The sequence below is a fragment of the Mercenaria mercenaria genome, chromosome 4 (assembly GCF_021730395.1).
Source record: "Mercenaria mercenaria strain notata chromosome 4, MADL_Memer_1, whole genome shotgun sequence".
NCBI classification, from domain to species: Eukaryota; Metazoa; Mollusca; class Bivalvia; order Venerida; family Veneridae; genus Mercenaria; species Mercenaria mercenaria.
Window position 1 is genome coordinate 65,580,165 of NC_069364.1, and position 72,089 is coordinate 65,652,253.

The following is a 72,089-nucleotide window of genomic DNA, read 5'->3' on the forward strand; positions in this document are numbered from 1 at the left end:
GTTTCTCCAGATCCGAAACAATAAGAATTAAGACATTTTCGGATTTCAACACAAAAATGTCAAAGAATTAGTACATGTATGAATTAATGATGAATTTGAAACACTATAATAATAATAATAATACGCATGACCATTATATTCTGTCAAGAATGTTTGCCATTTCTATAAATGAATAATAATAATAATAATAATAATAATAATAATAATAATAATAATAATAATAATAATTTAAAGAAGGTAACACATAAAGACATATAGATTCTATAACAGTTCTAGAACATGTTACAAACCTTAAGTTTCAATGTGGCATTCAGTGAAATAAGAATACAACAGTTCAATAAAAAAAAAGAGATTATTGTCGGATTACTTTGAGAAAATACATTGTAGAATAATGAAATAAACTTACGTTTGCTCTGTCTGACTTGTAATAGTTTTGCCAAGATTCTCAACTACCGCTGGAACAACAAAATCTATTGATAACTCGCCGTATTGAATAACATATGCAGCAATGTTGTTTACTCCTTACGTGGTCATATTCAGTAATGGCGTAGTTATGCTTTGTAGCGTCATCTCTATAGAATCGACGTCACTGACGTCATTTACAATTATTACGTAATATATAAATTCTACACGTCATATTAGGTCGAAAATATTCTTTTCTTTTTCTTCGAAGTTCTGCAGCTTTTTGTATGTGCGCTTGTATAAGTGATGAATAGTCAGACACGTTTATCCAACTTAAAAACATTAATTAAATAACTTTTGTGTGTGTGCCTTCTGTGTACCTATAAAAGGTTCTGTTTTTATTTGTATTTTAGCGATTATGCATAAGGATCGATGACTTCTTTAGGTCCAACGCAAACTGTAGAGCCAGCCAAAAAGAAAGTCCTGGATGATAATTGCAAGAAAAGGTTGGGAGATTCAGTAGTTTTTGTGTGTCAAGCCAATCTGGCATACACCCGCGAGACAATAATACGAAATACTTTATAGACATGTCCGTCTAAATTTTCAAATAAATTGCTCGGTCAGTTATACACACATAATAACACAGTGAGCATGTACATGTGTTAAAGAAGACTATATACACGAGTTTAAAGCAGTATGAAAACAGTTTTTAACATTCTATGGATACACCAGTTGTTAACGTTGCCACTGTACTGTCAGTGGAATAATCAAAATCCACTGGACAAAACCATGGTGAGTGTGCAGGTTCAAAGGAGACTGTACATTATGACAAACATTCATAGCAGACGCATCGGTCCGATGATAACACTGTCTGACTACGAAACCAGGGCACGTGAGTTCGAGCCCCGCTCCACTAACAAAAAAAAATAACGTTGTGATAAGAGTCCCATGTATGTGTGCTATGGCACGCTAAAGAACCAGGGAATTTTCTGGAATTTGAGCGTCTGCTGTATCTTGCACTGTCCTCCCAATAACAATATTAACAGTCTTCTGGAGAAGTCGCCAATATGGTTTACCGGTGGCGACTGTAGTTAGACTTACAAACAAACAATCGACAAATATTCATTATGCAGCGTGTGTTCGTGCGAAAATGTATAAACATAAGTGTGTGCGTGTGTGCAGATGCTGCAGCAATAAACAGGTCAATTACTTCTATTAAACTGAATCAAAACCCTTCCAAATGACTGTAAAACATTAGAAAAATACATGGGAACTGTACCGAGATATGGAATTCAGCCTCTCAAACTGCCATGTTATGTTACAAGAATGAAACAGGCTATCCATTAACAATTCTCTAATACAATATATGTTACACCAGCAAAATACCTTGGCACGGCTCTTGTGGGAAGGTCGCATAAATAGGTCAACTAAAAAAATGCTAATCAACTCTAATCTTTATGCTTCCAGATTAAACAGATCAACTGAACATTCCTTAGGTCACTGGCTTACCAGACCCTAGTAAACCAAAATAAACTTAAATTTAATAGAAATAATTCAAATATGGGTAGTTAGATAAAGGTTTTTTTCTTGTACATTGTAGCACGTTGGGCTTTGACTTAAACTTTGCCGCATCTCTATATGATCTAAAGATCTCTAGCGTATAGACGTTGAGACTTTCCAGAACTGTTTGAAGTGTCGCTGTTTTTTTCTATTAGTTCTTTGGGAAAACACTTAGCAAAATTATTATATAATCATAGTTCGGGCAATTATGACACTAAGTGTGCCATTATGGCAAGAAGGTACAACCAAGCGGAATATTAACCTTATTACTGAGCATTGGACTGTATTTTGTTCTGACACTTGGACGTTAGAAAGATATAATTCTACGACTGAATCATGACAAATACCGCCCATGTCTCCAGGTGCAAACTGTATAGTTTCTTCAAGTGTTGTAGACACCTGTAGATGCCACTTAATTACGCCTACATTTCTTCAATTAAATTGTTTTGTCGAAAAACTCTTTGTTAAAATTGGTACCAACATTTTATTCACTCGTGTAGCAAGTATGTTCCGTGAAAGTAATCTGTGACCAGCGAGAATGGCCTTTATTTCAAGGTTCTATTTAAAAGCGTGAAGTTTGATACATACTGCGGAATATTTGTGTTTCCTGATAGATTATTTTATTTGAAGGCGGTTATATTGTTGTTGGGTTAAACGTCACGCTGAAAGAATCATAGACTACAATGCCACTTTCCAGCTTTTGATTGTGGAAGAAGATTCCATGCAGGTGCCCCTTATAGTGATTTTTTTCAGACATGGATGTTCCTCAAGAATCAGATTTGTAATAGAAGGATAAATAGTTCCCACATGTAACATCTCCTGTTGTAACTATTACATGAGAAATATATTATATGTTACTGAAAGTTCACAAAATAATTTCTTTTAGTAGCAACTTATGCACTGTAGAAATAACAAAATAGAATATTTTAGCCAAACAGAATTTTTTTACAAAGTTTCAACCGCTTAAATCCTACGAAAATATAGACCTATTACAAAATGTATAAATTTCGTTTTTTATTGTACTACAGCAAATCCAAAAGTTACACATCTGACGAGAAAAACAGAGATGTATGACACTTTTCGCTAAATTGTGTGACTTTGCGTTTGAAAAATCACTTTGGAACTAATAAATATTATTCCCCTTAGCAGAGTCGCTCTCTACAAAGGAGAATTTCATACAAGTCCTTCCCAGTTTCTTTTTTCTGGCGAATGTTGCGAAATTCTTGATGACAGTTAAGTGCTAAATAGGTAATTATAGTGTTATACTTCTGAGCTTATTAGGTGAAAGTAATAACATGATTATTCAAACACTGACAACAAAATTAAGTTCCTTGGCTGCCTTTGAAATTGAAATGAAAGATCATGAGATGTCTTGTTTCTTCTCTTATCAGGTCTACGAAGCACTGGTAGTTGGACGTCTTTGACAGTGATCATGAGCAATACATTATATTTCATCGTGAAAGCTGGTTGTTTTTCACTAACAGTTTACCAAAAGATTATAATCTTCTAAGTTCTTCTCGCGAACATGCCGCGATCATTGGTCTTCCTGTGAATATCCCGCGAACTAGTATCAAACCAATCGCGGCATGAATCGCGGCAGTGAATATCCCGCGAATACTTCCTGCAATAGGTATGTTTGCAGCATGTTCGCAGCTTTTTGACCATTTCGTAAGGGTATGACCACGCTTTTTTTGATGGTAAGAAACGTGTACTTTGTGTCTTAAGACTATTTCACATTAAACTTATGTTGTTTTAGAAGCTAACATGTATTTTAAATGTAGTTTTAAAGGTACAAATTGTAGCTCTATGCTCGCCGATGTTTGTTTTTGCTAAGATAACGCCGATTCACGCTCTGACACAAGATCACGCGAGATTACAACCAGTTGCCATTCTGTGTATTTTATACTTCTTTGATTATTGGTATCGAATCAGTTGGACCACATTCTATCAGCGTACACTAAAAAACTAAATGTTTGTGCAAGAAATACCATAAATTCTGTCAGTGTTTCAAACCACTGCAATTCAACTGTTGTTTTTCTCCTCGATTCGCCATTTTCGGAATCGACGATAACCATTCAGTATTCCGTAAACCGTGGTCGTGACTGATTTTTGGTTCCCCAAGTTTTTCCATGTTGAAGAAAGAAATCAACTGTTTTTTTTTTTTGGTTTCCCAAAATTTCCCTTATCAAATTAAATCTTAATTCAGAAGTAAATGAACTTTTTCCACGGACACATTTTAAACTGCATACTGTATTTGCTAATGATAATAAGTCTATTTTTAACTTATCCTATTCTGTTTTAATCAAGGATTTTGTGAATTTGGCATATGCGCGCACCTGTGAGATTCTCGTTCGTGTCAGTAAATTAATCAGAATTCGATGCAGAGTAATGGAATTCTCGGCATAAAATTGTTATATATAGGTTTTATATGGAAATTTTGTGACAAAACATTTGAATAATATAACAGCCCTTTTTCTGTAAATTTGGGGAAGGGTACCAGGTCCCTTTTGGAGGGGAAATTTACGTCGCGAAATCATTGTTTGGAGGAATATATTTGCTGAAAAGTTGTTAAAATCAGGACTTAAAATCAAAACTAATTTCATTTTTTTTTGCATGGGGAATTTTTGGCCAAGGTGGGGAAAAAAGTATACTTTTTAGATTGGGGAATGGGGCCGAATTTCGGCCCTAAAATCAGCATAAAAAAAGGCCTGTATAACAATCCTGATTGTTTGCAAGACTGGGAACAAGAGTTGTCATGTTATGTAATACTGACAACTCCACCATGACGTTCATGTGCAGGAACATCTGCTCAAGTCCACCAAGTGCTAAAGCAACAGCCTACAGGACATACGTCCGTCCCATGGTGTCATCATGGTGGGGTATGCTTCCAGTGCATGGTCCTCCTACGCTGACAGCCACATCAGCCAGCTGGAGATGATTATGACTACCAACAAACAAATCAGTCTCAAATATGCGCCATGAACTCTAGTGGGACACACTTCAGCACAGACGAGTATGTCCAGAGTAACCATGCTGTACAATATTAGGCACAATCGTGTTGACATTATTCCTCATCCTCCTCTATGGCAATCAAGATCTGCCAGATCCCACAACCAACAGTACAACCAAATCTCCTGTAGCAAATCTGCTTACCAACACAGCTTCTTCCCAGCGACTGTTTGGAACCACCTGCCTCTACATGCCGTAAATCAGTCTGTGCCGGAGGGCTTTAAGGCTGTTCTAGGAAGGAAACGTCAATGAATTCTTAATGCCAGTCTTTTGTTTTTAAATTTTCAGTTTTTTAAACATTGTACAAAATAGACTTTTAGTCTTTTAGATGTAAATTCTTGTCTGTTATGGCTGCGCATATATTTTAATCAAATCACCACATACTCTTCTAGAGTGAGGCGATTACTTAAGATGATGATGATGATTGATGGTTTGAAATGGTCCTACTTTATGTGTTAAGTGTACACAAGACTTAGTGTAATTGATTAGAAGTTTTGAACAAATCGATTACAAAATTTGATTTACCATCTTTAAGTAGGAAGTATGTTGCTGTATGGTAATAGGATACCAAGTTTTTAGCTGTTGGTAACCAGACGTCTCTGCTGTCTTGTAGGGGTTTTCTAGGCATCTGGTAATGAATTTGTTGTAAACAAATACTAGGCTCTGAATTCAATCCCCTATTTAGACAGAAACTTTAGTTTATGTATGTCAATGGGTACAAAGGAAATGTTACAATTATAATGTCAAAATAAATTAAAATGTAGAAGTAAGTTACAAAACATGTTCTGGAAAGTAAATTTGTTAACATATTGACACTACATTTATACAAGTGTAATAGATATTCATAGACACAGTTCTCTATTTTTGAAAAATATCATTGAGCTGCAATAATATCTTGCTGCTAATGGTTACTGACATTTTTAAAAAAAAATACATATATATTCTTATTTAACGCACCACTTTGAAGAAGAGGAGGTTTATTGTTTGCTTATTTTCTGTCAGTAGACCATTTGGTTTACAATCAAGTATAACTAAGAGAAAGCTTTGTCTCACAATGGTCGAACTGTTTTGTTTGGAGGTAACTGGTAAGTGCTCATTTTGCTGTCTTCGACACAAAATTTTATGAAAATCTGTCAAGCAGTAAGGAAAATATAGGAAAAATGTTTTTTTAATCAGATGTTTTGTCCGTATGTCATGTATGTATGGTTGCCAGAAGTCACATAGGTTGGCAAGTGGTGGCAGACTGGCCACCCTGTATGTAGATGAATGTGAAAACTGTAGTTTATATTTTGAATGGGCCAAAATTGTTGGAATTACAGCCCTTTCTCATTTTAAGCTGCGTTTTAAAATTCACAATATTGTGTGCTAAATCTCCACATTCTGTTGATTATTTTTGGATGAAGGTGTTTCAACACAGAATTGGATCCTCTCAGATATTTTGCTTGGTGTAACAATATGACTATATGGTAATGGCAGATGATAGAGGTATCCTACGAGATGTCTGGGAAGGCAAGATACCTGTATGCTTTACTCTTGCTCAAGATGAGGTGATTGCTGAACAACCAGAACCAGTTTATGTAAGTAATAGTTATTTTTACTGAATAGAGTATTTGAAACTTCAGCTGAAATGAGCCTCAAAATTAAAAATGGAACATTCTGAAATAGGCCAAAAATAATTACAGAAATTTATTATAGATCTTCAGCTGTTAGAAAGTAGCAGAAATCTTCTTTGTGAAATTAGGTGACATATTAAACAAAAACATTTTTTTAGGCCCTTCCTGTAAATTTCTTCAACTCTCAAATGTCAGAAGCTTAATGTTTTGAAAGGATGGTTGGAAAAAAATTGGTGTTATTTTTTTTTTTACTTTTTTTCTATTTTTAGCTAGCTTTGACTAAACACAGGTATTTGGCTCCTTTGTTGGATCAATGATATCACATATATATGATAAAATAAACACTCGTAGATATTCCAGAAAAAAAAGATAAATCCAGTATTAAAGTATTATTATATTGAAACTCTATATGATTGGTCTCATGTAGCTATTTGAAGTAATTGGAACATTCGAGATCACAGTTTTCTTATTTACAGTGTTCTTATAAGCTTTTTGCAGTGTTGAGTACTATTTAATTAGAATTGATTGCTATATTTTAAACTCTGATTTGCATTTCAGCAAATGTTACCAAGACATAGCTATTTTCCAATCGTAACAGAGAAAATATCTAAACATTTATCACAGTATGTGGATAAGGAAAAAGTGGGAGAGATGTGGATAGACTTTGAGGGACAACCTCTGAAATGGTAAAATGAGCAAGAAATTACATTTTTAACTTTTAGATAAAGTAGATATGGCCTGTTCAGGAATTCTGAACACTTTTACTGTAATTAAAACTATAGTAGTACTAGAACTCAATGTTTTCATAGTTTAATAAGTTTTCAAGGCAATATTGATAACACATTTCTTGCTGAACCTTATTGGGAAACTTCTTTTTGTGGATTTTGTATTTTTTTCAATTCACAAAGTTTAATTCCAGCAGACAAGCCTGTTCATATCACTTTACCTACTCATGTTGGTGTAAAATAGTCAATTTGGCTGAAACGATGAAATTTTTTATCTATGAACTTAAAATTATTTTCAGTATTGGAGAATAGGGAGATACAGAGGGCTGGTGCACTGAATTCTTGCTTGTTAGTGCATAAAACCATTTCTTTGTGTCTCTGTTGTAAATAACAAGAAATAGCACATTATTGAATTGGTAAAATTGTAACATTCATGTATGATCCTGGAAGGTTATATCTTGCTGCCATCGCAGTCTGAATTATGTATAAAATAATGACCAAGAGGAGCATAATTATTATTGAGTTGTCCTCCAGCATCAAAAGCTGGAATGTGCCCATTCAGAAGATTTCTGAAGGAATTTTATTTTGCTATATTGGCAAACTAGTGCTTTTATTGATCAGTAGTCCTACAAACAAATATCACATTTTAGCAGCTATGAACATTGAAGCCTCACAAAAATATCTGACTTTTATAATCTGACCTAAAATAATGGTGTGGCACATCTCAACAATCACAAAGAAAAAAACCATAAAAGAACCATTTGTTTTGTGTTTTATGAGACTTGTGTTTTAGTAAAATTACATGTATGTTAAGTTTATTTCGGTACTCATTAGTTATTTCAATTTAAAAATACTTAAGTAAAATGAACCACTAACTAGCGACTACAAAAAGACCAGTGACCTAAATTTTGTAGTCATTATGAATAAGTATTGTGTAATACACAAAGATTTTAATGTCTACTCCTTTTCTCTAATTCCAGGCACAATCCAGTTGGAGTTTTATATGACCTGTATGGCAGTTATAGCTCATTACCGTGGAAACTAACAGTGCATTTTCAGGTTAGTATTTTCATAGATTATCTGAAATGTGAAGGTCACTTGAAGTTGTAAATGTCATCTTATAAATATTAGACCATGAAAAGCTTAGGTTTAATTGCAAGATGTTTAATACTGATTCCTACATGTATTGTTATTTTGTTGTATTTTACTTATTAGTCCTCTACTTCAAGAGTTTCTGCAGTGATGATAATTCATGATTCATAGTACATGTAGGATATACTTCTGGATATAATGCAGTTAATTATTCATGATTGTTTTAAAGTTTGCTCTGTTTGCAAATGTAAGCGAAAATAAAACAGTTGTGAATATTACTAGATCTACAATATGCAAGCTTGATCTCTACATGTTTTCATCTTTTATGTCAGTATTAACTATTGTGATCATATACATTTCAAGTATTGCACACTGTTTGCAAGAAGTTTATTTTTGCAGTAGAAAATTATTCAGAACAGTTATTCTTAAAACATTATTAGTGTTGTTTATTCTTATACACATTTTGCCGTGTGCCTGACTGGTTATTATTTATTTCATTTTACTGCAATTTGCTCCAAATTTCAGGTTCTGCTAATAAAATAATGGCTGAATTGAAAAGTGAAATTGTTGTAATCCACTGCAGGATTTTCCTGAAGATGAGATAATTCATTGTGTGGGTAGAGAAGCTGTAGAGGCACATTTTATGTCCATGTTGAAAGAAGCTGATGCTTTGAAACATCGTAGTAACATAATTAATGGCATGCAGAAAAAAGATCATAAACAAATGTGGATGGGACTTGTCCATGGTAAGGTTTTAAAGCTTTACAATCCATCTGTTCAGCTTATTTACTAGATTCATTTTTTAAGTCTTTAACACGAGGTTAACCAAATGAACCTTCTAGCATCAATACCTTACTAGAAACTAACATGGACGACCTTCTCATCTTAGACATCACCTGACTCTTACTGACCTGCTCATTGACTTAGTCTTTAATGCGTCTTGTAACCAAATGGACGTCGTTAGCACAATACGCTTAGAATGAATTGAACTAAAAAGTAACGTGCCTCATCTTCACAATACCTCATTACTACTCTTTTGGATTGGGTTATTGGCTCTTTTACAAGACCGTTCGTGCTCATACTCTACAAAATGACTAAAACGATGACTGTGACCATTTCACTCAAATCACGCCAGTTTGATTGTTCTCATTTTCTGTTCTTATGGCCACTGTTAACAATGACGTTTGTTGCATATAAAGATTTACATAAAGTACTGGCCTCTTTTAAAAACTCTTTTTTGCGTTTTGGAAACTTAAAAATTGCTTGATAAATCTGAAAGGTACAAATGGGTTGATGTCATCAACGTTTATTAACGAGCTCTTGTTTATTTCTTTCCTACTGAGTCAAGGCAGGTTCAATACTTGGCCTAAATTATTTGTTTTTTGTGTTGTTTGATATAATAATGTTTTTGCAAAGAAAGTACTAGTGCTTTTTTTTAAAACTCATTTTTGCAAGAAAGTAAATGAAAGTTCTAATGAATGTTTTTTATAAATTCATTAGCAAAAAGTACTTTCATGATATTTCAAAAAATAATTTTTACTAGATAATAGTACATACATGTACTTTGTCCAACAACCACAACAATATATTAAGACAATATTTTGTGTAATTGTAAACATGTATGTCAGGATTGTTATTACTGGATGTATATTTAACAAGATTTCACAAAATAATAAAGTATAATATATTATTTTCTGCTAGGCAATACCATACTAAAAATTCAAGCAGTTCTCTGTACTATGAATATTCATTGTTGGTTAGAATACTCAAAAGTGTGACCATTTCAGACAAATTTGACCAGTTTTGGCCTATAAACAAAAGACTGATGGAGAATACAGGAGATGATATGTTCAGATACATTCCATTTAGAATTTACCAAGTAAGTTCCTTATACCATGTATACCTTTAATATACCCTGATTTTAAGGTGATAACAGAAACTTGCAGACTTAGTTTTTATTTGTCCTTAAGAGTTGTGGTTATTGTAAGTTAATTGGTTTGTATCTGGAAATATGCACAACTTCTGGAGTGGAAATATTGTGGTCTTCTGAAAGTACAGGGTTACATACAGTGAAGCATTTGTTGCTTGAGCATGAATGACTTGGGTACTAGGGCTGATGAGCTAGATCACTTGAGTATATTGCTCATCCCAATTTGACTACTTGGAGTGACTGATGTGTTTTACTGTACAATGTATATAATATATAATGTACAATGTATGTCATGTGATAATGAGTGCATACTTCTTCCTAAACTAATAATCTATTTATTACATACATATTCACACTAAAGTAAAATACTATACACATAGTAAATGAAATTTTACGTGTCAGTATAGAAAAATGTTGACATCTATGATCTATGGATGCCTTGTAAGTAAATAGAGATTGAAGATGTGTGCAAAAAATGTATGTATTCATGCTCATAAATGTCCTGAGTTAGAAGGCATTGAAATCCATGTGATTTCTTTAAAAAAAAAAGTTAAGGCATTTACTTGAGGTAAAATGTTTTACTTTGAAGAATTTATTTTATAAAATTTTCCTGTATTTTGTATAATATGTAAATGACTCGTTCAAAATTGAGATAGATATAAATATATATTGTAGATTGATAGACCATTTATACAGCTGTTGTTTAAACCCCACTCAGAGGAAGGCAATGAGCATACCTTAGAAGATCTCCTTAAATTTGCACTACCAGATTTAGGTAAATATTTGTACTTGCTTTGTAATCTATGGGATAGGAGCTTATTTTTATAAAAAGCATGTCTTTGCTTTTAGGCAGTGCTAGGAAAAAAGGGGCCTCCAAGGCCTAGTAGTTAAGGTCCCCAAATCATTTTCCCCACATGTTGTTGGTTTGAAATCTTACTTGAGGTGTACAATTCTTCATGTGAGAAAGCTGTCCAGCTGGCTTACAGAAGCCCAGGGTTTTACCCAGGTGCCCGCCTATGCCTGAAACAATGCCTAGAGGGGGCACCTCGGGTCTTCCTTCCCCATCAAAAGCTGGAAAAGTTTTGATATAACCTGCATTGTGTTAGTGTGACTCTTATCTCAACACAGAAAAGATTTCTGTAATGGATAGAGGATTAATTACACCTGTCAATCACAAGTAGACTTCCAGTTTTATATTACTACCTGTGTCAACATTTCACCCTTAATGTAGTTTAGTAAATCCAGCTTCTCACACATTGAAATCTTTTTCTTTTGACCTATCTATTAAATTAAGGTTACATGTAACCATAAAATAACATAATTATAATGAAATTGTCTTAGATGATAGCATATTACTACTACTTACCATGATTACCCCATGTCTACCCTGCTTTACGTGTAGAATTTTATAAAGTTACGGTTTGGAACAACTTTGAAAGCTTAGTGAATGTGCAATGCTTTATGATTTACAAAATCTTTCAGTGTGTAAACTAAAAACTGTTACAGTAGTGCATGATACATGTAACTATACAAACATTTGCTTAATTTGATTTTGTTAACTGTCTAATTGTACATTTTACCATTTCAGATGAAAGCAAAAACCAAAAAGTTTTAATCCAAGGTATTGAGGTACCTACAGATTCTCCGGTGCTGTGGTTGTCAGAACATTTTAGCTATCCAGATAACTTTCTACATATATGTGTGACAACTGTAAAAACACAAGAAACATCGAGAGAATGGTGATTAACAGTGTATATACATGTGCAATAGTGTGATTATAGTAATGAATAAATGGGCCATTGTGATGTGAAATTTATTGGGGAATGAGAAATAATGAACTAGCATTAAACATGAGAACAGATTGGTCTAGCCTCATAAAGTGTGAAAATAAAAAAAATATAAACGTAAAACATGAAAATGAACTGGCCTGTCCTCGTAAAATATGAAAATGACTGGTCTGTCTTCGTAAAACATGAAAATGACTGACCTGTCTTCGTTAATGATGAAAATGGACTGGCATGTCTTTGTAATATATGAAAATAGACTGGTCATGTCAACATTTAACCATAAGAATGGACTGGTCTATCTTCATCCAAATTGTACATCATTCTGTCATTTGTGAATTGAGAAAAGTAGCAAGGTTGAACTTACATATGTTTTAATTGGGATGTTTATAAATTTGCATATCAGAATTAAAAAACTACCTTTGAAACCAACTTTTAAGTATTTGGCTGAATAGAATAAAATAAACATATAATACTATTGTATTAGACAACTCTTTTAACTGGATGGTTAAACTAACTTCTAAAAAATGTGATAACATCTTAAATAATTTCAGCCAGTATGGAACACAAAATTTTGCAGATTTGCTGTTTGAACACCATTTGTGTTTATATCTGTACAAATCTTTGAGAATAACTTTTTTTGATTTAAAGAAAAAGAAAAATTCAAAAGCATTTCATGGACCAATGTTTTACACATTAATTAATAATTTTCCTATATTTTTTACAGGATTTCATTAAATTCTTAACAACCAAGGAGACTTTTTGAAGGAATATAACATGATTTCTTTGTGAGACTTCCTTTGCAAAATTAAGTATTAATTTAAATAAAAAAGAAAATACCGATTACAAAATTGATGAATGGAACAGTAGTTATATCATGTGCTACTGTCATCCATAGACTACCTGACCACATTACATTATAAGCCAATACTTTTGTAGGCTCTTTACTCTGCTGTTTCCCTTGAACTAAATAACTACATTTTACTCAACAATTTTCCAAAAACTTATATCAACTACATGTATTTTCTTTAACTGAATTATGAGGAAGCCATCCAGCTGGCTTATGGAAGGTTTGTAGTTCTACCCAAGTGCCCGCTCGTAATGAAATAATGCACGGAGGGGCACCTGGGATCTTTCTCCACCTTCAGAGTGGTAAAGTCACCATATGACCTAAATTGTGTTGGTGCGACGTTAAACCCAACAAAAACAAAAATTAACTGAATTATTATCAGGGTATGTATTATAAGTCAAATTTAAAGTCCACAAATAAAATGGAAATGAATTTGTTTCATATATGTATTGAGTAGTATATGGTAACCTGCAACAAGAATGTGTTAGAAATCAAATAATAATGTGTTGGAAATAAATTACATATAAATTGTATTATATGCTTTTTACTTAGAAAATGTATCACTCAAATACTGTAATTGCACTGTAAGTTTAATAATAATTTAAACCGACTCACAATAACTTTAGCAATACCATTGTGAAGATATGGTTAATATTTATATGGTATTGACTTTTATAATGTAGACAATCAGCAAATCCATGTTGTTAAATGTACTGTGCTGTAAGGATAACTTGACAGTGATGTCCATATTGTTAGATGTACTTTTCAGTAAGAATAACTTGACAGTGATGTCCATATTGTTAGATGTACTGTTCTGTAAGGATAACTTGACAGTGATGTTAGCAGTAATAGTGCAACCTGTCTGGAGTTAACATCACCAGGAGTACGGAAATACATTTGTTGTACAGCGGTTGTTCCTTGTAAGATACTAAATGAACTTAAAAAATTCATCTGTATGGAAAGAAAAAGTCTGCCATTTTTAAAGAAGTGTTTTCCCACAGTATTTCTTAATTAGACTCTATTAACTCTTCAATTTAATACAATAGGTAATAAATAAATAAAGTGTAGTTTGTAATTGATTGTTTTGTAATATTTCACACTTTATCTTGATGTATACAGATTAAACTGACCAACCTTTGGAAAAAGTGTACATGTATAACCTGATTATGCACAGTTCTCATCAAAGCAAGGTATTTTATTTTTAGTTTAAGGAGGTAGGTTACCTTTATATTTGTATGTGCGCATGTCCAACCGGAAGCTAGCGTGACGATTTACGACGACGTTTACGACAAACTAAATGTGTTTGTATATTCATTCTTCTGAAAACAAATCATAGACCTGTCTTCGATCTGACGCTTTATGGTTTAATAATGCAGAAATAATGAATAAATTGCCGCAGAAACGCTTCAAAACAATGTTGCCTTAAAATGACGTCATTGACGTCATGACGTTACGTGTCAGTTACCGCGCAAAATTAATAGCTTTTATCTTGAAAGTACGTTATTCTGTGCATTTTCTTTATTCAAACTATTTTCAAATAACCATTATTTGCTGAAATATTTTTTATGAGTCTTTTGCTCTGAATAATAATCAATATTTTGCTTCTTTTATGTAGTTATATTGAAATGTTATGCGGATAAAAAATCTAGCAGTTTGATTTGTAATACCTATTTTACAGGTTCCGTTTATAATTTGTTACTTATATACTAAAACTAAGATCTAAAATTGTTCAAATTTCAGTAGAAAATTGTGGTTTCTTGAATTGAATTGATGTTACCATGGAAACGAAGCCCGTGACCTATATATCTAAATGTAAAATTCAAAAGCATTGACACAAGTCTATTTAAGAAACACAGCTTCGGCTTTTTATTTTCATTTCAACAATATCCATGAGAATAATAGTAGCATGCTGAACGATTTTTCCATGAAAAATGCCAGACGAGGGTTACTGCTGTAAGTATTCTAAGCTTAGAAATTTGTTTGAATAAATGCAGATAACACGAAAATATAACTTACATTAGAAATAATATGTTTTAAAGCTACATCAACTAGAAAGATAATCTTATTCAATATTATTTTATAAGAAATTAAGACAAAAAGCAAGATATAAGCCATTTTAAACATCTCTGTTGCCATGGTTACTTTAAGAAAAATAGGGTACCATGTATAGTGTTTGGTATTTTGCTAATAATATTACCCAAATATTCCATGTTGGTCATTAACAGAATGGCACTGAAGCCGTTGAAAACCCCTATTTTTATACATAGTTGTTTAAAACTGAGAGAAAATGCGTTACCATGGAAACACGAGCCCCGCAACATATATATTTTAAGCTTATATTAGAAAGCTAACGTGCATACTAGTAAAATTATAGATTATGCTGACTTCTACGGATATCAATGAAAATAAAATACTCTGAAAAGTGTTAAATATCCGTATTTCCCTTCTTCTTTCAATATGAAATACCTTTGGAGGGTCATGTTTTTCAAACCTGGATAAAAATTGAACTTGAAGGGACAGAGACAGACAAAACTGAGATTTTAGCAGTTAAAACTTCATATTACAGGAAATACAAAAAGATGCTGCGGTTCAACTAATTTGAATTTACCCTTGTAACAAGGTAACCTACCTCCTTAAACTAGGTTTAGTTAAATTTGAGGATATGAACTATTGTATGTGCTTGTTATAAAAATTGGTACACAGTATGATAAGAAATGTGAAGCAGCCAGTTTTGCAATGTAAATATTTTGCAATCCACTAGTAATTCCTTGTCAGCTCATAATTCCTTATCAGCACAAGTTGTTCTTGGTTTTCATGAGTAACTCCATGTTAGCACTAGTAATTCCTTGTCAGCATGAGTAATTCCATGAAAGCACTAGTAAATGCCTAGTCGCCCGTGTTTTAAACAATCCCTTGGTAAACTGTCTGTGACAGAAAAAATATTTTGAGGAAGAAGTTCGTTTGCCTGCTTGTTAGAGTCCATGTCTGTGACCTTGATTTTTGTGATACAGACCAAACTCTTTTTCTCTATTCAAGGGACATAAAAGTCATAGTAACATAGCAGGAGGTTTATGTATGGAAAGCTCTTTGTGTTTTAAAGGCAGATTAAATTAGTAACCTGTAGTTAATGGAAATAGCCAAAGTTACATGAATTCATGAAACAACTTTAACACTTGCCATGCTGGACACTATTGATTCTGCCTTTGCGATCAGTGTACTGTTCGCCATTCAGTCAGTATCTTTTTTGTATGCACCCCTTTTAACAGTTAATGGTACTGTCCAAATTGGATAATGAACAAGTTCATTATAGAAATTCAGTAGGATAACGGTTAATTAGTTTGTTGTGAAAATATCTGCTTGAATATTTTGCACCAATTTGTTGTAAAAGTTTGTGCATCTGTCTCATGATTACTTTAGTTTATAATTTGAGCCGTGCCATGAGAAAACCAACATAGTGGCTTTGCGACCAGCATGGATCCAGAGCAGCCTGCGCATCCGCGCAGTCTGGTCAGGATCCATGCTGTTCGCGAACAGTTTCTCCAATTCCAATAGGCTTTAAAAGCGAACAGCATGGAGCCTGACCAGACTGCGCGGATGCACAGGCTGGTCTGGATCCATGCTGGTCGCAAACCCACTATGTTGATTTTCTCATGGCACGGCTCAAATGTTGTATGTTTTATCCCTTAAATATAGGATACTATAGGGTATGATAATGATAAATTTGTTTGTCTTTCTGTTTGCTTGTCAGTATATTGTGGTTTTCTTTTTATAGCTTTAACTTTCCTCTCTACATTATATGTTCCTTTTAATAACCAGAGCTGTGTTTATGACTTTGATACAACACACTAAATTATTAAATTGTAGTCCAAATGGGTTTTCTATTTATATTGGTGTTTTGCTAAGTTTTCATAGAATAACAAGCTGTTAAAGTAAGGGTGATTACATTTTAAATGTATTTGATATTTGTGAGGCAAATTCACCAGATTTTCAGGTGATTTATTCTTAGATAGATCATTATAGCACAAGATCAGTAGTACCATCATGTTGCAAAGTTACATTTCTATTTTACTTCTAAGGCCAGTTTTCAGTACTCACCATAACCAATGTTTAGTTTATCTGCACTATTTTTTATGTACAAACATTTTTAGCTTTCAATGATTTTTTAGCTCATCTGATTTTTTGAAAAAAAATGATGAGTTATTGTCATCACTTGAGCAGTTGTCGGCGTCGGCGTCTGCGTCGGCGTTGCCTGGTTAAGTTTTATGTTTAGGTCAGCTTTTCTCCTAAACTATCAAAGCTATTGCTTTGAAACTTGGTATACTTGTTCACCATCATAAGCTGACCCTGTATAGCAAGAAACATAACTCCATCTTGCTTTTTGCAAGATTTATGGCCCCTTTTGTACTTAGAAAATATCAGATTTCTTAGTTAAGTTTTATGTTTAGGTCAACTTTTCTCCTAAACTATCAAAGCTATTGCTTTGAAACTTGGAATACTTGTTCACCATCATAAGCAGACCCTGTACATCAAGAAACATAACTCCATCTTGCTTTTTGCAAGAATTATTGCCCCTTTTGGACTTAGAAAATCAGTTTTCTTGGTTAAGTTTTATGTTTAGGTCAGCTTTTACCCTAAACTATCAAAGCTATTGCTTTAAAACTTGCAACACTTGTTCACCCTCAGAAGCTGACCCTGTACAGCAAGAAACGTAACTCCATCCTGCTTTTTGCAAGATTTATGGCCCCTTTTGGACTTAGAAAATATCAGATTTCTTGGTTAAGTTTTATGTTTAGGTCAACTTTTTCTCTTAAACTATCAAAGCTATTGCTTTGAAACTTGCAACACTTGTTCACCATCATAAGCTGACCCTGTACAGCAAGCAACATAACTTCATCCTGCTTTTTGCAATAATTATTGCCCGTTTTGGACTTAGAAAATCATTTTCTTGGTTGAGTATTTTGTTTAAGTCAACTTTTCTCATAAACTATCAAAGCTATTGCTTTAAAACTTGCAACAGTTTTTCACCATCATGGGTAGGACAATATTTCTATTATACAAAAAAAATCAGATGAGCGTCAGCACCCGCAAGGCGGTGCTCTTGTTTCAATTACCAGTAACCTATGCATGTTTACTTTAGAATTCAAAGCATTCCCTTAAGGTGAATGGCCATGTTAAAGTGTTGCAGCTTTATGTAGTTTTAAGTGTATTTTGTTTGGCTATAAGGCCTAAAAAAAAATTCTTTGTTTCCGGTAACATGCTCAAAAAAATTAGGGTAGGTAGGTCGGAAATTTTTTTTTTTTTGGAGAATTTTTTTTATTAAGGGAGACTTTCCGGAAATTATTTTTGTGTCAAAAAATGATTCCAGATAAGGGGGTTATGTCTTTAGAGCATCAGTAAGTTGATTTCTAACATCACTGGTCATGTTTAAAGCATAAAAAGTGCAGTTTTGCAACTTTTTGTTAAAAAGTTGAAAAATATATTCTCCAAGGCCATAAAATCATTAAGGGTCGGGCCAAATATTTAGGGTAGGTCGGGATACCGGAAACAAACAATTTTTTTTTTTACGCCTAATGTAAATTGGCTATATCATTTGAGCATGACTTATCCTAAATTTATATTGCTTGACTTTAAATTGCATTGAATCAATTTCTGCTAGAGGTTGTATTTTTTTCTGCTAGAACTGAATTGAAAGACTTCATTTAAGATGTTGTTTTAGGAAAGGTAGTTTCATAATCCCACCAGGTATTTTCCTTTTTGGCCTTTGATTGTAAATTCAGGCACTGTTTCAAAGCATAATAACACCTTCATATCCTTTTCATATTTGTTGTAGTCGGACGGTGTAATATATTTTATATATTTCATTTTACTGTCATATTGTGAAAGACTAATCCAATTTTTTGTGGGATATGCACTATAACCAGTATTTTCTCTTCTATCTTTTTCACCGTCATTGTCCTTGAATTACATAAACTGACATTTTATTTTATAATACACTAACTGTAAAAAAAAATAATGACTAATTTAAAATATTCTGGAGGACAACTTCCTCAAGCCTTAGTAGCACTGTTCACCATTCAGTCAGTATCTTTTTGGTAAGCACCCCTTTTAACAGTTAATAGTACTGTCCAAATTGAAAGATAGACAAGTTCATTATAGAAATTTATCAGGGTAAGTGTTAATAATTCTTGAAGACTTGGTAATGACAAAAAGTCAAAAGGAAAAGAACAGAGACATTTTGTGAGAATAGCTATAGTTTGCTGAACATAGAAGGAAATGATTTTATGTCATAGCATTCTCATTTTTGGTAGCATTATATTATGCATGGAGAGGGCAAGATGCAGATTTTTTGTCACACAATATACATGTCAGTTGGTTGGGCATTAAATATGAGGGTCATGCATTAGCACTTCCAGTCACACTGTCACAGATGAAATTTGCAATCTCACGTGTTTCATTTGCCTCACTTTGTCACTTTTCATTTTTTTCAGATAATTTATTTTTTCCTCAGAATTATTGACTTTTCTTAGCTGGTTTTCATGGTTATGTGAATTTGTAATTAAAGAAATATACATGTATTTCCAAGTCACTTCCATCTGTAGAAGACGCATTATTTATTACATCTTAAATCAGATTTAAATATTTAAAGTCAAGAAATGCCATCAAGCCCCTGTAACTTACAGACAACAAGTACTTGAAAAATACTATTTTTAATGGTACACACTAACACCTTACATCTGCTAACTATTGAACACAATGATACAGTGACCTTAGCTTACATAGTCAATGGAGATGAAAGTCTGAAAGTTGAATGACTTTACATTATAACAATATTAGAATGCTCAATGATGCACTGTTGGGAAGAATCATAGCAATTATGTTTTTCATCATTTCATGATGTTATTTTTGATAAGTAGTCCCCTACTGGTTGAACACCAGTTTTTAGGATTGTGCTTTTCCATCCCTTATTAACCAGGAGTTATTAGATTGGGGTAGATGTCGGTCGGTCGGGCGGGCGGGCGGGCGGTGGCGGCGGCGTCAAACTGGTGTTTCCGGTCAATAACTTTTGTTTCGGTAAAGATATTTGAATAAAACTTGGGATGTATTTAGCTTATATCAAGACAAAGGCTGGGATTGATTTTGGGGTTTCTGGGGTCAAGGTCAAGGTCATTGTTACTTAAAATAGAAAAAGGGTTTCCGGTCAATAACTTTTGTTTCGATAAAGATATTTGAATAAAACTTGGTATGTATGTAGCTTATATCAAGACAAAGGCTGGGATTGATTTTGGGGTTTCTGGGGTCAAGGTCAAGGTCACTGTTACTTAAAATAGAAAAAGGGTTTCCAGTCAATAACTTAACTTAGGAATGAGCTATCATGATGAAACTTGGTGTATAGAAAACTTATATAAAGTTGTAGCTTGGGATTGATTTTGGGGTTTCTGGGCTCAAGGTCAAGGTCATTGTTACTAAAAATAGGGTTAGGTTAGGGTTAGCATATCTTCTACATGCCTGGAGGGATTTTGATGAAAGTTGGCACAATTGTTCACCCTCATGAGACGGAGTGTCATGCGCAAGAACCAGGTCCCTAGGTCTAAGGTCAAGGTCACACTTAGAGGTCAAAGGATACAAGAATGAAAACTTTGTCCGGAGCATATCTTCTTCATGCATAGAGGGATTTTGATGTAACTTGGCACAATTATACACCATCATGAGACGAAGTGTCTTGCGCAGTTCCCTTCTTTAGAATTACTTCCCTTTGTTGTTACTATAAATAGCTTATATTGTAACTTTTTCATTACTAGACATAGGGAAAAATCGAGACCACTTTTCTGTAGTACAACATGCATGTTACATCCAATTTTGAGGTGTATTTTGACCAATCTCTACCTGGTAAGGATTTCTGTGTGGACCTACATTTTTGTTTTTTTTGTATTTTTTTTTTAAGATTAACTTCCCTTAGTTGTTACTATAATTAACTTATATTGTAACTTTTTTATAATTGACCATAGGGAAAAACCAAGACCACTTTTCTGTGGTACAACATAGTTGTTACTTTCTAATTTTAGGTGTATTTATACGGTATCTAATATAAGGTATCTCTACCTGGTAAGGAGTTTTTTTGTGGACTTAGAAAAACAAAAGAATTACAATGATTACTAAACAACCACAAAATTAAAATTACATCTGCAAATACAGGTGCTAGAGTAAAGAAATGTGACGGGCGTATATTGTGACATTCTGGCACTCTTGTTTATTCTTATGAAAAGTGTTGAAAACCTGGTTTCGTGGCATTGCCGCATTTCTTGTTCAATTATTCTGTCATTCTGTCAACACTGTCCTGTCAGGCCCCTAACTCTGTCATCCATCAAGGGAATTTGATATTTCTTGATATAGAATTTAATGTTCCCAATGATGTAATGGCATATCATGTGCAAATCAAGATCCCTAGAGAAAAAGTCAAGGTCACACTTAGAAATGTAAGTTCAACAGGGATTTTTCCTGTCCAGTCTGTAACTCCAATCATCCATCAAGGGATTTTAATAATAATTGGATAATGAGATGATGCAACTTTCTGACCCATCCTTAAAGGTCAAGGTCACACAGAGATCAAAGGATAACATGGTTTTAACAGGGACTGTGTCACTTCTATAACTCTGCCATCCATCAATTATAATACAACTTGGCACATTAGTGTTCCCCATTATGAGATGATATGTTGTGTGCAAACTAAGACCCTTATCTTGAAGGTCAAGGTCACACTTTGAAGTCAAAGTTCAACAGGGTTTTATCTTTTCAGTCCATAAATTGACTATGCATCGAAGAACTTAAATATCACTTAGTAGATATTTACATTTCTCACGAGACAATGTCTCATGCGCAACTTCCAGACCACTAACTTAAAGGTCAATAAGGTTTTTAGCCTAACTCAACTGTCCATCAAAGGATTTTAATCTTTACTTGGGACATATATTCCCGCTATGATACTATGTGTCAAGCAAATTCATCACATTCAGTGATAGCTCTAGTTTACATTTAACACAGTATTGTATAAACATCATTGACAGATATTAGATCTTTAGGTAATGCTGTTGTTGAGTCTTGTTGGGGACTCTGTATTGCATGGCAGTACTTCATTTTAACAGTGGTATTTATAACTAGGAAATCAATCATAAACAGAAACATTAACTGGAACATACTAATGTTGTTAGTCATATATGTGTGTTTTACATGTATGCTTTGAAATGATGCTGCAGCATTGGCTTACCTTATTACAAGTAAGGTTTTATTTGTCCATGTTTAGGCCTAAAAAAAATTTGTTTGTCTCCGGTATCCCATTCTACCCTAAATTTTTTGGCCCGACTCTGAATGTTTTTATGGTCTTGGAGATTTTTTTTTTTTCAACTTTTTTAACAAAAGTTGCAAAAACAAACTGCACTTTTTATGCTTTAAACATGGTCATTGATGTTAGAACTCAACTTACTGATGCTGTAAAAGCATAACCCCCTTATTTGTAATCATTTTTTGACACTAGAATAATTTCAGAAAAGTCTCACTAAATTATAAAAATATATATATACCAACCTACCTACTCTAACTTTTTTTGAGCATGTTACTGGAAACAAACAATCTTTTTTTCTAGGCCTTAGTGCAACTTGTATGTTCAAGATAAAATTTCATCCAATATAAATCATTGTTACTTATACCATATATAAATTTAATTGTTTTGATACATTATAAAGATGATTATTGAATATTAAATATTAAAACACAGATATGTTGTTTGCTTTTTTGCCATTTAATATCAGGCCATTTTGACCTGCAACATTATTGGTGCATTTGTTTGGTGTTTCTGTATTTATCAATATTCCAGTCTTTTAAAGGCATACACTAGAATTCCCTGTATATGAGATGGGCGAAATTTTTCCAAATAACAGAATTTCTTCAAACTTTGGATATTGAGGGACAATCACCTAAGAAATCATAGGTCACCAGTATTGAAAAAGAGTTATCTGCCCTTGAAAATGTCATTTTCCTAAAAAATAATGTTTTCAAGGGCTGATAACTTTTTTTAATACTGGTGACCTATGCCTTTTATTGCATATTTTTAGCCCACCATCATCAGGTGGTGTGCTATTCAAATCACTCTGCATCCGTGGTCCGTCAGTCTATTAACAATTTCTCGTTATCGCATCTCCTCAGAAACTACTGGGGGGGATTTTGACCAAACTTTGTCAGAATGATGTATTGGTACCCTAGTTGTGTCCCTCTGAAAATCAGACTGGTTCAACAATTTTTGAGTGAGTTATGGCCCTTTTTTTTATAATTTACATAGATTTATATAGGGAAAAATTTTGAAAATCTTCTTGTCCAAAAGCACAGAGCCTAGGGCTTTGATATTTGGTATGAAGCATCATCTAGTGGTCCTCTAACAAGATGATTCAAATTATTTGCCTGGGGTCAAATATGGCCCTGCCCGGGTGATCACATGAGACTTATATAGGGAAAAACTTTGAAAAACCTTTTGTCCAAATCCACTGGGCCTAGGGCTTTGATATTTTGTATGTGACATCATCTAGTGGTCTTCTACAAAGATTGTTCAAATTATCCCCCTAGGGTAAAATATGGCCCACCCAGTTGGGGTCACATGGTTTACATAGACTTGTATAGGGAAAAACTTTGAAAATCTTCTTGTCCAAAATTTGTAATGTAGCATCATCTAGTGGTTCTCTACCAAGATTGTTCAAATTATCCCCCTAGGGTCAAATATGGCCCCGCCTCGGGGGTCACTTGGTTCATTTAGACTTATATAGGGAAAAGCTTTTAAAATCTTCTTGTCAATAACCTACAACATTCAAATTTGGACCACATGTATAGTTTTAAGTGGCAAGATGAACCTTGACATGAGTTGACATTGGTTTTGACCTAGTGACCTACTTTCACATTTCTGTAGCTACAGTCTTCACATTTGGACCACATGCATAGTTTTGTGTTCCGAAATGAAATTTGAGCTTGATTTTGACCTAGTGACCTACTTTCACATTTCTCAAGCTACAGCCTTCAAATTTGGACCACATGCGTAGTTTTGTGTACCAAAAAAAACTTTGACCTTGACATTGACCTAGTGACCTACTTTCACATTTTTGAAGGTACAGGCTTCACATTTGGACCACATGCATAGTTTTGTGTTCCGAAATGAAATTTGACCTTGACATTGACCTAGTGACCTACTTTCACATTTCTCAAGCTACAGCCTTCAAATTTGGACCACATGCATAGTTTTGTGTACCGAAATGAACTTTGATCTTGAGATTGACCTAGTGACCTACTTTCACATTTCTGAAGCTACAGTTCTCAAATTTGGACCACATGCATATTTTTGTGTTCTGAATTGAACTTCGACATTGATTTTTACCTAGTACCTACTTTCACATTTCTCAAGCTGCAGCCTCCAAATTTGAAGCACATGCATAGTTTTGTATACCAAAATGAACTTTGACCTTGAAATTGATCTTGTGACCTACTTTCACATTTCTCAAGCTACAGCTTTCAAATTTGGACCACATGCATGGACCACATGCACAATGTTGTGTACTGAAATGAAATTTGACCTTGAGCTAGTCTTGAAATTTGGAACAATCAAAAATGGCTCAGTGGTGGGCGCCAAGATCACTCTGTGATCTCTTGTTGTTTCTTAGATGATTATCCTTCAATATCCAAAGTTTGAAGAAATTCTACGATTGGGAAAATTTTTGCCCCGAATTATAGCGTACATCCTTAAAACTGACTTTGTTGACATTTGTCTCGACCTTGCTAATGTAGTGAATGTTTTTGCCAGTTAATGTGAACCTCATCAATGTATTAAAAAGTTAAGACAGGACAAGGAAACTACTTAAATTTGTTCACACAATGATGCTCAAAATCTTTATCATATGGTCATATTATGGGGAAGTTACTTGGATATCCATAAAGACATATAAAAGTTAGACTGAACAAGAAAAAATATCCTTATTAGTGACCTCTGAGTTAGAGGTCTGTGTCTTGCAAGTCAAACATTGTCTTGTGAATTTTACTGCCAGAATCTGTGCAACCAGACAAGAAAAGTAACATAAATTCTTTGGCATCCAAGTTTGACTGTTAAGTTAACCTTAACATAAGGGTCCAGGGTCTCGCTTGCAACACATTGTCTTATAGGGAACAATTTTTTATCAGCAAAGTTCTTGCCTGAACACAATTTTCTGAACACACAGATACAACTTATATGCATACTCACACATATACAAGCACCAGGGCTTATGCTATAAATTATATTCCCCTATACATACCCCAATACCACATTTTTAACATCCTTGAAAGCATGAAAGACATCTATTTCCTTCAAAAACAATTTTAAAATACTGCATTTTATCTCACACAAGCATTTTATTGTCAAAAATTATGTTTATGTTGTCTATATCTACTGGAGATCTCACTTCTTAACAGTAATGATTATTGACAATTTTCTTGCAATTATGACTTCTGAAATGGTATAACCAAATACTGTAGTGCTTAAGAGCACATAGTTTTCCATGTTAGCATGGAAAGTTTTACTATGTAATCGAGTGGAAATTGCAGACTGCCATAAACAGTTACAATATTTTTAATAATTTAATGACAATATCATAAACAGTTTAAGATAAATATAATATTACATCTATAAATATATTAAGCAATTATACAGTTTAAAAAAATTCTATAAAATGTTTATTTCACAACACACAGAATTATATAATTATTACAGTCAAACCTGTATTTGACAGCAAGCCAAGGGAGCTACACAGACTGGCTTCCTGACAGACTGCTTAAGTGACTGCTTAACCCTTAGCCCACTTGTGGCAAGTAATTCTGCCTTTGCGACCAGTGCAGACCAAGATCAGCCTGCACTTTCGTACAGGCTTATCATGGTCTGCATTGTTCGCTATTCAGTCAGTAAATTTTCAGTGAACACCCCTTGGAATAATAAATGGTATTTCCCAAATTGAATGATGGAACAGTCCATTTTAGAAATTTAGCAGGCTAAGTGACTGCTTAATACAGGTGGCTGCTAAGGCAAGGTCGTAGGTACACAACAACTGTGTAGGTTACACTATTCAATAACTTTCTTCAATGTAAGTCTTGATCATCCCAAATTCTAGAACATATTTTTTAAACAAATACCATAGAAATCTTTGTATTGAAAGATGATTGTGCAACAAGCCTCACATTCAATTATAGAAGACTGCAACGAAATGAAAAAGTTATTCTTACATGTCAAACACTAGCTAATTAAGTGCTTTGCCAATAAGTGTGATTCTAATAATTGGTTGTTCACAACTTTTGAAGATGGTCTTAGAAAACTGCAGTTTATCTATTTATTGTTGACAGAAATTTGAAAATAAGCATTAACAAGTGTGTCTTTTATATCGGTATATAACTGAGTCATCATGACTCAGTAACAAGTTTGGTCGTATAAAGACATGGCTTGCTTTTTGAATTTTGGCACTTTGGTGTAGTCTGCATAAGGCCAAATGGTGGATTATTATAGTGCAATTTTAGATAAGTGGACAGGTATGTGGTGAAGAAACTTAAACCTAGATGCTCTGGTTATAAATCTATTTAATTGGTGGTTCTCAATTGATGCAACTCTATGCCTGAATTAACACATAGAGAGGCACCTCCTATCTTTGCTACAACAAAATCATAGCTGTCATTGTGAAAAATTGTAAACTAAACTCCCCTTCAAAAAAGACACAAGTAAAAAGTGAAAAAAACTCAGTCTCATCAAACCACTTGGTAAATATACAAACTCAGCAAAGATATACAAATATACACAAAATAAATAAATTAGTTCTACAATTAATGGGTCAATGATTTCTCATTTCTATTGCAAGATAATGTCACAACAAAACTGATTTGAAAGACCATGATAGCATTGTTCTTCAACTTAACAGTATAAACAGTAAAATCATTTTTATACAACGAGCATAAATTTTGTTATGTTGTGGGTTTGGTTAAAGTGGCTTCCTATCAGCATGAATTTGTGGTTATCAAAATAACAGTGATATCTTTTCAGTATATTTGTCTGGGATGTAATTTGAGTCATTCTCAAATTATAATGACATAACAGTAAGTTACAATATTATAACTTTCACTTCAATAAACAATCTGTAACGTGAGAAGAAATTTAACTGACGCAAATATGAACTGAAGGTTCAGTTTGCAAAATTTACTAGTTTCCTAACATCTGATAAAACAATTATTCAATAAACCAAGATGTTGTAGGTGTAGGTGTAGCCTGACATAAGAAAGCAGAAATATAGAAGCTAGTACAAATATTGACTTCTTCTAACTTGAGGACTAAATGACATGATGCTATTTCATGATGTTAAAATGTGTTGTCTGTACAATAAGGAGAAGATTATTAAGTTCTTGTTCAATAAAATGTAGAAGCTTATGATTCTTATTAGACATATTGTAAATAATGTAAAGAGACATAAAATTAGGACTGGGACGATTACTCGGTTAATTGGATCCGATTCGATTACTAGGAGAAACCGGTTTCAATTTTGCAAAACCGCTAATCGCTTTTAAATAACAAACATCACGAATTGTACCTATTCTTTATACATTTCTTTGACTAGCACATAGACCTGCAGTATATTCCCACTAAAACACATTGAACATTCTATGTCAATAGTCTCGGATTTGCCTGTTGTGATAAGTGTAAAATAAAATACACAAAAATATGACTAATTATCACATTGTTTGCAAAGGATAAAGTTCGTAAGTTCCTAATATAAACCACTACTGGAAGTACCTTGATACCGTCGTCAGGAAAGAAAACAACATTTTCAATATGGAGGCCAATTAACTGGTTCAGTTCGATTTCATACAAAAGATTAACCAGTTTTAAAATTTTGAAATCCTCCCAGCCCTACATAAAATCCACCCAGTGCTAACATCTAAGTGCCATATGATACCCTGTATCCCAAGTCAATGTATATTCAAGATTACACACAAGGATTGAGCACTGTAAGAAAACAATCATTATACAGTTTCACTAAGTTTGTAAAACATGTTTATATCTTCACATCCATTTCATGCATAAAAACATCTTTTGGCCTAAAATTGCATTTAGGCTGCTGCAATGCTCTTTACCAACATTCTTATAATTTATATTAAGCAGACATTTTACAAGTATAATAAAAAGTGAAGAGAAATTCCATCTGTTTTACAGCTGATTTGTATAGTATGACAGGTTTTCTCTATATTTACACACTACACAAGTGTTGTAATAAATAACAATGTAACAGAGAATTCTTCATATAGATAAACATGCACCCACACAAACTCACACAGATACACATATGAACTGTATAGTAATTGTTCGCATTTTAAAAAATGAAATTTTGGCAAAATATATCTAAAGGTACAAAGATCTACAATATGAATTCAAACGGTTTATCATGTACTTGTAAAATTACTGTCCATAAACTTCTGTTTTTCCCGCCCTCTGTCCTATTTGAGTACCTTTAAACAAGAGCGCCCTGAAGGCATAGGCCCTGTTTTATGTAAATCAGGTAGACAGTTAACATAGTTTTTTAACGATTTGACCTAGTGAACTTGTTTTTAACCAAAGTGAGCCAGTTACAAAGGTATCCTACATTTTAAATTGACAAACATTCTGTGCTCCTCTCATGAAGATCAGGTAGAAACTGTGGCCTCTTGAGTATCAACACTGTTTTAATATAATTTGACCAAATCATCTAGTTTTGATCTTAGATTATCCACTTTCAAACATGGCATAAGTTTTGTAGAGACAAACATTCTGATAAAGTTTTATGGAAAGCAGGTAAAAGATACAGCCTCAAGGATTTTTTAAGATTTAACCAGTAACCTATCTTTTGGCCTCTGGTAACTCAGTTTTGAACAGGAGCAAGATTTTGTTTAGGCAAACAGTCTGCCAAAATATGTTCAGATGAAGTAGAAAATGTTGCATCTACAGTGTTAATGATGTTTTTTCTTTGATTTAACCTTTAAGTGGCTTAATATTTGATTTCAAGTAACCCACTTTTAAACTTGGTCTAGATTACTTAGAGAAACCCATTCTGACAAAAATGCCTGAAGATCAGGTCTAAGATGTGGTGTATTGAGTATTAAAAATGTTTTTCTATGATATGACCTAAAGACCTAGTTTTTGACCTCGGGTTATCCTGTTTTGAATTTAGATTTTACAGTGACAAATATTCTGACAAAGTCCTCTGAAGTATAAAATGTGGTTTCTTGAGTGTTAGCAAAGATTTCTACCATTTGACCTAGTGACCTAGTTTATGACCCCAGATGACCCAGTTACAAATTCTTTCTAGACTTTACTGAGGGAAACATTCTAACAGTGTTTTATAAAGATATTAAGAATTGGTAAAAATTGTGACCTCTGGAGTGTTTACAGTAAAACTGCTGGTGATGAATGATGCACAACCATGGACAATGGACACAGAGGTATTAATTAAAGAGCCCAACAGAGGTAAGTTAAAAAGTAAGACCAGAACAAATTTGTAATAAAAAACTACATGATATTTTTTCTAACCATACAATCCTGGATTCACTGGTGTTTCAGGTTACAGATGAATAAGAATGTAATCTACAGATTAACAATGTGACTGTATCTATAGTTTACAGGTTAATGATGTGACAGTCCAAATAGGCATGATGATGGCATAACAACACTTCTTTTCATGAGACCTGCCACTGAAATAAACAAAAATATGCCTAAAAATAAGTATAACATATAGTACACTGACATGATGGTCAACTGAAGCCATTAATTTTAGCGTATTTAGTGTAAAGTCTGTCTAATTATACTGCCCATGAGAGCACTGAGTCTACATTTTAAGGAGTACAACTGCATTTTCACAACTCTTAAAACTAGTGATTAACTTAGTGGCAATGACTATCTTACATAAAACAGATATACACAACCGGAAATTTACATCAGTTATTGTGGTCAGAAAAAATAAAACAAGAGCTATCAGTTGACAGCGTGCTCGACTATTCTCAGTGCTTGATAGTATAATATAAGATATGAGTAAAACTTTAACATTACAATAAGCATACTCTAAGTCAAAAAAGGGGCCATAATTCAGTCAAAATGCTTGATAGAGTTGCCTCCTTTTTACAGACTGGGGTCATGATGGTAAACAAGTATGCAAAATATCAAAGCAGTATCTAAATGGACGTTGAAATTATTTGGGGTGGTACGCAAACTTTAACATTTGTGTGATGCTAACGCTCATGTTAATGTCGAGGCCGGGGTGAGTAGGATAGCTCCCCTATTCTTTGAATAGTCGATCTAAAAATGCTTATCCTACAAAAGTTTTTCTTACAATCTGAAATTCATACCTTTAGATTAGATTCTCCATGTCCTTGAGTAAGTTGTGCTTTCTCCATTTCTTCTTGCCTCTTTTGTTTACGTTTCAGAGCCTCAGGATCCTTAACCCCTCGCCCCTCAAGTTCCCTTTGGCGGCGCTCTGCTGCCTCCGCTTGCTGCTGCCTTCTTATCTCCTGTAACATTCACAAGAAACATGCATTGTACAAAGACAATTAAAAGCCAAAATTAATTTTCATTTTTAAGCCATGGCACAAGATAAAATGGAACTGGCTAGGGGACCAGTATAATTTGATCTCAAAAGAACCTGTACTATGTGTATATGGGCAGTGTATAGGTACAGTAATCTGTATACTGAAAATGGTATTTCAGAACAGCTGAGAGAATATACTAAATTACTGGTAGCTATCAAAAATAAGTGTTGGTTTCAAAAAGCAAACCTCCTAAATTAGCTTTTAAGTATTTTCTTTCATAAAGACATTGTTTTTAATAAATTGCAGGTGATAGAAATCACAAGTAATCATAATCCTTCCTCATTTGGCTTATCAGGATGACTTATTTTATGATCTGACATTTTATAGTTGATGTCCCTGAAGGGACAGCCACAGTCAAAAGTAACAATTTAATCATGCTATCCTGAAACATCCCATCATTTGGAGTACTAGCTATTAAAAATTGCCACACACTTTTCTATAATGAACTTTTAATAATAATTTCTTTAGTAGTTTGTACTTGCAATGTTCTCATAAATCCTTGATTTGTTTTACTTTTTATTAAATCATGGCAAAGAGCTATAAAAATAAATGTATTTTATACTTCTTTGATCATGGTAAATAATGGTGACTGATGGGTATTGTTGTTATACTGTCATTTGAAAGTTTTACATTAAACCAGAATTATTACAAAAATGTCAGCTCCTCATTGATAAAGGGAGGTGATTTATAATATGGTATAAATAGCAGCTGATCCCCTCTATCATGGCTAAGAGGGAAGTGTAGTGCTATGGGTCATCAAGTTGGTTACCAATCTACAGCCCAGTCAGCTCAAGTGATTACAATCCCGAGCAAATCTCACTACATCTATCACACCAGTACACATTTCACCCGTACAGCTTACCCACGCTACATCTTATGGGATATATATTTCTAAGTTAATTCAGTTTGCAAGAGCATGTAGTCATGTTGTAGTCATGTTGAGGATTTCAATGAACATAAACCAATATATTACAAATAAGCTTCTTCAACAGGGCTACTATTATTATAAATTACGTAAATACTTTGTTAACTTTTACTATCATAATTCAGATTTGGTTTTAAATACAATAGCAATTCAAAGACACTTGAACTGCAAGTAGGTATATCAAAACCCATTTTTTATGGGGTTGTGGTTTACAAACCTTTTAAGATTTTGGGTCATGGCAATTTTCTATTTGTATTTAGTAAAGTCATTAAACTTTTTATTAAAAGAGGTTATGACCCAACTGTTATGAGACACACCACGTTTGGTGTTCAGCCCTTTTAGAGTTGGCCGCTTTCCTATTTAATTGTGTCTGACGGAACAGGTGGAGGACTCTGACAGGTAAATAGTTCATAAATCCCACCTGGACTGGGCTATTTTGATTTCCATCTTCTGGCCCGTTTCGTTGGATGTTTCCCTTAATTGTTGCTCTGTCTTCTGCAAAGGCAGTCATGCAGAGTAATTTTAGGTTCTTAAGGATTGCATTTATATATGAGCCATGCCATGGGAAAACCAACATAGTGGGTATGCGACCAGCATGGATCCAGACCAGCCTGCGCATCCGCGCAGTCTGTTCAGGATCCATGCTGTTTGCTAATAGTTACTCCAATTCCAATAAGCTTTAAAAGCGAACAGCATGGAGCCTGACCAGACTGCGCGAATACGCAGGCTGGTCTGGATCCATGCTGGTCGCATACCCTTACAGAAGAAAAAGGCCTGCTGCGTACTCTTGTTGTGTACATACAGTGTATATGATGCGTACATGATGTGTACTGAAATCAAGGGCTTTAAATAGTACGCAGGATATACACTGCACATACACCGATAGTACGTTTGTAGTACACTTTTGACATGCAAATGAGCTCTGCCGCGTACAACTTGCTGCGTACATGCTGTGGACTACATAGTACACAGGATGTACGCTGGAAGAATTTAGTATGCGGGAAATAGTACGCAGCATGTACACGGCACATACACTTTTCACATGCAAATGAGCCTGTGGTGTACTACCCCTGCGGCGTACATGCTGTGTACTCCTGCGGCGTACATGCTTTGTACTCCTGCGGCGTACATTCTGTGTACTCCTGGCCCGAGTCCTGCGGCGTACATGCTGTGTACTCCTGCTGCATACATGCTGTGTACTCTTGTGGCGAAACTGCTGTGATAATGTAAATTCCTTACCCCACCAACTTTCTTATGCAAATGCTGATCATTTGAACAGAAAAAAACAGAAACAAGAGGGCCAAGATGGCCCTAGGTCGCTCACCTAAGAAACACTCCATAACAGTGTAAAACATGTTTGACCTAGTGATTTCATGGAAACAAATATTCTGACCAATATTCATTAAGATTGGACCAAAAAATTGGTCTCTTGCGATAAAACAAGCATTTTCTTAGATATGACCTAGTTTTTGACCCTAGATGACCCATGTTCAAACTCGACCTAGATTTTATCAAGGCAATTATTCTGACCAAAATTCATGAAGATCAACTGAAAAATACAGCCTCTATAACATACAGAAGTTTTTTCTTTGATTTGACCAAGTGACCTAGTTTTTGACCTCAGATGACCCATATTCAAATTCGACCTAGATTTCATTAAGGCAATCAACCTGACCAAATTTCATAAATATCAACTGAAAAAAACAGTCTCTATCGCATACACAAGATTTTTCTTTAATTTGACCTAGTGACCTAGTTTTTGACCTCAGATAACCCATATTCAAAACCGACCTAGTTTTCATCAAGGCAATCACTCTGACCAAATTTCATGAAGATCAATTGAAAAATACATCCACTATTGCATACACAATGTTTTTCTTCGATTTGACCTAGTGACCTAGTTTTTGACCCCAGATGACCCATTTTCGAAATCAGCCTAGATCTAATCAAGGTAATCATTCTGGCTAAATTTCATGAAGATCAGTTGAAAAATACAGCCTCTATTGCATACACAAGGTTTTTCTTTGATTTGACCTAGTGACCTAGTTTTTGACCCCAGATGACCCATTTTCGAACTCGGCCTAGATTTCATCAAGGCAATCATTCTGACCAAAATTCATGAAGATCAATTGAAAAATACAGCCTCTATCGCATACACAAGGTTTTTACATGATATGACCTAGTGACCTAGTTTTTGACCCCAGATGACCCGTTTTCGAACTCGGCCTAGATTTCATCAAGGTAATCATTCTGACCAAAATTCATGAAGATCAATTGAAAAATACCGCCTCTATCGCATACACAAGATTTTTCTCTGATTTGACCTAGTGACCTAGTTTTTGACCCAAGATGACCCATTTTCGAATTCGGCCTAGATTTCATCAAGGCAATCATTCTGACCAAAATTCATGAAGATTAATTGAAAAATACAGCCTCTATCGCATACACAAGGTTTTTCTTTGATTTGACCTAGTGACCTAGTTTTTGACCCCAGATGACCCATTTTCGAACTCAGCCTAGATTTCATCAAGGTTATCATTCTGACCAATATTCATGAAGAAGAATTGAAAAATACAGCCTCTATCGCATACACAAGGTTTTCCTTTGATTTGACCTAGTGACCTAGTTTTTGACCCGAGATGACCCATTTTCGAACTCGGCTTAGATTTCATCAAGGTTATCATTCTGACCAATATTCATGAAGATTAATTGAAAAATACCACCTCTATTGCATACACAAGGTTTTTCTTTGATTTGACCTAGTGACCTAGTTTTTGACCCGAGATGACCCATTTTCGAACTCGGCCTAGATTTCATCAAAGTTATCATTCAGACCAATATCCATGAAGATTAAATGAAAAATACAGCCTCTATCGCATACACAAGGTTTTTCTTTGATTTGACCTAGTGACCTAGTTTTTGACCCCAGATGACCCATTTTCGAACTCGGCCTAGATTTCATCAAGGTTATCATTCTGACCAATATTCATGAAGATTAATTGAAAAATACAGCCTCTATCGCATACACAAGCTAAATGTTGACAGACGACAGACGACAGACGACGGACGACGGACGCCGGACATCGAGCGATCAGAAAAACTCACCTGAGCATTGCTCAGGTGAGCTAAAAAGATAAGTGACATGCATCAATAAGTATTTACCCTTACCAAAATAATGTAGATTGATGTTATCAAATAAATTAGTATGCTTTTCTTCATCCACTTTTCAATGAAATAAATCAATTTTTGTAGCATGTAATTTGGTAAACATCTGAAGAAAATGGCGTAACTGCATCAAGGGGAAACAACTTTAATGCAACTAAATATAAGTGTTATAAATTTCGAAGTACCTGCGGTGTACATGCAGTGTACTATTTTCTTGTACAAGTCCCTCCTGCGTACATGCAGTGTACTCCTTAAATTTTCAGAGTCTGTGCTGCGTACTTGAAGTGTACTAGTGACCTCCTGCGTACATACTGTGTACTCGTCGAAATAGTACGCAGCATGTACGCGGCATGCGGTGTATGTAAAATGTACACCTCTGGCGTACAACTGTGTTCGCGGCATATACACAGCAAATACGCAGCATGTACGCCACAGAGGCTTGCTTCTGTAAGGGTACCCACTATGTTGGTTTTCTCATGGCACGGCTCATATAATAATTATATACAAGAGCATTTTCATGTTTTACATTACATGCCTTCTGTTGCCTTTGCACATGTTAGGGTTTCACCTGGCGGGGATAAATAACTTTAATTTACACTGTCCTGTGACTTAGGAACATGGTGGGGGTAAGATCGAGGTTAGCTGCACCATAAACCGGTTTAAGCTCCCCAGCGGTGGTTTAGCAACTGACTCATCAACAGTTCCAAGGCAGTGCTCCACAGTGTTCCTTTATTTGCTTGATTTGTCCTTGTGTGTTTACTTTGTGTGTGTATGTGTGGTGCGCATGTGTGTTGGTTGTATGCACGTCCATGTGCTGGGTTTACGTTTAGTCAAAATAATTCAACGTTCAGATTGTTTTATATTTGTGCTGGGCAATATAACGTCAAAACTTCGAAGGACCAAAATAATGGAAGTTAAATCACAGTACACAGTCATGTAAAGTTATTGCTTTTATTTGGCGTGTAAACAAACGGTAAACGTTGATCATGTACAGTACATACAAAGGTTTAAATCACCAGAAAATTCTTAATTTTGGATATTATTTGATAATTTTTACATAGATTAGTGAGGAATTGAATCCCCCTTTCGATACATGTAAGTTATATTTAATTTATGGCCAATTTGTGAAATAATCAGCATTTAAACCTGTAGCAATGTAAAGCGTCGGCAGCGATGAAAATTTCATCGGAAGTTGCTTCATCTATTTTGGTCATTCGAGTGTTTGACGCGAGTGGGGATATTGCCCATATGAAAAAAATATCTCAATATTTCCTAGGATCGCGTCAAATTAGTTGGACTAGGTTTACGTTTAGAGAGGCTGTGTCTTTAGAACGTGTCTTTCCTTAACTGCTGAATATTTAACCCTACCCAATTTGGCTTATCGGGATGACTTATTTTATAATCTGATAATATTATTTAGTTGTCATCCCGGGACAGCGACAGTCAATGTTATCACGCTGTCCTGAAACGTCCTATTATTTGGATTACTGAATATCCATCATTGTTTTTTTTACTTTAACAAATTCTTGACACAGCCTGTTGATGTTAATTGTCACTATCTATCTTTACTGCCTGTAACTGCTAATTGGTGTGGTCAGTGAAGTGATTATCAATGCAGGGAATTCAGAGCTACACAATTACAGACAGTTCTTTTCATAAAATTGGGTCATAGTTATGTTAAGGTTATGTTTAATAACATCCTATACTTTTTACATTACCGTTGACGGCTGATCTATATCTCCTCCGCCTCTAAAACATATTGCTAAACAAGAACCCATTTTTTCCACAGAAGTAAACAAATCTGGTTCTCTGCACTGAGTTGGTCAAATATGAGGACGGGAACCAAAATCGTCTGTACACAGTTGCCTCCCTTTGAAGAAATCCCCCATTTGCAAACAAATAATACGGAAATGAAACAAGAGTAAATATGAAGTACAGTTTTGCGCTGAATTCTAGGTAACAAAATAAATGTGTATTTTGAAAATTATCCATTCAGTTTGATAAATGATCAATATCCTGTAATTCCAATAAAATCGAAAATAGAACACATTTTATTTGTATAAAGTAGACTAGTATTCGGACATGAAATGATACTTCAGGTAAAACCAAATGCTCGTTCTACTTTTTTTATTAGCAGAGTATCAATAAGTCTAAAGATATATTGATAAATGTAATATGAAATTAGGTACTGCCTATCCAACGAGAAAACTCTGTCCTGTCTTGTATTTTTGGCACAAATTTGTCAGGTCACAGGAAAGTTACAAATAAGCTATATTTGCTAAATCTAGCTATATATAGCTTGTTCCAGCAGTATAAACATTAATGCTGCTTTTACACTTAGCCGCGATGTCCACGATGTCCATGATTTGAGAGAAACATGGTGAGCGTGGGGGCTCGTGGGATCAAATCGTGGTGATGTTGAGGAATCTTGGTGGAATCGTGATTATCGTAAGGATCGTGACAAAACTTTTGACAGTCAAAAATTTTGCCACGATTATCCCGATTTATCTTAAATCTTGAGAGAGCGTGATAGAACGTGGAAGTCGTTGTAGAGCATAATGCAGCATAACAGACCTTAACGTAGCGCATCAGACCTTGATGCTCCATCGTATTGGGATCTTGGTGAACTTGGAAACACGATTCTAAGTTCCAGTAGATCTGGAGGCATCTTTACATAGTTGACGTTGGAGCCAACATCTTAACGCCTGATGTCTGTGTTGAAAAGTTGAGGGTATTGTCCCAGTTGGTGCCTTCGGTATCCACTTAACTATGGTCTCACCCAGCAGGTCTTAGGCTTTCTATTTCTTATTCTCCTTCCTCTCTCTTCTATCCTGCCCTGTTCCGTCCCATGTTGCTGCAGCCGACGAGTAACTTTTATAGGCATACACGAAAATTGCAAATTCAGCATCTTGTTCAGCTCTTTGATGCATAGCTCATTCCTCTTAGGAATCTCTGCAGAGAATGAGAGGATGACCTATGCCTCCTATTTTTATTCCAGTCATGCTCAAAAGGTGACAATCTTGATCAAATCGTGGCCATAAATCGTAGGAGAGCTTAACAAAACTTGATAACGTGAGGGATCTAAACAGAATGTGAAAAAATGTGATAGCATATCGTGGTTGTCGTAAGAGAACTATAGAGAATGTGATGAAATTCGTGGCAGTTCTCGGCCAGAATCATGTTGGTTTCGTGATAAAACGCTGCAGGTAGTAACAAAACGTACTGAGAGCGTAAGAAAGCTTAGGAAAGCGTAGTTATACAAAATTCGTGCAATAAATCGTGGAACTCCGAGCTTTTCTTTAAATCGTGGACATCGTGGCTAAGTGTAAATGCAGCATAACAAAAAATGCAAAATGTGTCAAAATCAAATGCAAAATTGTCATTATCACAGCGTAACAATGTTGGGCGGTTAAAACCACCCCCGGTTTTAACCAGCGGTTTTAACCGGTTAAAACCGCCCCGGTCAATACTCCCTGAAGTGGTCAATACTGGTCGATTGGTCAATACTGGTCAATTAGTCAATACTGACTGTTAAGATATTTTGAAGAGTTTATGAACAACTTAAATGATGACTGTTAAGAGCAAAGGTATTTGCATGCATTATATTTAGTTCAAGCAACCAAATTAATAATACTCCCAAATTAGTCAGAAGTGGTCAATTTGTCAGCACTGGTTGATACTGGTTATTAGACTATTAATTTAACTGAACTTCATTTCTAGAAAGTATTTCATATACTGTAGCAGTTAAGTGTTTGATTCACAAGTGATAAATCTAATTATTTTTACTGGTATTTAATTCAATGAAAAATTGCTGCCTACAACTGGACCCTTTCATTGAAGTGGTTTAATTGTGTTTTGATAGCAAGTGTCACATTGCCTAATTAACACCATGTCTTACAATATACAACAGATTATATGTTACAGGCCTGTCTATCTAGTCACTAATTAGCTGTCATGATCAATAATCCCACTGTATTAATGAAGTGCTCTACATGGTTACTTTATCTAAAAAAAATTAGTTATGCAATCAAAGTATTCAAATGACCAGTATAGGAGAGATCGTGTTTGTATACAAATCCGGTGTATTTTCTATTTTTAGAACTGATAAGACAGTGATCGGGTGGGCAGAAGCCGATCGTCCATGTTTTTTGTAAACAGTGATGTTTTTCTAACGGTCTAAACTTTCTTAAAACATAAATTACATAAATAATTTTTTGATCAATGGAAAGGTTATAAAACAAGCAATTTATTGATTACTTTTAATTGTTATTTTGAAATAAAATGGATTAATTATGAACGCTTAACTTACACTGTTTTTCTAAAGGTTGTGAAAATCACTACGCCGCTTTTAAAATTATATGTCATTTAAAACGGTTATTATTTGAAAAAAGATATTTGGATACAAAAATATGAAGATCGTTAGTATTTCAAATCTTTTTGAATTTTGAAAATCCATAAATGAGCAAAAAAGTTATTAAAAATTAAAAATTCTGATTCAATACGCAAACGGTGTTAAAAACATTTGTTTTGCCAACCACCAGATAAACAGATGTTAACGCGTGACTTCATGGCGATCTCTCCTATTGACCACTATATGTGTTTATCAGGGATACTGTGTAGGACCAAAATTTAAATTGACCAGTACTGTCCATTTCAATGAGTGTAATTTATAGTAATATTTTTTTAATTAATTCAAAATAAAGGCTATACTTTAAGGTGATAAAAGCATTTAATAAACTAGTATTGACCACTGACCAGTCTAAGTCTATTGTCCAGAACTGAGCCTGACCAGGACACATTACCAAGGACCAAAACTGAATCGACCAGTATTGACCACTAATCCACTATACTTTGTAACAAACGTAATTTTATATTATTCAGATTGCTTTATAATTTTTACATTACTGTTACAGCTTGTTCTAATCTGTGAAAGTGCATTATGTAAAAGTGTTGAATAAACCAGTATTGACCACCCAAGAGTGACCAAAGTATTGAATCGACCAGTATTGACCGGTTTTAACCAGTATTGACCACTGGCCTGGTCAGTACTCATATTGACCGGCTTTTTGCCAACATTGCAGCGTAATTGTTTATATGATGAGAAACAATCACACACAACCTAGATATTTTTAAAACAGCATTTAAGTGGTAGAAAGAGATTGTGATTCTGTAATTTTAATTCGAAAATTTGATATACTAATCTATATATGTATCAAAACATATTTACCGTGTTTACTGTATAGATAATACATGTATGATCTGTTGATTAATATATAATGTGGTTTACATGAAGATGTCTAAGTGACTTCAGCTACAGGCAAAGGCTAACTCAGTGAAAACCCTTTGAATGGGAATCCCTGAATAATGGAAACCACTCCAAACTGAACAAATTTGGCAGTCACAAAATTTGGCCTTCTTATTTCATGAGGAAAATACCTCTGTGAACTGGAAGCGCTCTGTTGCAGAAACTGAACCATTTTCCCAGACCTAACCACAAAACATCAACTCCAAATTACCCCAGAAAACAGAACAGTTTTAAAGGCAATCAGAATTTTGGCACTTCCCTTTGTTTTGTCATGATTACTGGAGTTTAGTTAATTTGTTAGCGTATGTCCGTAAAAAATTGTATGATGTTGTTTCATTCTGTAACTAGACAAGATCAGGATTTAAAATAAATCAGGTTGCTTGACAATTGTCAGTCAGGGGTGTAACTGTTTCAAGTTATTGCAGTTTATAACCCATTTGAGTTATTGCTAATTATACTTTCATAACTTGTTTCAGTTATCATAAAATATTACAAAGCCTTCCTGTGCCAATTCCTCATTTTGAATGAGACTAATGCAATTATTTCCTGAATCCTTGACCTTTTATCTTTCCAGCTATGCAGTAAAATTTTTTACTCAAGGCTGATAAAGTTTTACGCAAAAGTTTTAAAGCTATAAAACTCTTAACATCCCATTATGCATATCAGGTTATGATACGACTAAAAGACAATTTAATTAACCACAGTTTGCTACTAATTTCATTTTAAAGGTCACTTTGTGAGAACAGCAAAAAGACTTTTTTTGAGTAACTTACCTTAGTTAACTATATTTTATAACTAATACTGGTTATAAAATGCTTGAAAAAGTAACTGAAATAGGTTACATAACTTAAAACAGTTACACCCTTGACTGATTGTGTAACTATTTATGTACTGTAGCACACATTCCACCAACAAAACCCCTCAAAACCAAAAGCACATCCAAATGGACACTGTTCAAGGCTTATATAGTAGATTAGTATTTCTAAATTGTTTTACACATACTGACTTTCAGGTAATCTTGACAACATCATGGCATACATGGACTCTGTTCAAGGTTGGTTGTCAGAAATTCGACTGATGACAGAGACAGAATGTATGTCTGTACTTCAAGGGAAATCACTTTCACAAGACTTACAGCAAAGTTCTACGACTCTTATTAAATGTATGTTACTTTGTAGATTTCAGTTAGGTATATTTAGATTGTATAATACAGTTTATTCTGAAGTAAATTACTCATTCATCTCAGTTATGTCAGGTTAAAATTTTAGCCCTGAATTTTTTTCTGTCATTGAACTTTTTGAGATAACCTTGCTCAGAACTATTTTTTCTTAAAATAGAGTTTCATTGCAAACCTGTAGTTTTAATTAACTTTGTGCAGCTGCAGTCATTGATGCAGGCCTTCCGGCGTTCCTACTTTTTCCTACATTTTCCTACTTTTTTAAATGCCTTCTACTTTTTCCTACTTTTTGATGAAAACCTCCTTCTTTTCCTACTTTCTTGCTTGACATAAAAAGGAGAAAAAAATACAGCCTTTTCAGTAGTTATATTTGCAGATGATGGACTCTGGTGTGTTGCTGGCAGTTTCTGGAGCCATTTGGTGCCTTCTGCAATACATAGCACCTATAATCCTACCAGACCATATGGGCACACTGATTCAAGCACAGAAACTGCCAGTCAAGGCATCTGGGGTTATTATTCAGTTGCCGGTGTACATATACTTATCAAAGATGCACCCTATTATTTTGGCAAAGGAATATTTTGTTCTCAAAATTAAGACCCAGAAACGAACCAGAGGCCAGAACCAAAATTTCTTACCTGTTTTTCAAAATTTTCAAGGGGGAGAGCCCCCTGAGTCCCCCTCCATTTAGAGGGGAGTAACCCCTCCATTACCTCAGAATTTAGACCTAAAAATGCATCAAAGACCACCATTACTTGCCTTTATCTCAAAAAATTCCAGGGGAAGACTCCCCTGACCCCCCCCCCCCACTTTAATGAGGGCAATACATCAATCAGTTAATGCACCAGAGGCCACCATTTCATACCTGAATTTCAAAACAATTTCCACCCCACCCACCCCCACCTAACTGTGCCCTCCAGTCAAAAATTTCTGGGCCCAGGCCTTCTGTGTAGTATTAACAGCTATTAAGGTGAGCATTGCAAATTTTACGTTAATAACCTCCTACTTTTCCTACTTTTTTGTCCGCAAACCTCCTGCTTTTTCCTACTTTTTTATGTAGGGACCTCCTACTTTCCTCCTACTTTTTTGCAAGGCCATGCTGGAAGGCCTGTTGATGCATATTTTGTTGTTCTCATGCAGTAAATCTCTTGATTTTTATTTCAGGTGGAATAGATGCAATAAGGAATCAATCACATGTGATCAGTAATGAGTTCTCCAAACTGTTCAAGTAAGAGCCATCCTTTAGATTTATCAGTGGAAGATCTTTGTGCATATAGTTATGCATATAGATTTGTCAGTGTCTTTCAGTATATATGTACAACAGCCTGTGCAGGCTTGGTTGGCTCAGTAAGTAGAGCACTAGACTATGAAGAGTCACTAGAGGTCACAAGTTCAACTCCTGAGGAAGCATAAATTAATATAATGTTCTTTGTGATGATATGACAATTGAGTCGTTTGTAACTCACCTCTGATTCATTTGGGGAAGTTTTTAGTGACTTGCAGAGAAAGTAAAGGTTATTGAGTTGATATGGTTCAAACTTTCATTAATGACCGCCCAGATATTTATAGTGATCTATATTCTAAAGATACATATTCCTTCATATTAATAATATCTGTCATGTGTTTCCGAATCGGATAGAAATATCCATCCAGAGGGCACCTTCGCTTTGGGCGGTAACGAGGCTAGCCGAGTTGCCGCCCATGCACAGGTGGCCGAGGGACGGATATTTCCATCCAATTCGTAAACACATGATTGATATTTTTTCTTGCATAACGTATACATAAATTATAAGCTTTTTGTTCAGACAGATTTTTTTTGCGTAACGTATTTTGCGAAAAATAAAATAAAGCAAATAGAAATGCACTCTTTCTTGTAGAAGAGTACGAACACAAAGTGCGGGAATGTAACATCCGTAAGCAGAAGTGACGTCATGACATTTCAGTGACGCACAATAACAAAGTTTCGCTTTAGTTTTATAGTTTGTAGCATAACAGTATGTTCTTACCGTAAAATAACGTATTTTGAATCGAGAAATATACTATAAGGAACGGAGAGAAACTATAAAGGTACCCGATTTTTCGTATGTTACATATTCATTGTATGAATTGCTAGTTGTTATTAACAGCATATGGGTCATCTGGCATGTGGGGTGCCAGATAGGTTTTGCCGGCATAGGAAAAATCACCGGAAATGCCAGTCCAGTGTGCAAGAAAAATGAATTATTGCATTTTAGGTGTGTAGAGGGTGAGAAATGGCGACACCTACAGCCACTGACGGTTCAAGTTACATGTCACATACGATCTCTGATACAGGAGTGTAACAAGTGTCTTCATCATACACCCAACTTTATTTTGGAGGTAAGGTTTACACAACAGTTTGAAAACATACCCTTTCGTAACACATGTTTGTCAGAACATCATTCTTATATATGAACATTGCTCCATTTAATTTAATCAGTTAGGTAGATTTACTGAACATTGTTCCACTTGATTTAATCAGTTAGGTAGATTTACTGAACATTGTTCCACTTAATTTAGTCAGTTAGGTAGATTTACGGCTTGCTGATTATTGTTTCACCTGATTTAATCAGTTAGGTAACTTTACTTAACATTTTTATGCCCCCGAAGGGAGGCATATAGTTTTTGAACCGTCTGTCCGTCTGTCAGTCTGTCGATCTGTCAGTCTGTCAGTCTGTCCGCAATTTTCGTGTCCGGTCCATATCTTTGTCATCGATGGATGGATTTTCAAATAACTTGGCATGAATGTGAACCACAGTAAGACGACGTGTCGCGCGCAAGACCCAGGTCCGTAGCTCAAAGGTCAAGGTCACACTTGGACATTAAAGGATAGTGCATTGATGGGCGTGTCCGGTCCATATCTTTGTCATCAATGGATGGATTTTCAAATAACTTGGCATGAATGTGTACCACAGTAAGACGACGTGTCGCGCGCAAGACCCAGGTCCGTAGCTCAAAGGTCAAGGTCACACTTAGACATTAAAGGATAGTGCATTGATGGGCGTGTCCGGTCCATATCTTTGTCATCGATGGATGGATTCTCAAATAGCTTGGCATGAATGTGTACCACAGTAAGACGACGTGTCGCACGCAAGACCCAGGTCCGTAGCTCAAAGGTCAAGGTCACACTTAGACTTTAAAGGATAGTGCATTGATGGGCGTGTCCGGTCCATATCTTTGTCAACCATGGATGGATTTTCAAATAACTTGGCATGAATGTGTACCACAGTAAGACGACGTGTCGCGCGCAAGACCCAGGACCGTAGCTCAAAGGTCAAGGTCACACTTAAGACGTTAAAGGTCATTTTTCATGATAGTGCATTGATGGGCGTGTCCGGTCCATATCTTTGTCATTCATGCATGGATTTTAAAATAACTATGCATGAATGTGTGACACAGTAAGACTACGTGTCACGCGCAAGACCCAGCTCCGTAGGTCAAAGGTCGTAAATTCTAACATCGGCCGTAACTACTCATTCAAAGTGCCATCGGGGGCATATGTCATCCTATGGAGACAGCTCTTGTTCCACTTGATTTAATCATTTAGGTAGATCTACTGAAAGTTGTAGACTTTTGGGATATCTGCAAATTTTAAGCCATTTGAAAGTTATTTCACATAGTGTTGCTGAGATAAGTTCTAGACCATAACACATATTTAATGTTATTTAGTATAATTTCAGCAACAAGAGATTGTTATGGGAGAATGTGCCAAGCTTGCCCAACAAGTGGAAACGTAAGTAAAGTACTTGTCTGCTTATGCTTTCAAATTTCTATTAATTAATTGACCCAGGATGGCTATGATTTCTTTATATATGTCATGTCTTCATATGAAAATCATGCATTTGACTGAAAGTTTCCCGTAGAATTTAGTATGTTATGTATTTTGATGCAATGTTAGGATATTTGCTATTCCAGCATAGCTGATAGTTGATGATTCTGTTATCTCAAAGATACGTTACTTCAAAATTATGCAATATTTGGTAAAATAAATCAATGTGAAAGAAAGATGAAACATAACCATAAATATAAGGAATGAATTGGGGTCTGTTTCATGTATTTACCATCTGGCTATAAAATGCATTTAATTGTTTTAAGTAAGCATGAAGACATTTGGCTTCCACACACTTTTAACAGCCCATTGTTTTTATGCCCCCGGCATCTACTGATGCAGGAGGCATATAGTAGTGATTGTCTGTCCATACGAGGTTAACCAAATGGGACTGTTTCGTCTAGCATCAGTACCCCTTACTAGAATGACTTAATACTAATGCAGATGTAACCTGTGACCATTCCTCATCTTCAGACATCACCTGACCTCAGTTTGACCTTGACCTCATTTTGGACTAAGGTTGCTTTATATAGACCATCTCTTGGTTAACCAAATGGGACCGTTTCGTCTAGCATCAATACCGCTTACAAGAATGAATTGATACTAATACAGATGTAACCTGTTACCATTCCTCATCTTCAAACATCACCTGACCTCAGTTTGACCTTGACCTTGACCTCGTTTTGGACTGAGGTTGCTTTGTATCGACAAGGATGCCACCAGGGGCATCAAGCGTTTATTGAACGCAGCTACTTGTTTTATATGCAGATTGTAACTACATAACCACAATTTATAACTGAATACTATTGTTTTCACATTTTGATGAGTTATCCTTCATGTTCAGTTTTCGAAAAATGTGTATTGAATATGTAAAGAGAAGATTACTTTGAAATTGATTTTGATATATTGTAAAAAAAATATTTTTGTTGTCGCACCACTTTCTGTGGTATGTCCAGTAATTCAACATTTGTTGCTTCTCAGCTATATTTTTGTCACAAAATATTTCTGTGATTAGTGTAACATTATTTTAAAACAATTCTTGATTTTTTTTGTCTGTAACAGTGCAAACAGGTACTATATAACTTCTGGTAAGGGGAAGTTACACAACCTTTTACTCAGACTTTATTATAGACTCCCTATTTAAAATTTCAAACATGGAGATGATCGAAAACTAGGTATTAAGTTATCTTAATATTTAAAAAAATTCTCTTTAATAAGAGTTGTATTTGAAAACTAAAATTGTGGTGATATTAAGTGTTGAAGCTACTATAAGTTCAGTGTCATATTGATTTGTTTTCACCAAACAGGAAATGGTAGGTACAGTCTGTACTTGAAAATGAAGTGTTACTGATAGCCATCTGCCTTTATCAGTTAGAAGTTCTTTTATTTCATGTTAAAAAGTTTATATTGAATGATTCTGCTGTAAATTTATCGAATTTATTGATATTACATTATCATACCTCCTGAGATGAAGTAAATGGGGTCTGTATCATGTGTGTCAGGCAGCTAGTCCATCTGTCATTCCTTCTTGAAGATATTCGTCCAAAACTGTTTAATGAATTTACTAAACATAAATAATGGATTTTCAAACACATCTAACTAAACATAAATATTTACCATCATATTAATATGATGCAAGCACATCTCAGGCCACTAAATTCAAGTTTAAGGTTATAGTTACTTAGATATCAAAGGTCAAGTAGCTTTGTGTCATGTCCACTCCATGTCTTCTGAACGTCTGGGAGGATCTTCATAAACTAGCATTAGTTGTTCTTTTCATCAAAACAATGTGCATAGCACTTACATGCCCTGTATCAAAGCAAAGTTTATGGTCCTCAATATTCACCTCCAACTGTAGACATTTTAAGAATGGTTTAACTTTTGAATAGGAATTCCCTGGTGTTTGTGGAATTATAACAATATCTATGATATCTTTATATAGATGTATGTCAACAAAACCACAGATGAGTGCTGTGAAGATACCTCTGGTAAACCAGTTGACATTTCTTGGTCAGTCGTTCAGTAGACTGGTTGATATGGCTTTAGGTTATCTAGTCCAGGTAGGTAATTTTTTGTCTTGTCTATACATTCTCATCTATCAGATGTTGATCAGAATCCCTAGATTTATTTGGTGAGCATGCACACTTGCAGATACTACCAGGAGCAGTTTCAGCCAGTCAATGTTCAGCATTATTTGGTGCATGGAATTGAAATTTCAAACAACATCTAGGCAAAGTATTTGCTAACAATAATAAAGACGATGTTGCATGACTGGGATTAATAAAGGTTTATTCATGTATTGAGATGTTTAGAAATTTACCTCAAGAAATAGTAATATTCCTGATAATTCTGAGTCGATATCTGAATGGATGCATTCGTGCCTTTCACAGCTGATTTTGATTGATTCACAAAGATTTGTTTTGAAATATGGCTGATTGGCTGAAACTTTTTACCTGTTATGTAGCCAAACTAAAAAATATTGGCGAAATGTGCCAGAGGTTCAATGACTGAAACAATGGTAGACCCCTGGTACCGTATGCGAGAATGTATTACAATTATTACATACAATCACTTGTTCTTTTTTGAGTGAATCTACTTTCAAATCATTCAGTTTCATTGGCATAAAAATTCTTGGGTTGAATCAAAGTGGCCCTTTTGAGACATGAATACCTGGAATTGAAATTCAAAAATTAAAATCAAGTGAATTTTCGTTTGTTCTTTGGGATTTGATAATTGTGATTAAAAGCATTCACAAATTCCACATCCTCTGTAATGATTGGTAATTTCACAGAATGTGTTATGGCACTCACTTTCTGTTTCATACTTAAGGAAATGCCCTTTAAAGATTTAAATAATTGAAATCTAGAAGAAATAGGAAACTAACTAATTGTTTACCATTATTTATAAATGTTTGGCAGTAAATGGTTTCAAACAAAGATTTAAGGTCACAAAAGTTTGGCATTTTAAATGTATTCCTAACGTCCATTCTAAGGCCATTCCCTTCAATCTGCAGAAATGAATATTACACTTACTTCATGGCTTGCTGGTCAGTAGTTTTGATTATTGATAGGCATGCCATTCAGTTAGATGTTCACAGATCTTTATTTTTCTCAAGTTTTGATTTTAACCAAGCTAACATGTTTGACTGGTCGCTAGCACAAACTATGAAGCATTAATTTATATAAGGAATTGTGTAATTATAGTTATCACTGGTATAATTGAAATAATGTAGAATAGAATCACTGCTCACACTAGATGTGAAAACTATGTAAGAAACAGTTTTACTATTCCATATTGCATCTGCTTAGTCTTTGAATTGAATATACATGAGCCACGTCATGAGGAAACCAACATAGTGGGTTTGCGACCAGCATGGATCCAGACCAGCGCATGGTCAGGATCCATGCTGTTCGCTAACAGTATCTATAACTGCAATAGGCTTTGAAAGTGAACAGCATGGATCCTGACCAGACTGCGCAGATGCGCAGGCTGGTCTGGAGCCATGCTGGTCGCAAACCCACTATGTTGGTTTTCTCATGGCAAGGCTCACATGTATTTCTTTCCTTTGATGAAAATCTTTTGTAGCCAGTTAACTGCAGGTGTCTTTAAAGCTATATACCTTCCCCCATTCTTGCTACTGCCAGTAGTGACTGATATGGGTGGTGCAAGTTTTAGGGATAAGTTTCAAAATACTTTCAGTTAATATTTGTTGGTATTTCAGAAAATTGTAGAGACATTAGATGAGTCCCACACACCACTTGCCTTGACAAGCTGTATCAGCACGGTCATAAGTCTGGGTCTGGAAGGAGAACACATGTGCTATATTCTGTCCAGGGTGAGTAGGCAGAGCCTATTTTTGCCTGGTAAATGAATACTGTCCTTATCTGCCATTATTAGTAGATTTTACCTTAGGTATTGTGTTACATTATGCTAATAGCTTTGACAGTGACATAATTTTCATACTACCTCAAAGACAGTATAGATATCATGAAGTTTTTAACAGTTTATTGTAAATCATTCTTTCAGTTTACAAAATATGTTAATTTTTACTGAATTTTGATTTTTTTTATACATGTACACAACTTTCCAAGCTCTGTAAGACTTACTTTCACCTGAACAGGAGGGTTGCATCAGAGCACTGTTTGAAATAGCACGGACAGATACTCTCGAGTTTGCTCACGTACAGTCATTGAGAGCGCTGGCAACTATTTGTTGTGTGGCCGAGTCTATACTGGAACTGGAGAAGGAAGGGGGCATTGATAGTTTAACAGATATTTTATGTGATAAGACGATCTCAGAAGCGGTACGAGGAGAAGCTGCGGGCGTGGTGGCACAGATTACCTCCCCTTGTCTGGACAATTTCCAGCATATCTCAGGTTTCTTGGAAAATGTACAGGATCTCTTAAGTGCTTTAATTAGTAAGTAACTTTAAGTCTGTACATATATTTTTTTGTAGTGTGTGTAAAAATTAAATGGTAGATGTATACAAATATTCATCAAACAAAGTAGCAGTAGTCAATATGTATTTTTCTACTGATCACCAACATTTTCTGTGTATGGATTTTATTCTTGTGATAAACTACATGTTTTTATTTTCAACTGTTTCCTTAGATAATGAAATTATATGATAAGGAACAGATACATTTGAATGCTTTTTCAGCTCATCTGATTTTTTAGCTAGACTATTCGAAGAATAGTCCAGCTATTCTACTCACCCTGGCGTCGGCGTCGGCATCACACCTTGGTTAAGTTTTTGCATGCAAGTACATACAGCCATCAATTAAAGGCATATAGCTTTGAAACTTATTTTTTCTTTTTCTAGGTCAATTACCAACTTCTCTGGGTCAAGTCCCATAAATCTGACATGTATTTTGAGCAAATTATGCCCCCTTTTGGACTTAGAAAATTTTGGTTGAAGTTTTACATGCAAGTTACTATCTCCAAAACTAATGCAAATATTGATTTGAAACTTCACATGTGTCTTCGGGGTTATAAAACTAGTTGATAGCAGTAAGTCCCATAACTTTGACCTTCATTTTGGCCAAATTATGCCCCCTTTTGGACTTAGAAAATTCTGGTTAAAGTTTTGCGTGCAAGTACATACAGCTATTTCTAAAATGCATATAGATTTGAAACTTATTTTTCCTTTTTCTAGATCAATTACCAACCTCACTGGGTCAAGTCCCATAACTCTGACATGTATTTTGAGCAAATTATGCCCCCTTTTGGACTTAGAAAATTTTGGTTAAAGTTTTACATGCAAGTTACTATCTCCAAAACTAATGCAGATATTGATTTGAAACTTCACATGTGTCTTCGGGGTTATAAAACTAGTTGATAGCAGCAAGTCCCATAACTCTGACCTTCATTTTGGCCAAATTATGCCCCCTTTTGGACTTAGCAAATTCTGGTTTAAAGTTTTGCGTGCAAGTACATACAGCTATTTTAAGAAGGCATATAGATTTGAAACTTATTTTTTCTTTTTCTAGATCAATTACCAACCTCACTGGGTCAAGTCCCATAACTCTGGCATGTAATTTGGGCAAATTATGCCACCTTTTGGAATTTTGGTTAAAGTTTTACATGCGAGTGTCTATCTCCAAAACTAATGCAGATATTGAATTGAAACTTCACATGTGCCTTCGGGGTTATAAAACTAGTTGATAGCAGCAAGTCCCATAACTGATATGCATTTTGGTCAAATTATGCCCCCTTTTGAACTTAAAGCTCTTTTGATATTTAACCTTTTTGGGTAATATTTTCCTGCTTCTGGGACAATATTTCGAATAGTCGAGCTTGGCTGTCTTATGGACAGCTCTTGTTGAAGAAAAATTATGAGTTATTGTCATCACTTGATCGGCGTTGGCGTGGGCGTCTGTGTTGACGTTGCCTGGTTAAGTTTTATATTTAGGTCAGCTTTTCTCATAAACTATCAAAGCTATTGCTTTGAAACTTGCAACACTTGTTCACCATCATAAGCTGACCCGGTACAGCAAGAAACATAACTCCATCCTGCTTTTTACAAGATTTATGGCCCCTTCTGTACTTAGAAAATACCAGAAAATACCAGATTTCTTGGTTAAGTTTAATGTATAGGTCAGCTTTTCTCCTAAACTATCAAAGCTATTGCTTTGAAACTTGCAACACGTGTTCACCATTATAAGCTGACCCTGTACATTAAGAAACATAACTCCATCCTGCTTTTTGCAAGAATTATTGCCCCTTTTGGACTTAGAAAATATCAGATGTCTTGGTTAAGTTTTATTTTTAGGTCAACTTTTTCTCTTTAACTATCAAAGCTATTGCTTTGAAACTTGCAACACTTGTTCACCATCATAAGCTGACCCTGTACATCAAGAAACATAACTCCATCCTGCTTTTTGCAAGAATTATTGCCCCTTTTGGACTTAGAAAATCAGTTTTCTTGGTTGAGTAATATGTTTAAGTCAGCTTTTCTCATAAACTATTAAAGCTATTGCTTTAAAACTTGCAACACTTGTTCACCATCATAAGCTGACCCTGTACAGCAAGAAACATAACTCTGTCCTGCTTTTTGCAAGACTTATGGCCCCTTTTGGACTTAGAAAATATCAGATTTATTGGTTAGGTTTTATGTTTAGGTAAGCTTTTCTCCTAAACTATTCAAGCTATTGCTTTGAAACTTGCAACAGTTGTTCACCATCATAACCTGACTGTGTACATCAAGAATCATAACTCCTTCCTGCTTTTTGCAAGAATTATGGCCCTTTTTGGACTTAGAAAATCATGGGTAGGACAATTTTTAGCTCACCTGTCACACAGTGACAAGGTGAGCTTTTGTGATCACGCAGCGTCCGTCTTCCGTGCGTCCATCTGTCCGTGCGTCTGTCCGTAAACTTTTGCTTGTGACCACTCTAGAGGTCACATTTTTCGTGGGATCTTTATGAAAGTTGGTCAGAATGTTCATCTTGATGATATCTAGGTAAAGTTCGAAACTGGGTCACGTGCCGTCAAAAACTAGGTCAGTAGGTCTAAAAATAGAAAAACCTTGTGACCTCTCTAGAGGCCATATATTTCATAAGATCTTCATGAAAATTGATCAGAGTGTTCACCTTGATCATATCTAGGACAAGTTCGAAACTGGGTCACGTGCCATCGAAAACTAGGTCAGTAGGTCTAAAAATAGAAAAACCTTGTGACCTCTCTAGAGGCCATATATTTCACAAGATCTTCATGAAAATTGGTCAGAACGTTCACCTTGATGATATCTAGGTCGAGTTAGAAACTGGGTCACGTGCCTTCAAAAACTAGGTCAGTAGGTCAAATAATAGAAAAACCTTGTGACATCTCTAAAGGCCATATTTTTCATGGGATCTGTATGAAAGTTGGTCTGAATGTTCATCTTGATGATATCTAGGTCAAGTTCGAAACTGGGTTAGTGCGGTCAAAAACTAGGTCAGTAGTTCTAAAAATAGAAAAACCTTGTGACCTCTCTAGAGGCCATATATTTCATGAGATCTTCATGAAAATTGGTCAGAATGTTCAACTTGATGATATTTAAGTCAAGTTCGAAAGTGGGTCACGTGCCATCAAAAACTAGGTCAGTAGTTCAAATAACAGAAAAACCTTCTAACCTCTTTATAGGCCATATTTTTCATGGGATCTGTATGAAAGTTGGTCTGAATGTTCATCTTGATGATATCTAGGTCAAGTTCAAAAGTGGGTCACGTACCATCAAAAGTAGGTCAGTAGGTCAAATAATGAAAAAACGTTGTGACCTCTCTAGAGGCCATATTTTTCATGGGATCTGTATGAAAGTTGGTCTGAATGTTTATCTTGATGATATATAGGTCAAGTTTGAAACTGGGTCAACTGCGATCAAAAACTAGGTCAGTAGGTCTTGAAATAGAAAAACCTTGTGACCTCTCTAGAGGCCATACCCTTGAATGGATCTGCATGAAAATTGGTGAGAATGTTCACCTTGATGATATCTAGGTCAAGTTTGAAACTGGTCACGTGCCTTAAAAAACTAGGTCAGTAGGTCAAATAATAAAAAAACCTTGTGACCTCTCTAGAGGCCATACTTTTCATGGGATCTGTATGAAAGTTGGTCTGAATGTTCATCTTGATGATATCTAGGTCAGGTTTGAAATTGGGTCAACTGTGGTCAAAAACTAGGTCAGTAGGTCTAAAATTAGAAAAAGTCTTTTGACCTCTCTAGAGGCCATATTTTTCAATGGATCTTCATGAAAATTGATCTGAATGTTCACCTTGATGATATCTAGGTCAGTTTCGAAACTGGGTCAGTTACTCACGTGCGGTCAAAAACTAGGCCAGTAGGTATAAAAATAGAAAAACCTTGTGACCTCTCTAGAGGCCATATTTTTCATGAGATCTTCATGAAAATTAGTGAGAATGTTCACTTTGATGATATCTAGTAAACAGGGTCACGTACCGTCGAAAACTAGGTCAATAGGTCAGATAATAGAAAAACCTTGTGACCTCTCTAAAGACCATACTTTTCCATGGATCTTCTTGAAAAATGGTTAGAATTTTTATCTTGATAATACCTAGGTCAAGTTCAAAACTGGGTCACATGAGCTCAAAAACTAGGTCACTATGTCAAGTTATAGAAAAAATGACGTCATACTCAAAACTGGGTCATGTGGGAAGAGGTGAGCGATTCAGGACCATCATGGTCCTCTTGTTTTATTATACAAAAAAAATCAGATGAGCATCAGCACCCGCAAGGCATTTACCCATGCGTTAAGGTTTGAAGTAATTTTAGCCTTCTATACTACTGGTACTTGGATTTGTATTAATGCAGACACATATAAAAACGAAAATATCTATTTACATTTATACAAATGGCCTATTTGCAAAACAGATTTTTTAATCATTTGATGTTATAATTAATGAAGAATTTTTTAATCAGTCATTTTGAATGGAGGGTTAGTACTTCATTGCAACATGTAACAAAGGTTCTAACACCTTATATTTGTACCACTTGTAGACTTGTGCTATACCACAGCTTCACACGAGACATTCCTGTTGGCGGCAGCAGCTATAGCTAACATCACATTCATGGACAGTCAGGCCTGTGATGTATTACAACAGTTAGATGCTCCTCGACTTCTCATACAGGCTTCGGCCACACCCAAAGCTAAATCATTGTTTGTCAAAGATCAGGTTTGTTTGTCCTGTTTGCTTCTATAGAACTCATTTAGCAATATCATTGTTCTTGAAAAATCAGATTAAATATGCATGTAGTAACTCACCCATTTTACTCTAACAGTAGAGATATTTATTGTTAAATGTAATGCATTTTCCATTGGAGAAACTGTTCAGATGAGTCTGTAAACTGAAATGTACAATTGAACCATAAACTGCTGATATTTTTCGTGACTGCCAAGACAAGTTTCTTGATTGTTTAAAGCCTTCTGCATTTTGTAGTTTCATAGACAGATAAAAGAGACTTGTCCGAACAAGAGATAATATGGTTGAGATGATCATTCTGTTAGTTTAGGTTTTCCAAGACATTTCATATATTGATGAGACAGTACTCATAAATTGAAATTGACTGGTTCTTTGATGTCACCAAAATTTAAGGTTGTTACAGTTTTTAAAAGTTAGCTAAATAATTACATGACATGAAATTTCAGATAGCAACAGTATTAGCCAACATGGCAACCACAGGGTCATCTCGCAGGGACATTATTGCATACAATGGTATTCCATTACTCATCAACTTTTTACAACAACGACCGTCTCAGTACAAGCAGGAGGCAGAGATCTCAGCATGTGAGAGGTTACAGCAGAAAGCTGCCATCGCTCTCACACGATTATGTAAAGATGAAGTCACGGCTAATGTTATTGTGGATTTACAAGGTAGCCTATAACTTTTGTATGACCAATTTAAATTTACGGTTTAATAGGATAGTAGCAGAGAACACAACCAAGCAACTGAATTTGTTCAAATGAAAAACAAATAGAATGTGAGTTAAAGCAAGATTTCAAGAAGAAAAATCCATGATTTTTTGGGAAAAGTTAAGTTCTGGGAAACATTTACAGTTTCAATTTTTACATCTTTTTTCAGATGTTGGCATGAAATTTCACAGTTTTGGCCCAAACAGCTATTTCTTGGGGATATGAACTTTTGGAGAAATTTGATTTTTGTTTTGTTTTTTATGCCCCCACTTTTGGGGGGGCATATAGATTTGCGTTTGTCCGTCCGTCCGTCCATCCGTCCTTCCGAGAATGTTGTGTCGCGCCTAGCTCCAAAAGTACTAGACATAGTCACAAAACTTTACAGGAATGTTGGTCAGCATGTGTAGTTGTGCACCTGGGGTTTCGCATCCAGTTCATTCAGTCATGTAGGAGTTATGGCCCCTGACTTTGTAAAAATCGGTCATTTTAGTGTTGTGATGCGCCTAGCTCCAAAAGTATTTGACTTAGAGTCACAAAACTTTACAGGAATGTTGGTCAGCATGTGCAGTTGTGTACCTGGGGTTTCGCGTCAGGATTCATTCAGTTGTGTAGGAGTTATGGCCCCTGACTTAGTAACAAATTGGTCATTTTAATGTTGTGTCGCGCATAGCTCCAAAAGTGTTTGTCCTAGAATCACCAAAGTTTACAGGAATGTTGGTCATCATGTGTAGTTGTGCACCTGGGGTTTCGCATCTGGATTCATTCAGTCGTATAGGAGTTATGGCCCCTGACTTAGTTAAAAATTGGTCATTTTAATGTTGTGTCGCGCGTAGCTCCAAAAGTATTTGACCTAGAGTCACCAAAGTTTACAGGAATGTTGGTCAGCATGTGCAGTTGTGCACCTGGGGTTTCGCGTCCAGATTCATTCAGTATTGTAGGAGTTATGGCCCCTGACCTAGGAAAAAATTGTCATTTTAATGTTTTGTCGCGCGTATTGTTTTCCCAAAGTTGATCTGTGTCCTTTGTCATGTAGTGGGGGCATCTGTGTCCATGCCATCTGTGTCCCATGGACACATTTCTAGTTTTTGTTTGTTGCGATTTAATAGATCTATCATTGCAATGACAAAATCCAGGAAGGTAAGTCTGGTTCAGTTATGTAGTAAGAATGTCATGTATAGTTCCAGGAGTACTATGACTGGTTCAGATATAGAGAATAATAGGTTAGTGCTGTAGATGAGAAAGTTATCTGGCGAAGTGGAGGAGGTTATCGGGTGAGCCGAAGGCGAACCTGATAACGTTCGGAGCCGAGCCAGATAAACTTTCTCCATCTTAGGCACTAACCTATTATTCTATTTATGTTGTCATTACTTCTTTTTCCGATATTTGGCAATTTATTTTACAAAAATAAGTGTGCGACAACCGCTTTAATGACGTCATATTTGTAATGACGTCACTTATATAATGACGTGATTACCGGCAAAATCGCAATAACTTCTTCGTTTTTGAATAAAAACTCATTATTTGACCACTCATTTTCTTATTTCGGACATTTCCAACACAATGATGATGGTTTCGTTGCAAAATTTCTTATGACAACAAAATCATAAGGTCACTGTGTCACATGATCAACTGACCGTATATCACTGGTCACATGATCAACTGACGGTATATCAAGAAAGATATACAGCACCCTGATATCGGGTCGAAAATACTGCAAGTGACAGAATAAATGTAGTTATAATATCATGTATAATTACAGGAGTACTATGACTGGTTCAGATATGTAGTTATATTATCATGTATAGTTCCAGGAGTACTATGACTGGTTCAGATATGTAGTTATATTATCATGTATAGTTCCAGGAGTACTATGACTGGTTCAGATATGTAGTTTTGCTATCATGTATAGTTCCAGGAGTACTATGACTGGTTCAGATATGTAGTTATAATATCATGTATAATTACAGGAGTACTATGACTGGTTCAGATATGTAGTTATAATGTAATGTATAATTACAGGAGTACCAAGACTGGTTCAGTTATGTAGGAGTGTGGAAGAAAGAAACAACAGTGATGCTGTACTAGTAGCTAGCCTGGTAAGTAGTGCTTAACTTCGTAAGTATAATCCCTTCTCTTTATGTATTCACATCTGGTGCTCCCTCTCAAAGACACAAAAACAAATAGGTTATTGCAACCACATTTAGACCCTGCATATGACCAGAAAATGAACTTGCATTCTCCATGAACCAACGTAACTAAAGAATGCTTTTGCCTACAGTCATCAAACTTTATAGATGATTGCATGTGGTCAGAATATGACTCCTACCGCTTAGGGTATTAGCAGGTCAAAGGTCAAGATTACAGTGATCTCTGGACTAAAAACAGTTTCTGATTAGTGATGAAAGAACACTTTGGATGTCAGTCTACTTGTTGCCTGAAGTCAGTAAATGACTCTTGATGTTAGGTAAATTGGTTAATTGTCAATGGTCAAAGCATACAAACTTACATGCCTACTTGCCACCGACAGGCTATCCTGGGGTGTGGGCATATGTGTTTTACAAACAGTTCTTGTTGATTATTTATTTTATGCAAAGCTGTCAATATGTGCAGAATCTATGGATTATGTGTAAGTAGTATGTACCTAACAACTTACGTGTCATATAAATCATCGTAACAGATTTAAGGTATTGATTAAGATGATATGTATTCTGTAATTTCTGATAGTGAGTGTTTTATTATTGCAGGCAGCGTTGAGAAAGATTTGTGCTTTATGCCCGTGTCCTGAGATGACCACTGTAGATTATCACCAGCTCATTAAGCCCAGGCTTATGGATTCTTTCTTAATGTGCTCACGTACTGATGAAAACTTTGTCTGAAACAAAAAGCATATCAATAAAACAAATGTTATGTACTACATGTATATAAATAAGCCGCACCATGAGAAAACCAACATAGTGCATTTGCCACCAGCATGGATCCATACCAGACTGCATGGATGTCAGGATCCATGCTGTTCACTGTTTCTCTAATGGTAATAGGCTTTGAAAGTGAACAGCATGGATCCTGTCCAAACTGCGCGATGCGCAGGCTGGTCTGGATCCATACTGGTTGCAGTTGCACTATGTTGTTTTTCTCATGGTGTGGCTCAAATGGTTAATTGAATGACCTGTGATTTTTTTGCAATCTGTGGGAAATGGGAAATTTTTGCAGTATTAATGTCATGCATAATGTCAACTACTACCTTAAATTCTGAGCATTGTCATGGTAAATAGTTTCTCATACATTAAGACAAAGCTGCTGAAACATTTAACTCTTACCCTGCTAAATTTCTATAATGAGCTTGTCTATCTTTCAATTTGGACAGTACCATTGACTGTTAAAGGGGTGATAACCCAAAATATACTGACTGAATGGTGAACAGTGCAGATCTTGATCAGACTGCAAGGATGTGCAGGCCGATCAAGATCTACACTGGTCGCAAAGGCAGAACCAATTGTGTCCAGCATAAAAGGGGTTAAGAACAATATGGGTGAGTCCCATGCTTGCTGGTGTTACAACTAAACAAATAATTAGTTGTTGTATTATTATGCCCCCCTTTGAAAAAGGAGGGGTATATTGTTTTGCAAATGTCGGTCGGTCGGTCGGAATGTAGACCAATCCGTTTCCGGATGATAACTCAAGAACGCTTTGGCCTAGGATCATGAAAGTTGATAGGGAGGTTGGTCATCACTAACAGATGACCCCTATTGATTTTGAGGTCTGTATGTCAAAGGTCAAGGTCACAGTGACCCTGAATAGTAAAACGGTTTCCGGATGATAACTCAAGAACACTTGGGCCTAGGATCATGAAAGTTGATGGGGAGGTTGGTAATGACCAGCAGATGACCCCTATTGATTTTGAGGTCAGTGTGTTAAAGGTCAAGGTCACAGTGACCCTGAACAGTAAAACGGTTTCCCGATGATAACTCAAGAACGCCTGGGCCTAGGGTCACGAAAATTGATAGGGAGGTTGATCATGACTAGCAGGTGACTCCTATTGATTTTGAGGTCAGTATGTCAAAGGTCAAGGTCACAGTGACCAGGAACAGTAAAATGGTTTCCAGGCAATAACTCAAGAACGCTTGGGCCTAGTGTCAGGAAAATTGATAGTTAGGTTGGCCATGACCAGCAGATGACCCCTATTGATTTTGAGGTCATTAGGTCAAAGGTCAAGGTCACATTGACCAGGAACAGTTAAATGGTTTCAGATCTTGTCCAAAACCATAGGGCCTAGGGCTTTGATATTTGGTATGTAGCAAAATCTAGTGGTCCTCCTCCAAGATTGTTCAGATTATTTCCCTGGGGTCAAATATGGCCCCACCCCTAGGGTCACATGGTTTATATAGACTTACATAGGAAAAAACTTTGAAAAACCTCTTGTCCAAAACCACAGGGCCTAGGGCTTTGATATTTTGTATATGACATCATCTAGTGGTCCTCTACTAAGATTGTTCAAATTATTCCCCTAGGGTCAAATATGGCTCCGCCCTGGGGGTCACATGGTTTACATATACTTATATAGGGAAAAACTTTGAAAATCTTGTCCAAACCACAAAGACTATGGCTTTGGTATTTTGTAATGTAGCATCATTTAGTGGTTCTCTACCAAGTTTGTTCAAGTTATCCCTCTCGGGTCAAATATGGCCCCGCCCCATGGGTCATATGGTTCATATAGACTAATATAGGGAAAAACTTAAATCTTCATGTCCATAACTTACATCATTCAAATTTGGACCACATGTATAGTTTTGAGTGGCAAGATGAACCTTGACATGAGTTGACCTTGATCTTGACCTAGTGACCTACTTTCACATTTCTGTACCTACAGCCTTCAAATTTGGACCACATGCATAGGTTTTGTGTACTGAAAAAACTTTGACATTGTTATTGACCTAGTGACCTACTTTCACATTTTTGAAGGTACAGACTTCAAATTTGGACCACATGCATAGTTTTTTGTTCCAAAATAAAATTTGACCTTGATTTTGAGCTTTCAGATTTGGACCACATACACATTGTTTTGTACCTAAATGAAATTTGACCTTGATTTTGACCTTGAGCTAGTCTTGAAATTTGGAACATTCAAAAATGGCTCAGTGGATGGCACCAAGATCAGTCTGTAATCTCTTGTTTGGTTAATAGGTTAAAGGTCAAGGTCAGATTAAATCAGAATGGTAGAACTTTTATTTACAGTGAGCATATAATTTCTGTTCCTTGTGCAATTACTGAATGCATCAAGGGGGGCATTTCGTGTTCGACGAGCTCTTGTTTTTCTAAAGTGTTTCTGCACCCGAAACATTCATGTTTTGTATTAAATTTTTGTAATGCAAAAATATTCACATATACAGTAGATACTCTTGTGATACATTGTATATCTTCTATTAAAGAGTACAGAGTTGCATTCTAAGTCTCCATTATATATCTTGGAATCTATATATAATCAGTATACATACAGTAGATCTCAGATTCCAATCTCATCAAGTCTTGCCATTCCTTGGATTGTTTCTCTTTATTTATCTTACGTAGAAGAACAACTTTAGTGTATATAGTGTTGAATCATGCAGACATATCTCTGTAGATCTGTCTTTCTTTTACTTCTCTTCTTTTTGAGGTTTATTTAGTATTGATTGCAAATGTGTACTGAAAAAAAGTCTTGTATGAATAACTACATTTTTGCTTTTCTTCTGAGTATATCTTATCTCAGGATTTTTAAGTATTATAGAATTTACATGTTATATGGCATATATGTTTTTATCATACCAACTACTTTTATAACTTTTCCATTCTTATAGTGTTATTGTCTATTGAATTTTTATATAATATAAAATAGAGATTTTCATAGTGCCTTAAGAATTCTGCAGTCAGAACAAGGACTTAGTAAGGCCCGTTGGGATACTTCAGTAAAATTTGACGTATTAATTTTTGGAATGTGAATTTTGTTTAACTTTTATAGGCACAAAATATGCTACAAAATTCAAGCAATTATTTTGCCAGTAAGTTTTGTTGTTTGTTAAGAATGTGTTAATAATGGCTCTTTTAGTTTTAACCCATTTTGCCAGACCTGCCAAAGTTTTGAAATTCATGAAATTCACTGATGGACAGGCTGATCAAGATCTACACTGGTTGCAAAGGCAGAATCAATCATGTACAGCATGATAATATTTAAACTGTTCTATATTATACAGATATTTAATTTTATACAGATTATTTAGTTTATAGTATTGTATGATGAAAAAGTTTTGCTAAGTTGGAAAATAGTATAATGTTGCATTCCTATATTTACATTCCAGATATATATTTTGCCTTACATTTAATTGTACATGTATAATGCTCAGAAAGTGGTTAATCATTTTAAGTAAGCCAACAATTAGTAAGAATATTTGCTTCTTCCCCTACATTCTTCCTATATCTTCCATTACTTGCAGTATTTAGCAAAATGTTTTATTACGTTGGCCAATAATAAATGGTATACATCTGTACTTTAATATGCCGTTTGAACAGGATGTATTAAATGTGAATGCTTTTGGAGGGAGCATGCATCCACAAAAGCTGTCTCCGCTATAACTCGAGCAGTTCTTATCCGGTAATTCCAGAACTTGGTCAGATTGTTTATTGGAATAATATCTAATGCTATTTTAGAGTTGTGACTCCTGAATTACTCAGAATCACAAAAACTGACAGTGCTTGCTCAATATCACGCAGGTCTTATCCATTGTTCACCAGTCTTGGTCAGAATGTTTATTGGCATAATATTTTGGCCAAGTTAGATAACCATCACGATAGTTTCTTGACTTGTTATTCAGTAACAGACATATAATATGACAGTTCAGCTTTTTTGTTCAAGTATATATTGCATTGTTTATCAGATTTATTGCCCTGGTTTGGTTTATATCTTTATCATAAGTTTAAGCTGAATGATGAACCTGCATATAATTAAAACATTTGATTATGTTGATGTATTCATGGTCATACAGACCCACTTAACATAATTATGTTATCAGAAATCAACTGATGTTTTTTGTTAGTACAGTACATTATGTTGCTTATTTGTTTTTGTAGTGCAGTGAACAGTATTTACCTATATGTCTTAAGGACAAGTTTATAAATCAGGACAAACTTTAAGAGGGTAAAATGTTGAAATCTGTCCGAAAGTGTACTCATATTTAGTCTGATCATTCTGTGTGTCACTACAGTTAATTCAGATATGTATCGTGTGTTATAGTCATGTTTTAACATGAATATACATGTTTTTACTGTGTTTTAGTAAGGGTTTGGGATTGATTTGTCTCACATATGAGCCACGCCACGAGAAAACCAACATAGTGGGTTTGCGACCAGCATGGATCCAGACCAGCCTGTGCATCCGCGCAGTCTGGTCAGGATCCATGCTGTTCGCTTTCAAAGCCTATTGCAATTATAGAAAATGTTAGCGAACAGCATAGATCCTGACCAGGCTGCGCAGATGCGCAGGCTGGTCTGGATCCATGCTGGTCGCAAACCCACTATGTTGGTTTTCTCATGACGTGGCTCAATTATATTTCTGTGATATGACTTTTGTACAATGTATCTAGAGTTCTGTGCATATTTTGTATGATAAAAAAACAACAATTTTTGCAGGATTTTTTCCCCAGTATTTGCTACATACGCACAATTGCCAAAATGCACACAATAGCATTATGTCCATAAATATTAAGAAATCATTAATTATATTTTTTAATAATGCAGCTGAAAATGAATAGAAAACTCAACTCAATTTTCTGAAGTGTCATTAACATGGAAAAAAAATTCAGGGCTGGCCTTGAATGGTAGAAAAAGACAACTGATCCATAAATTTACACTGGCATATTAAGTTTGAGCATCAAAAGATAATAGGTAAGTGTAGATTTGGGTTCTCAAATGATTTGTTTTCTCACTAACTTGCATTAAAAAATAAACTAACTGGTGATAATTAATTTGATGCCCAAATGGGAAATGACTAAAAGCACTTTTTTATCATCATGATATTCTTCATAAATCAGGCTTCCAAAATATTTAAAATAAATTGAAACAAGTAAAGAAGCATTAGAAAATATAAAAAAATGCTATATAAGTGGAAAAGTTCATGCATGGAAATATTTGCAAATTAAGGAATGTGCGAAAATATTTCTCGAATATTTCTGCTCGCCAAAAGTCTGGAATCGGCAGTCGCAAACTTTTTGACATGCAAATATATTCACTTATATAGTAGTATAAGTTTCAGGATGATCTCATATCCTTGCAGTTAGTCATGCAACAGTTCCATAAATGAGCCGTGCCATGGGAAAACCAACATAGTGGGTTTGCGACCAGCATGGATCCAGACCAGCCTGCGCATCCGCGCAGTCTGGTCAGGTTCCATGCTGTTCGCTTTTAAAGCCTATTGGAATTGGAGAAACTGTTAGCGAACAGCATGGATCCTGACCAGACTGCGCGGATGCGCAGGCTGGTCTGGATCCATGCTGGTCGCAAACCCACTATGTTGGTTTTCTCATGGCACGGCTCAAATGTTAAGTGGTATTATATTGCTTTGTGATTTTTTTTGTCTCCTTAAGTATTTTACAGCATTACATTTTTGTATATTTATTACCATTTAACTAGTTTTAACTTAAATTTATTTGAAACACCTTTCTGTTTTCAAGGATAGTTTGGAAATAAACTGTTTCTGCTATATTAGTTAGATTATTAATATCTTCTTCAAACAATCATTATTAAACTACAGGATACTTTGCAAAAAAACAATGTTTACATAAGAGCAACTTTTACAAGATACAATTTAAACATATTTTGAGATGCCTTTGTTTTAATAACACAGTAATACTTAATCTAGCAAATATGAAAGAAGATGCTTTTCTGTGTTAACTGTGGCTAGTATATTCTTTGGACTGCAGTGTTCAGATTGATATTATATTTTAATAAATTTGTGTATGCATAAGTATCTTTTTCCTAATTTAATGTTTTACATGATCCTAACATATTGGTGGTGTGTTTAGAATATATACATGTCCTATGTCAGACATCGTGATATGATTGTAACAGAAAATTTGCAGGAAAATACAAGTTATCCATGAAAGTTTATCACAGATATAGAAAATTCACATGGCTTATAAGAAATAATACAAAAGCTATTTGCTGGGGACTTTTAGCTCTCATCTAATCCAACTCAGCATAGCTGTGAAAAAGTCACGTGATTATAACCAGTTGCCAAAACTAGATTAATTTATCATTAACTGCATGTTGTAGAAAGGAAACCTGGGAACTTACTTATCCTTGACCTGCAAGATTGATCCTCACTGTATCATTTTACCAGTAAAACATACATTTGTTTTCTTCTAAGGTTTATGTGGAGAAGTTGTCAGATACCTTGAGAAAAAGCTTTAACTGGTTTAAAGTTCAAAAACACATGTTTACTGGCATATAACTGAAACTCAGCTTGAAATGACATTAAATGCATTAAAATCAGACCTTAAACAAGCATCCTATCCTATCATCTTAGCCAGAGAGATTCTGTATTAATTCTTTAGTGAAAAGTATAGAGTTTGTTCTTATTGCTGATGTTCATAAATTTAGTTGAAAATCCATTATTTGTTCTCTTATGTTTTTGTAGTAAAGACTTCTCAGTTAAACAAGGTAAACATGCAAAATTCCTCAATGTGAGAAAGCCACCCTGGTGTTTGCTTGTACCTAAAATAAAGCCCATAGGGGCACCCTTGGTTTCCTCCAACATCTTAACACCGTTTAAAAAATGCAGTCCCTTCAAATAATGTGTTTTGAGTTAATATGTCTTTCTCGCACATTGATTATACAGTAAAATTAGTGCTGATATATAACAGTTTTGTGTTCACTTTGAAGTGTGTTTGTTATATAAACATTTTGCTGTTCTTCATAAACTGCTGTATTTTTTCAAAATGGTATATATACATGATAGCTGTCAAATCAAAGAATTTATCAAATTGTACTGTTTTTGTGTGTATACAAATGATATTAAACAAATAGAGATTTTTTTCTTATGTTATTTTATAGTTCAGGGTCCTGCACTATGATGTCTTGGGTGGCTGGACCTGTCCATCGGTAGACCATTTGGTTTCCAGTCAAGTAACAAAACTATTTAGGCATTGAGCTCTCGTACTTCGTAGGATGATTTCCTTCAGTCAGTAGGTGGCGCTGTTGTTTGCAGGGGTCAGTAGGTCAAGTTCAAAGTGACGTACCTTGAGACTGAAAACTGTTTCCTAACCATAACTGTTTACAGTAAAACGCTTAGGCCTATTCAGTGTTCAAACTTAATTGGAATGATTGCATGTGGTCCCTTGGTTACTGGTATTTGCGGTTTAGAAGGTCGAAGGCCAAAGTCATGCTGGCACATCAACATTGAAAATGGTTTCCTTGAGCTTGGGTCTACAGCCGTCAATCTTCATAAAATGAATGCCAGATTTCAACAGAATACCCCTATTATTTTGAGCGTCATTAGGTCAAAGCTGTAGAAAATGGAGTTTCTATTAACATCTGGAAAACGATAGCTTTCAAACTAATTGAGACAATTGCCAGTGATCAATATACAACCCCCATAATTTTGGGGGTCAGTTTGTCCAGGTCACAGTAACGACAAGACTGAAAATTATTTTTAATCAATAACTGGAGAGTAATTTGGCTGATGACCTGGCGATTGGCTATGGTCAGTAGATGACCCAAGCAAATAACCCCTGTTGATTAAGGGCCCGCCAGCTTGGCTCAGTAGGACGAGCGCAGGTCTACGGAAGTTCAAGGAAGACATTTTTCTCATGGTTGGTTCATCCGTCGGTAGACCAGTTAGTCATACATATAAGGCACTCGAAGGTCAATCACCAGCGTATGTAGTGAACATGGAAATATATACGCCATCCAGAAATTTGAGATCGCAGAATAATGCATTAAAACTAGTGGTGCCCAAATGTCAGACAGTGCGATTTTGTGACAGGAGCTTTCAGGCAGCAGCGGCGAGGTTATGGAATGCCCTCCCATCTGGCATAAGAGAGTGCAAGACCTTGCAAAGTTTAAAAAAAAGCGCTAAAGACGCATTATTTCATACAATTCTTGGGAACTAATCTCACTAATTACCTGGTAGAATAATGTGGGTACTTTGCCGGTGTAATGAAGTATTTCGACCCCCATAGAATAACGACGTTTGGTCATTATTCTATAGAAAATGTGACTCCTTTCCTGTAAAATATTGACTCCCCTTATAAAAAACTGACTCCCTTTGAACACTCTATAGAATAAAGACCCCCCGGTCATTACTCTATCGAAAAACTGACCCCTCCAAGTAAAATACTGACTCCCTAAAGATGACTCCCTTCGAATCTCATAGAATAACGACCCCGGTTATTATTCTATAGAAAAAGTGACTCCTTCCATGTAAAATACTCAATGCCGAAATTACTACATTCGAACTCTCATACAATATCGATTCCCGGACATTCTATTTAAAAAAGTTACTCTTTCCGTGTAAAACACCGGCTCCTAAAAAGACTTTCGACGATAATATCTATTAAAAAGTGATCCCCACCAAACCTAACAGACAATTTTACTAGATCTACAACTCTAATACCCTCCAATGCCAATAGTTAACATTTTGATTGTACTACTACTACTGGTGCTGCTACTTCTATTGCTATTACTACATGTACTTCTTCTTCTTCTTCTACTACTACTACTACTTCTACTACTACTACTACAACTGCTACTACAGATACTACTATACCTGCTTCCACTAATACGTCTTGTACATCTACCTCTTCTTCTCCTGCTGCTGTTGTTGCTGTCACATATTCCTATGCTGCTGCTGCTGCTGCTGCTACTGCAACTGCCACTACCACTGCCACTGCCACTACTACTACTACTACTACTGCTACTACTACTACTACTTTCTATTGTTGCCGCTTCCATACTTTACTGCCACTGCTAAGTATTGCAACTTCTATTAATACTAAGTTCTATGCTAGCAGTTTCTTGTGCAGTTTTCTTCTGAAGAATTACTTCATACCGAAGTTTGCAGGGATTATTGACACTGGTGTGTTTTGTGAACGTATTGTGAATTGTTATTTTCCTGAAAAAAAATGTATACACCAAGATACAGCGTCTAGAAATAGAATCCCTTTTCCCGTTTCGGAATGCTCTGATTTCTCAAGTGATGGTATCTGGGGCTAATGGTCAAACGGAAGGACGGACGGACAAGGGCAAATCTATATGCACCCCCACCCCCCGAGTGGGGGCATAAAATGCAGCAATTAGGCCTTAGATACATGAGTTATCACTAAATTTGACCAAATGACCGGGGGTCGTTTTTTTATGGGAGTCAATATTCTTCGTGAGGTTCAGTTTACTTCACGTGGGGGAGTCATAGTACTATGATCTGGAGGTCATAATACTATGACCGGGGGGTCACTTTTTCTATAGAATAATGACCGGGGGTCATTATTCTATGGGGGTCGAAATACTTCATTACACCGGCCAGTTGATGCTAATCGAGAACTCTAGTGTGACAGAATAATATAGACAGTGTTTTTTTTTTCTTTGGGATGTATCATGAATGTTCTCCGGATCGTTTAGGTGGGGATTGACACAATCATCCGGGACGGTTTGCATGCCATGATGCATTTCACAGGCGTCATACTGGTTAATTCTGTCTGTTCAAAATGTAAGATAACCTGTTCTATTCTGCTCTAATCTGTGTCTTTAATATGTCAGTTAATGTTTTTTTACGATATTGTATTTTGTTTCATGTTTTGATCTGCTTACCTTAAATTTAAAATGATAGGTATCTTATTACCGTAATGTAATTTTAAATTCTTTCTGTAGTAGTTCAATTACTTTTTTATTGAACATTATATAAATGTTTTTTTATGTAAAGCACTTTTGAACGTATTTTTATATGAAAAGAGTGCAATATTAATGTGGTATATAATAATAATTAGTCGTTCAATAAACAACTGAATAACCTTTTAGCTTGTTGCTGTCCAAGTTGTCGGACAGTATATAACCCCTATTTGGATGGAATGTCAAACCTGAGCGTCACAGTGTCCTTGCCATTAAAAGAGAACGACTGGACATAAGACCTCCAAAGTTAATAATAGGAATGTCTGACTTCGTATGGTAGATGTCACGGTCTGAAACTACTCCCTATTACCCAGTAAATCATGGGTGTTCATTTCCGGCTCCTGTGCTATATGGTTGAACAGGAACAAAGTCAGTTATAACTGAATTTAGTGGTGTGGTTCTCCATTTCCACAAGTTAGTGCAGAAAAAAGATGTAACGACTTAAAACAGAATGGAGAAAAAATGAAAATAATCAGAAGCATTCATTCTACAAATTCCATGCGAGATTTGAAAAGTTACTGCAAACATTTGAAGAAGTTCATACAAAAATGGAAGCATTTAGGAATGTTTTCAAGATAGAGCAATGGCTTTGTGCTCATTGCGGTCTTTCATCATGACAAGCTATCACTTGTTAGCTATAACATTTTCATTAAGGGAAATCATTCAAAATATTTGACATAGTTACAGTTCCAAAGCCTGGTACCCTCATTACTATCTAAAATTAGTGCAGTTTTTATAATTTCTTTCAACTGTTGCAAACTTTATTTTTTCTTGAATATTTTCTAAAATTTTGTAAAAATTGTGTGCTGCAAAAAATGGGAAAAGAATAAAAAGTGAGGTAATGATAACATTATAACAGAAGAAGTTATTGTTTGTTAGCCCTGTATTTTCACTGATTACCACATGTCGTTAGGACAAAATTCCTTAGACTCTTTACAATCAAATCAGCAGCTGAAAAGTTACTGTCCGGATATGTTTCGTGATTTTTTAAAATACCGAAAGTAAGATATTTTAAAAACTAATCAAAACAGAATTTGGTTTCTTCAGCTCTGTACTTACTCTCGTTATCAACTATAAATGAATTTCTACCTATAATTAGGGCAAATATCTCATGACCCAGGCAGGACAGACAGACGGACGGACGGACAAATGAATAATAGTAAACAGACAAGGTGTGTCGTGCATTTGTTAAAGGGGTGGTTCTAACTAAAGCTTCAATATGTGTAATAATTTTTAAGATATTGGCAAAATAACAAATGTTTTTTGTTGTTGCCTTTTTTTGTTTTTCAAAATTTATTTTAGCTTTATGTGATGCTAAATTGTTGACATATTCATCGCAATAAAATCAACAAAACAAAAGCAGACATATCTGCTTGAAGCCATTGGTTATTTGAAGCGGGGGATATCGTTTCAGCATTAGCAGTCATTTTTGTTCACCGCAGTCTCACTTTATGTAATTAATCCTTTAGTTTATTTTCATCGTGGCCAGAAGCAAACAATTCACCTCATGTGCCACAAACAGGAGTAATGTTACAATTAATGTAGATTAAATACAGGTTATCGACAGCCTATGTAATTATTTTTTTATCCCCTGTTTAAGTTAAACAAAAGTGTCGGTTAACAATTTTTAAAAGAACGTGGTTGCTTATTTAACACACAAAACACTTGAATATTACCCAGTCTCCCATATTTGGGACATGGACATGTCAAGCGGGAAGTCAATGAACAACTAGGAGGTAGCGACCATCGCCCAATCCAACTTACTATGGACCGTATCGCCCCTAATTCACCTAACATCCCCAGATGGAACTACAAGAAGGCCAAGTTGACCTTTTACCAAAGTCTGAGTGATGAGCTCTGTAAACATTAGAGTGGAAGGTAGAGACATCAACCGGGTTGTCAAAGACTTCAACGCCAGTATACTTAAGGCTGCTTACAGCGCCATTCCAAGGGGAGCAAGAAAGGACTATAAGCCCTACTGGAGTGATGAGTTGGAGAATCTACAGGTAAAGTTATCAGAAGCCAGGGAAGAAGCAGAAAACAATCCCTCACAAGAAAGTAACCTCTCTCTACAGCAAGTCAAGGCCAGATTCCTCAGGCACAAACGGAAAGCACAGAGGAAGAGCTGGAGAAACAAAACAGCCTCGCTCAACCTAGAGCGAGATGGCCAAAAGCTGTGGAGATTGACGAGACAGCTGAACGATGAAGAAACTGGAAGAGGTTCAGTAACTTTGGAAGATAATGGTGAACTGTTGACGGGTAAACAAGCGGCAGACACTTTTGCCTCTAACTACAAAGATGTTTCCAACATCCCTATCAACAGGGAAGCTGTTGAAGACAAAGAAGTCTCCTGGGCTAGATGGAGTCACAAATGAAATGCTGACCCATCTAGGCACTGCAGCAATTTTCAAACTCCTGGAAATTTACAACTACAGCTGGACACAAGGACTGCTTCCACAGATATGGAAAGAGGCAGTCATGATCCCCATCGACAAGAAAGGGAATGATCCAAAGAAGGCTGCAAGCTATCACCCAATCAGCCTTACCAGCTGTGTTGGAAGAACCATGGAGAGGATTGTGAATGCACGTCTGAAGTGTACATGGAGACTAACAACCTATTCGCAACGCAACAAGCTGGCTTCCGACAATTCCGCTCCACTAAGGACCAGACCACTTATCTATCGCAAGAGATAGAAGACGCCTTCCAAGAGCAGAAAGTCGTGCTTACAGCATGGATTGATCTGCAGAGGGCGTTTGACAAAGTCTGGACTGATGGACTCCTCGTCAAGCTGATGAAGACTGGAGCAGGAGGTCACATGCTGCGGTGGATTAAGTCATACCTCCCATACCTCCACAGCAGGAGAGCAAGAGTCAGTTAAGAACATGCCAACAGTAGGAAGTTCCTGTTGCGTCATGGTGTCCCACAAGACGGAGTCTTATCCCCTACACTCTTCTTGCTTTTCATCAATGATCTGGTGTCAGAACTACCGAAAGGAGGCTGCTCTCTACGCTGACGATCTGGTGTTATGGTGTAAGGAAGAACATGCCACTGCAGCCACATACAGGATGCAAGAAGCCATCAACAAGCTTTCAGCTTGGGCTGAAGATTGGTGTGTATCGATCAATACAGAGAAATCGTCCACCACACTATTCTCCCTGTCGTCAAAGCAGAGAGCGGGTAAAATCAAGATGGGAAATACTTTGCTGATTGAAGCAGACGAGGCAAAATACCTCGGAGTGACCTTTGACAAACGGCTAACCTGGAAGCCCCACATTAGTCAAGCAGAAGGGAAGGCCCGTAGGAAGCTTGCCATGATGCGCAAACTTGCTGGAACGACACGACATGGGGAGCAAATGAGCAAATACTCAAGACCGTATATCAGGGAACAGTGAGACCCCATTTAGAGTAAAGCTCAACTACCTGGTCCACTACTGCCAAACTACCAACAGCTTTAGACAAGGTCAGAACAAGCATTGCGGACCATGCAGTGCTACAAATCTACACCATCTCCTTCATGGAGAAGCTAACAGATACACAGCCGTTACAAGACAGAAGACATGCAAATACTTTGCCTCAAGCAGAGAAGTTCAGGTCTTTTCAAGACCATCCCATGAAAGCCAAGCTAGATGGCTACACAAAGAATCCGCTCAAACGTAGCAGCTTCGTACATGAGGCAAAGAAACTCAATCGAGAGTTCAAAACTGAGCTGAGCATACCAACGACCCCCTAGGTAGTGAAGACATTATAAACCCACTAGCGAATGATCTGTCTTCAGTGACTGTGAGACTTGCTGTTCCTCGTCTTGACCGCGGGAAGCAAGAGGATGAAGGCATTCGGAAGAGCCTCACACTTGCTATGATCAATGAAAACTATCCTCCGGAATCATGGACTCATGTATATACAGACGGATCAGCCACCTGCGCCGTCAAAGATGGAGGAGCAGGAGTTTTCATTCAATACCCATCTGGCAAGAGAGAAACACTACATGCAGCCGCAGGAAAACACTGCAGCAGTTACAAGGCAGAGACTGAAGAGCACTCATAAAAGGCCGTCTCAATGGTTGAAGACTCGGCAGAAGAAAGCTCATCAGTCGTCTTTCTCACAGATGCACTGTCTGGCATGGAAGCTCTGATCAACAATAAAGCTCCGCAGCTAGCCAGGAGAATGCAGAGCCTGAGTATAACCTGCAAAGTAGCACTTCAGTGGATTCCATCCCATTGTGGACCTGCAGGCAATGAAG

General features: G+C 35.7%; 4 protein-coding genes across 5 annotated transcripts in view; 2 read left to right on the forward strand and 2 right to left on the reverse strand.

Annotated features, from left to right (window-relative positions):
- Positions 1 to 564, reverse strand: part of LOC123553458 (uncharacterized) — a 7,172-nt gene extending 6,608 nt beyond the window's left edge. The window contains exon 1 of the mRNA XM_045343164.2: positions 407 to 564. The gene's annotated coding sequence lies outside the window, so the exon portion shown is untranslated. The remainder of the gene's footprint in view (positions 1 to 406) is intronic.
- A 2,543-nt stretch (positions 565 to 3,107) lies between these two features.
- LOC123552033 (autophagy protein 5-like) lies at positions 3,108 to 22,733 on the forward strand. 2 transcript variants are annotated; one of them, XM_045341415.2, is made up of 8 exons: positions 3,108 to 3,210; positions 6,375 to 6,548; positions 7,143 to 7,270; positions 8,290 to 8,368; positions 8,985 to 9,147; positions 10,189 to 10,280; positions 11,007 to 11,106; positions 11,920 to 22,733. In XM_045341415.2, exons 2-8 carry the CDS (start codon positions 6,435 to 6,437, stop codon positions 12,072 to 12,074), a joined length of 831 nt encoding a protein of 276 aa, XP_045197350.2. In that variant the 5' UTR covers positions 3,108 to 3,210; positions 6,375 to 6,434; the 3' UTR covers positions 12,075 to 22,733. The 2 variants fall into 2 exon arrangements, with proteins under 2 accessions (XP_045197350.2, XP_053397529.1); XM_053541554.1 differs by lacking the exon at positions 3,108 to 3,210 and adding an exon at positions 3,331 to 3,592.
- Positions 22,734 to 25,592: 2,859 nt separating this feature from the next.
- Positions 25,593 to 36,578, reverse strand: LOC123552032 (small VCP/p97-interacting protein-like). Its single transcript, XM_045341414.2, has 3 exons — positions 36,426 to 36,578; positions 30,378 to 30,539; positions 25,593 to 29,726 (listed from the first exon to the last, which is right to left on the reverse strand). Exons 1-3 carry the CDS (start codon positions 36,483 to 36,485, stop codon positions 29,712 to 29,714), a joined length of 237 nt encoding a protein of 78 aa, XP_045197349.1. The 5' UTR covers positions 36,486 to 36,578; the 3' UTR covers positions 25,593 to 29,711.
- LOC123552031 (protein inscuteable homolog) lies at positions 36,578 to 57,853 on the forward strand. The gene is made up of 12 exons (XM_045341413.2): positions 36,578 to 36,663; positions 41,025 to 41,174; positions 42,354 to 42,417; positions 43,424 to 43,547; positions 44,888 to 44,940; positions 46,979 to 47,096; positions 48,758 to 48,871; positions 49,157 to 49,454; positions 54,029 to 54,204; positions 54,678 to 54,903; positions 56,962 to 57,038; positions 57,687 to 57,853. The coding sequence occupies exons 2-12, from the start codon at positions 41,042 to 41,044 to the stop codon at positions 57,816 to 57,818; spliced, it is 1,515 nt and encodes a 504-aa protein (XP_045197348.1). The 5' UTR covers positions 36,578 to 36,663; positions 41,025 to 41,041; the 3' UTR covers positions 57,819 to 57,853.
- The last annotated feature ends 14,236 nt before the right edge of the window (positions 57,854 to 72,089 follow it).

Bases quoted from the DNA above. Each gene is read 5' to 3' on its own strand.
- LOC123552033 (XM_045341415.2), top strand. From the start codon at position 6,435: ATGGTAATGGCAGATGATAGAGGTATCCTACGAGATGTCTGGGAAGGC. The intron at 7,271-8,289 runs GTAAAATGAGCA...CTCTAATTCCAG, and splicing joins GAGGGACAACCTCTGAAATG to GCACAATCCAGTTGGAGTTT. The intron at 8,369-8,984 runs GTTAGTATTTTC...AATCCACTGCAG, and splicing joins AACTAACAGTGCATTTTCAG to GATTTTCCTGAAGATGAGAT.
- LOC123552032 (XM_045341414.2), bottom strand. From the start codon at position 36,485: ATGGGTTCTTGTTTAGCAATATGTTTTAGAGGCGGAGGAGATATAGAT. The intron at 30,540-36,425 runs GTAATGTAAAAA...TGAATGTTACAG, and splicing joins ATATAGATCAGCCGTCAACG to GAGATAAGAAGGCAGCAGCA.
- LOC123552031 (XM_045341413.2), top strand. From the start codon at position 41,042: ATGGCATACATGGACTCTGTTCAAGGTTGGTTGTCAGAAATTCGACTG. The intron at 47,097-48,757 runs GTAGGTAATTTT...TTGGTATTTCAG, and splicing joins CTTTAGGTTATCTAGTCCAG to AAAATTGTAGAGACATTAGA. The intron at 48,872-49,156 runs GTGAGTAGGCAG...TCACCTGAACAG, and splicing joins TGTGCTATATTCTGTCCAGG to GAGGGTTGCATCAGAGCACT.